General features: G+C 58.2%; 1 protein-coding gene across 1 annotated transcript; it reads left to right on the forward strand.

The window, feature by feature from the left end:
• The first annotated feature begins 5,183 nt into the window (after window positions 1-5,183).
• CNGB1 (cyclic nucleotide gated channel subunit beta 1) lies at window positions 5,184-53,231 on the forward strand. Its single transcript, XM_055145768.1, has 21 exons — window positions 5,184-5,354; window positions 9,150-9,237; window positions 9,722-9,758; window positions 11,872-12,132; window positions 15,796-15,958; window positions 18,728-18,835; window positions 23,245-23,402; window positions 24,700-24,855; window positions 26,001-26,209; window positions 27,623-27,673; window positions 27,830-27,916; window positions 30,373-30,437; window positions 31,564-31,686; window positions 35,626-35,767; window positions 37,206-37,365; window positions 38,828-38,925; window positions 39,291-39,374; window positions 41,840-41,958; window positions 42,196-42,342; window positions 47,186-47,402; window positions 50,217-53,231. Exons 4-21 carry the CDS (start codon window positions 11,910-11,912, stop codon window positions 50,541-50,543), a joined length of 2,637 nt encoding a protein of 878 aa, XP_055001743.1. The 5' UTR covers window positions 5,184-5,354; window positions 9,150-9,237; window positions 9,722-9,758; window positions 11,872-11,909; the 3' UTR covers window positions 50,544-53,231.
• The last annotated feature ends 16,509 nt before the right edge of the window (window positions 53,232-69,740 follow it).

The raw sequence follows: 69,740 nt of genomic DNA on the forward strand, positions 1-69,740 counted from the left end.
GGGCCGGGGCCCCAGGACGGCAGCGGCAGCCTGCGGGGCTCAGAGGGGGCTCTGGCGTCTGAAGAGGAGGTCGAGGACGTGGAAGAGACGCCCAGGTAGGAGCCGGGAAGGCCTTGAGAAGAGGAGGTGCAGGACGCTGCTCCCCAGTGTATCACAGGGCATGGTGGGGACCCAGTCTGCACCACGCTCCCCAGACACCCACCCCTCCCCTGGGGGGCCACGGCTGCTGTCCCACATCTCCCAGGCGTGGGCAGGCATGGATTCCCCCTTCCTTTATTCCCTTATTATTTTTTTTTTTTTTTGCTTTTTGGGTCACACCCGGCAATGCACAGGGGTTACTCCTGGCTCCGCACTCAGGAATTACTCCTGGTGGTGCTCAGGGGATCATATGGGATGCTGGGATTCAAACCCGGGTCGGCCGCGTGCAAGGCAAACGCCCTCCCCGCTGTGCTGTTGCTCCAGCCCCACCTTTATTCCCTTTTGGGCCATACCTGGAGGTTCTCATCCCTGTCTCGGTGCTCAGGGGACCGTGTGGTGCCAGGGATCAAAGCTGGGGCTCCTGTGTGCAAAGCCATCTCCCTAGGCCTCTAAACCGCTTTTATTTTTCACACAGAAGAGAGCATATCACATACACTTGTCTATCTGCACCTTCCTATATAGAAATATTTTTTAAAGTTTTTTATTTTTTAAACACCTTTACATAAGATTTCCAGGGGAAACAACTCATCCTCATTATTTGAAAGTTCCTTTCTTTATTCGGGGGGGTGCAGGAGAACACACCCAGTGGTGCTGAGGGCGGCTGGCTCCGGGCTCTGTGCTCAGGGGACCATGTGGGGTACTGGGACCAAACCTAAGTTAGCCGCATGCAAGGCAAAGGCCCGACCCACTGCACTACCTCCATGGCCCAGGGTGGAGTTCTCTTGATCCACTCTTGGTTGAGGGGTTCAGATCTGGTCACGGGGGTCACAGACACTCTACTGAAAATAGGGCCAGGAGAAGACCTTGGGGTTCACTTCCTGCCTTTGACTTTTTGTTTTGTTTTGTTTTTGGGTCACACCCGGTGATGCACAGGGGTTACTCCTGGCTCTGCACTCAGGAATTACTCCTGGCCGTGCTCAGGGGACCATATGGGATGCTGGGAATCAAACCTGGGTCGGCCGCGTGCAAGGCAAGGCAAGGCAAATGCCCTACCCGCTGTGCTATCGCTCCAGCCCCTACCTTTGACTTTAACTCAGGGAGCTGCCCTGGATTCAAGAGGAGAAAGAAGAGGAGGAGGAAGATGGAGAGGAGGAAGAGGAGGAGGAGGAGGAAGAGGAGGAGCTTGAGTAAGGCGCTTAGTCCTCTGGCTAAGGCTGGTGCTGGGAGGGGTGTGGGGAGGGCGTCTGGGCTCATGGGATAGGGGTGCTTTTCTCCCCAGCGAGCTGTGTGCTGGGCCCCGATCAAAGAAGCAAGGGAAGCTGGGGCCCCTCTGTGCCCATCGAGACCCGGGGCACATAGTACCCAGCTCTCACTGCGCCCCACGTTCAAACAATAGGAACACCTCCCCTGTCCCATCCCTCGGGACTTGGTCAACATGGGTAGCCGGGAGAGGGTGTGCAAGTAAAACAGAGACAGACACAAGAAGAAAGAGACGGACACAGACAGACGCAAAAGAATGGGAGCCAGCTCCAATTTTATTTCTCCTAAGCTGGTCTTTTATAATCGATTATATGAGGAAGTGGGCAGAAGGGGAGAATAGCAAAGAATGCAAATGTTTAACGGAACTGGACGCGGGCCCTGATGGCAGTTACCCTGGGCATTGATGGCAGTTACCCTGGGCATTGTTCTGCAACCTTCAAAGAGTACTTTGATATTTTTCCCAAGAAGCGGTTGTTCCTTAGTTACAGGTCAGGTTGTACTGACATATTGGTTCCCAGGCACTGGCTCCTGGCGGTTCCCGGGCACTGGGTCCCAGCACTCCCCGAGGACACGGGGTTTCCTGCTAGGCAAACAGACGCTCACTTCCATATCCAGAGCCGGGAACCGAGGCACTAAGTGAGAGCTGGTTATGGGCTGGAGAGAGAGAGAGTCAGAGACAGAGACAGAGAGACAAAGCAAGGGAGAGAGACAAAGCGAGCACAGTGAGAACTGATTATGGGCTTGAGAGAGAGCAGTGAGACCTGGTTATGGGCTGGAGAGGGAGAGGTGGGGGGAGGGAGGGGGGAGGAAGGGGCCTGAGTTCAATCCCTGGCACCTCATGCCCCACACCCCCACCCCGGTACCTCTGGGTGTGGCCCTGGTGGCCACAGATAGCTCAGGGCAGGGGCAGCCTGCCCCACTGCTGGGTGCTCGTGTCCAGCTGTTCAGCTGGTCGCCTGCGGATGGCCAGGAGTGAGTCCAGGCCTGCAGTGTTGCCCAGGAGGCTCCTCCCCTCGGACAGGGAGATCAGGAACTGCTGACAGGGAGGTTTGCTCTGTGTGGCTGCAGGGAAAGAAGATGGACAGGGGCTCATGTGAGAAGGACAAGCAGGCAGGCGCGTGACTGTGTCAGTCAGGCTCAGAGAGGGGCGCACGGGGCATCTGGGCTCAGAGGGGGGGGGGCGCCTGGGCTCAGAGAGGGGCAACGGGTCATCTGGGGCCGGGTTCTGGGCTCGGAGATGGAAGCCAGGGGCTCGAGGCTGGAGGAGGTTCCCAGGGGACGTGCAGGTTCAGGGTGGGCCCCAAGGTCAGACAAGACCGCGGAGCCCCGAGGCCAAGCTGGAAGTGTCACAAATGTCAACACAGCAAGAGAACAGCTGGGGAGAGCCAGAGGCAGATGGCCACGTGCTGGAGGTCTCACAGCTGGTTTCCCGGGAGCGAGCACTGAAGGTCAGTGAGCGGTGCCCGGGCGTCACCCTGTGGCCCCTGCATTGGGCGAGGCTGAGGCAGGCAGGCAGAGGAGGCTGTGATCACAGAGCAGGTCCCCACCAATCCCACCTGTCCCCGGGCTCCGTCTGTCTCGTGGGTGCTCAGTTCCGGTCACTCTGCCCTCCGAGGTAGCCCATGCCTCATCACAGCCCTGGCGCTGTCCACCCGGGCCTCGTGAGGCTGTTGGGCTGGGCCCAGGCGTGCAGGGCTGGGAGCCTGCTCCAGCGCACCTGCTCTTAGGCCCTAGCCCGGCACACACGGAATCTTTCCACCCCGGCAGGAGCGTCGGGCGACCTGCTCACCCCCAGGCCTGGCGCTGGGCAGGGCTCAAAGCCGTCCATTTCCCCCCCACCACACACACACACACACACACACCACTCCAGCTCCTCAGAGAAGGGCCCCGCCCACACTGTTGGCTTCCTGTTGGCTTCTCTGGCCCAAGTCTAGGTCTGCCCCTTGCCAGCCGCAAAGCCAGCCGCTGTCCCTCCCAGGAATCGCCCCTCCCGTCAGCCAAGTCCTTAGATGCTGCCTCGCAGCTTGGTGCAGCTTGGTCTGCCCTTCTGCCCACACCCCTGCGTGTGGCGTACTCTGGGGACTGTCCTCCTGAAAACAAATAAATAAATAAAAACAAAAACTACGTGCAGTGGAGAGCCCTGAAAACCCTTTATCTGGCCTGGATCATTTTGCGGGGAGCACCCTTGGCAGTGCTCAGGGCTTAGTCCTGGCGCTGCACTCAGGATCACTCCCGGTGGTGCTCTGGGGACCATGCGGGGTGCCAAGAATCAAACCCGGGCTGGCGGCGAGAAAGGCACGCGCCCTACCTGCTGCACGACCTGTCCGGCCTCCAATATGCCCTGATTTTGAGGTGAACCAGCCCCAGAGCCAGGGACTCTCAACTCACCCACACGCATGTTCTCAGTGCATGCACACATGCCAATGCACACACATGGCAGGCGGGCAGTGCATCACCCCGCATACAGCCTGCAAAGCTGCCATACTGCCTGGCAGCACCTCATCCACACGCGGCCCCCTCAGCCCTGCTGCACAAGCTGCTCCGCTCCCTGCACATGTGTGTCTGCTCACACACACACACACACACACATACACATACATACAAACATGCACACATACATACGGATACACATATACACATACACCAACACATATATGCATACACACATATACACATACATATACACATACACAGATACACACATATACAACATACACATACCTACATACATGTACACATGCACACACATACACATGCATGCATGTACACACATGCACACATATACACATACAACATACATACACACATGCACACATACACCTACACACATACATACACACTATACAGATGTACACATATACACATACAACATACATACACATATGCACACATACACCTACACACATACATACACACTATACAGATGTACACATATACACACATACATGCACACATACACATATATGCAAATACATACACACATACACAATACACACATATACAGATACGTACATATACACATATACACATATACACACATACATACATATGCACACATGCACACATGCGTACACACATATACACATACACGCATATACATATAAACACACAACACACATATACACACATACACATACATGCACACAACACATATATACATAAATACACACATACATGCATACACATACATACACACATACATGCATACACATACACACATATATACATACACACATACACAAATATACACACATACACACATATACCCATATATACACACATATACATAAAAACACAACACATATACACATACATGCACATAACACATATATACATAACATTCACCCATGCATGCATACACACATATACACACATACAGACATACATACACACATACACACATACATACACACATGCACACATATATACACACACACACAGATATTCACTCGCAGTTTCAAACCCGGGACCTTCTGGGGGCTGGGCCTCAGGTAGCAGTGAGGTCAGAGTCGGTGGCGTGAGCCACGGGGGGCCCGGGGACAGGGGTGTCTGGTGTGGGGGCGGGCCGGGCTGTCACTGCAGAAGGCTGCTCTGGGCCGGCCGGCCGGCCAGCAGAGACTCAGGGGTGACTGATGACGTGCGGGCCCTGGTAACGGGCAGCTGGTCGCCTAGCGACCTGGTCTCCGTGCAGCCGCCCGGCTCTCCCTAGCAACGGGCCTCTGTCCCCACCTGGCTGTCCCCAGGGGCGTCTCTGCGGAGCTCCCTGCGCGTCCCCTCATCTGATTAGAAGCAGGAAGGCTGGCGCTGGCTCCGGGCTGCTGGCTGGGGCTTGGCTGGACCCCGGGGCTCCCAAGAACCCCCTTGCCCGTGCTGCGCCGGCCTGGGAGGGGTGTCCCCGTCCCCGACTGGACCCCGACACCATGAGTGCCTGTGTCCGCCAAGGCAACGAGACCCAAGTAGGTGCTGCTTGTCCCTCAGCCCTTCCTGCCTTCGGGACGGGGGAGAAGACTGTCAAAGGGACAGTGGGGGTCTTCACTCAGGTGTGGGGGAGCGGAGGGCTGGTGCCTCCCCCTGCTGCATCTTTAACTTAAAGGACTGGGGGGGGGTGTCCTCGGGTGCCCACCCACCTCGGCCCGTCTGTCCGTGCCTCTGCTCAGAGTTCTCCAGGATCTTGGAACTTCCCAGAAGTCACCTGCTGCCCTGGGTCAGGCATGCTGGTGGCCAAGGTCGTGTGGCTCTGGGGGCAAAGGCCCCTGAAACAGCCCTTGCTGTTCAAGGCAGGGACACCGCAGGCCTTGGGGGCGTGGGAGCCTGAGGTGTTTGTTGGAACGGTTGCACGTGGGCCGCGTCCCGGAGCTCGCCGCCTCCTCAGGGACTGACGGTGGTGACGAGGGAGCAATCCTCCTCATGGCCTTCGGCCTTTAAAATAATGACTTTTCATGCTATGTGGTTGACATACTCAGCACCCTCATTTCCATTTTTTTCTGGAAGTGGGGGCACACGAGTGGTCCTTGGGGCTTACTCCTGACTCTGCACGCAGGGGTCACGCCTGGCAGGCTTGGGGACCCTCTGGGGTGCTGGGAATTGAACGCAGCCAGTGCCCTACCTGTTGTACCGGCTCCCTGGCCCCCAGCCGCTGCCCTTGGGCTGGTACTTGTTCACCGCATGGAGTACTGTGCTCGGGCTCTCCTTGTTTCACGGGGAGACTGAGGCTGAGACGACACTGGCCTGTCAGCACATGCGGGACTGGGGTTTTGTCTGGATCGGGCTGGAAGCCAACTAAGCCCCAAGGTGGAGAGAGCAGCCGGGCTGTTTGCACACGGAAAAGATCTTTATATATATATATGTATATATATATATACATATATATATGTATATATTTAGGTGTTTGGACAGTGCTCAGGGCTTGCTCCTGGTTCAGTGCTCATTTCAGTGCTCAGGGATCACTCCTGGTGGGTTCGGGGGACCACATGGGGTGCCAGTCAGCTGAGTGCAAGGCGAGTGTCCTCCCTGCTGTCCTCTCTCCAGCCCAAATCTTTGATTTTCTATGAGACTCTCCCTGGTGGTCTGTCATTGCTCTGATAAGTCAGGTTGTACAGGCTGGACAAGCCCTGCCCATCTGACAGGTGGGCAAACTGAGGCATCCTGGGGCCCCTCAACCATTTCCTGGCCTGATTCTGGAAACGTCCCGATCAGGACAGCCTCCGGCTGGGACTACGGGATGTTCATGTTCTGAGTCTCGGGCTCTGAGCCCTGGGGCAGCCCTGTGGACCCCCACTCTTCTGTGTCAGGGTCTCACGTCTCCCTTACAGACTCTTCCCTGTAATACTTTCAGGGTCCACAGACCATTTTAATTTCTTTTGAAATCAACGCACCCGTTCAAGTGGAAATGGTTTCAGATATGACATGAACACCTGCATCTTCAATGCCTAGAGCTGAGGTCACAAAGTCCGACTGTTCATGTGTTAACTGGGGGGGAAGGAGGTCCTGGGGCGAGCACCAGGTATGGTGGTGCTCAGGGCTTACTCCTGCCTCTGTGCTCAGGGGTCACTCCTGGTGGGGCTTGGCGTACTCGGGAGGTGTGGTGCTGGGGGTCAAACCCAGGTCAGCTGCATGCAAGGCGAGTGCCTTACCCACTGTTCTATCTTTCTGGTTACGTGTGTGTGTGTGTGTGTGTGTGTGTGTGTGTGTGTATACTTATATATGTATAGCGTTTGTCTTGCACACAGCCGACCCGGGATCGATTCCTCCACCCCTCTCAGAGAGTGCGGCAAGCTACCGAGAGTATCCCGCCCACACGGCAGAGCCTGGCAAGCTCCCCGTGGCGTATTCAATGTGCAAAAAAAACAGTAACAACAAGTCTCACAATGGAGACGTTACTGGTGCCCGCTCGAGCAAATCGATGAGCAACGGGATGACAGTGCTACAGTGGTACATATGTATGTGTATGTATATGCACTGCACCCAGCAGTGATGGGGGCCCATGTGGGGCGGGAATAAAACTGGGAAATTGTGGGGTTTGATTTGGGGCCATGGCCAGGGATTGAGCCCGGGCTGGCTGCGTGCCAGGCAAACGCCTCCCCTCTGTCCTCCAGCTGGGGCCTAGGAATGGCATGCCACTCGCACCCTGACCTGCACCCCCTCCCCACAGCCTTGCTCACGTATCTGAGTGCAGGAAGGGCCTTTCAGGAGGGTTCGGCCTGGCTCTGGGTGGAGACTGCAGCCCTGGCCGCCGAGGGCCCCGTGCAGGAACGCCGAGGAGAGAGCGAAGGAAGTGGCGCGTGGGTCCTCGGGCCCCTCCCAGCCTCTCTCCCCCCGTGGCCTGGACGGTGCAGGCACCCAGGGCCGCAGCGACTGTGGGGTCAGAGACGGCCTGCTGCTCCAGACTCACTGCACGGGCCGCCCGGCCTCTCTGAGCACTGACATCTGAGCAGGGACGGGACCCGGCCCTGTGCTCTCGAGGCTACTGGAGAGAGGGTGGGGCCGCAGCATGGCACCCATTGACAGCGTGCACACTGAGTCTGGGTCTCTCTGTGGCTGCAGCCCCGCCCGGGCCCCCTTGCCCTCGTGGACGTCCTGACGCCAGCCCCCGGGACACAGACAAGCGCCGTCAGGAAGCCCTTGGTGCCGGGTCTGCGGGTCAGGAGGGCCTTGGGGGGCAGGGCCCGGTGCTGTCCCCTCACACGTGGCCCCTGGGGCCAAGTCCTTTTATCTTTTGTTAGTGTGGGCCACCTTCGGCGGTGCCCAGGGCTTATTCTCGACTCTGTGCGCGGGGATCACGCCTGGTGGGGCTCGGGGAGCCACACGAGGTGCCCGGGTTGGCCGCGGGCGAGGCAAGCGCCCTCCCCGTTGTGCCATCTCTCCAGCCCGGTGCGACCTGCATTCGGTTTGGTTTGGCTTGGGAGCCACACTCGGTGGTACTCAGAGGCAAGGTCAGGAGACCGTGCAGGGCCAGGGCTCGGACCCAAGTGCTCTGCCTGCCGTGCTCTCCCCCAGCCCGACCTCCCCCCATGACTCTCAGTATGTGCATCCCATCAGTCCCAGCACCTGCCTCTCGTCAGCCCCCGGAAGGGCGCCCACTCCTCGCACAGTGGGCGACTCCTGTCTGCGTGATCCTCCTCCCCGTGGCACCCCCGGCCCGGCCAGGGCTCCCCGAGACCCTCCTCCGTGTCAGGGGATCTCTGATCTCAGGACACAGGCAGGCCCCGGGGCCAGCTGCCCAGGCGCCGGGAGCCGAGATGGGTGAGAGCCTGCTCCTGGCCGTCTCTGGGCGCCTCTGGGCTCCTGGCCCCGACGGAGCCCCGGTTGGAGCTTGTGCTGCAGGGGACGGGCTGCAGGGAGCCCTGGGTGGGTGCTTCCCCTCTCCCCCTCCCTGCTGGCCCAACTCACAGGGCGGCCTGGAGGCGCTGGGGGAAACCTGGTGTCCGCCTACAGCTCTGTTCTGTGTCCCCTGTTGGACGGACCGAGAGGTGCATGTCCCCATTCCTCACTGCCCACTCATTATCCGGCTCTCAGGCTGCCTCCTCCGAGAAGCCCTCCTCCCCAGCTTGAATTGTGCGCCTGTCCTTCCTCGCCCTTTGTCCTGCCACTGGCTCGGGTGGGACCTGGGGCCAGCGGCCTGGGCACTGGGAGCTTAGGTGGGCGAGAACCCAGGTTTCTCTGTGCTCCTGGCCCAGGGCCGGGCCCTCGGGGGGCTCCACGCAGCCCCACACTCTCACCGCAGACCTTTTCTCCCACCCTCGGCGTCACAGTGTCCTGCTGGATAGTTTCCTGGTGGCGAAGGCCCTCGAGGACCCCGGCGGAGTAGACGGGCCCCAGCCCGGGAGGACCTCACGCCAGGTACGGGCAGCAGGGCGGGGTGGGGGGGGAGGGCAGGATGGAGGGCGGGGCATGTACCCTGCAGAGGGGACAGATGCTGGGATGTCCTGCTCAGAACACTGCCTGGAGGGGTCTCCAAGGCCCTGAAGGCCAGGGTCAGGTAGGGGCCCGAGGACTCGGACCCCAGCCCCAGCGCTGTGTGATCCTGGCTCATCACTGCCCCTCCCCGCCCCGTCACCTTTGCAAACTGGGGTGAAACCTCTCCCCCCACCCTGCTGTCATGCCCAGTTGTTCAGGTACCACACCTGGAGACGTTCCCGCCAATATACCTGGGCAGCAGGGGGTGGACCCAGGCTCCGTGCCCCCGACCCAGCATACCCCAGGGAGGGGCTTGCAGGACAGTGAAGAGACCTGGGGCTTCTGAGCAACCCAGAAGGCTGGGCTGGGGGCTGAGGGTCGGAGAGGGCGGGCGGCCGCAGCTCAGCCCTGAGTGCTTCCCTTGCAGGTGTCGTGGGAGGAGGTCGCGGCCACCAGCACAGGAGGTAAGTGTGTGTGTGTGTGTGTGTGTGTGTGTGTGCATGTGTGTGTGTATGTGTGTGCGTGTGTGTATGTGTGCGTATGTATATGTGTATGTGTGTGTGTCTGCATGTGTGTGTGTCTGTGTGTATGTGTGTGTATGTGTGCGTATGTATATGTGTATGTGTGTGTGTCTGCATGTGTGTGTGTGTGTCTGTGTGTATGTGTGTGTGTGCACGCATGTGTGTGTGTCTGTGTGTGTGTATGTGTGTGCGTGTGTGTATGTGTGCGTATGTATATGTGTATGTGTGTGTCTGCATGTGTGTGTGCATGTGCATGTGTTTGAGGAGGGGTGGGTCCTGCACAGGAATATCCGGGGGCCGTCACCATTCCCACCTTCCCCACAACCTCTCAACGGCCCACCCCCTGGCCAGGCCCCTCCGCTGTGTGTTGGGCCACGTGATGGGGTTCCACAAAGGCTCCCCTTCCCGGATAGAGGCCACGTCTCCTTTATCCGTTCACTCTGGCACTTGTGCTCCTGGAAGCAGTCAGAGGCGGCCAAAGATCGCATCTCTCTGCATAACCGGGTGTTACGCCTTTGGTGGTGCTCAGGGCTTACTGCTGGCTCTGTGCTCAGGGGTCACTCCTGGCAGTGCATGGGGACCATAGGGGGGTGCTGGGGATGGAACCCCGGGGGTCCATCCAGCTCTGAACCCACAAGCTCCCCAGATCCTTAGGACACTGATGTTCCACCCACCCGGGGGGCAGAGGGACAGCCGCACGGATGAGAGCATGAAGGGTTCGTGGTGGGGGGATTTGACTCGAGGGCCCAGGCCTGCGTTTCCCCTCTGGCTCCCCTCAGCTCCTTGCTATGCAGCCCGGAGTCAGGGCTGTGGCTTCCCCCCGAGAAAAAGAGGGTGACCGCAGTAGTTCCCAGGGTGTTGGCCGGAGGCACGGTGAGTATGTCAGACATACTAGACTGGCCCCAAGGCCCGCAGACCCCAAAATGGGGCCCGGGTGGTCCCGGCCAGCCTGCGGCAGAGATGGGGCTGGACCCGGGGGCCCTGCCCTTTGGGGTGGTCCTGGCTTGTTCTCCACCCCGCTCATCCCTACTTGGACGCTTCCTCAGTCTGCAGCCCCGGCGGGGAGACAGGGCCAGGCGGGGGCCTGTGAGCTGGCACTAGGAACAGGTCACTGCGGAAGCCCCTCAAAAATGTGCCCCAGAAAAGGCAGCTGAGACAGAGAAGGGACCACCAAGTAAAGGCTGCTTGGAGGGCTCGCTCAGGACGGGAGATGCGGGCTGAAGGTAGACTATGGACCGGACAGGATGGCCACTTCGTGCCCGTAGTATGAACCATAACACCCAAAAGGAGAGAGGGAGTGAAAGTGAATGTGCCTACCACAAGGGGGTGGTGACGAGGGGGTTGGGGGGTGCAGGAGGGATCCTGGGACCATCGGTGGTGGAGAATGGGCACTGGTGGAGGGATGGGCACTCGAGCATTGTGTGACTGAAACTTAATACGAAAGTTTGTAAATCTGTAACTAGATCTCATGGTGATTCATTAAAAAAAATTTTTTTAAATGCCCCCAGACCCCATAGCTCGGGTGTCCCCTGCAGGCTGTACCACCTGTGCCCTCTGGGGGCAAGCCTGACATCTTGCTGCCAGGCTCCACCCCTCAGACCCCGCCCGGGGTGGGGGGTGCTGGGACCTGTCTCCTGACATTCACCAGGACTGCCAGGTGGCGTGACCCCCCGGGCAGGGGGTGGTGGTGGGGAGCCAGGCCTGGGGGCTGTTACAGGGCTGGGGAGTGACTGTGCCCCCGGTCATTCTCCCTACCCGGGGAAGAATGGATCTCAGCGTCTGGGAGCCCAGGTTCTTAGGTGGCACCTGGTCTGCGTCTGTGCTGGGAGACTCGCTTAGCCGAGAGCAGAAGGCCACAGCTCGGGGCTGTCCCTCCACCAGTCACGTGGCTTGGTGACGCTCTCGATATTGAACTCCGGGGACAAGAGTGATGCCTCAGACCCGGGGTGCCGTGATTCCTGCCAGTGCTGGCTGGTGCCAGCCGGTCTATGCTGGCACTGGGGCAGGGGCTCTCCCGGCTGCCGCCCACCCCCAACTCCGGACTCCTGCTTTGCAGCCCCCGGGCGCTGCCTGTGACCCTCCGGCCCCGTCATCATGGCCAAGCCGGGCCGGGAGGTGGAGCTGAGCCGCCTGGTCCAGGACCGGCTGCCTGGCCCGGTGGCCCAGGGGAACAGGCCCCTCAACCTGGCCGACCACCTCCCCAATGTGCCCAGCTACCGGCCCCCCCTCACCCGCATTCCCGTCCTCGTCTCCCGGAGAACGGCCTTGTCCAGCTCCAGCTTCGCCAAGGAAACCAGGAGCTCCGTCCGTCTCCTAGGTAGCGTGGCCCCGGCCGGCCGGCGGCAGCATGTGCATGCCCGCGGCCCGCGCTTCTGCATGGCTCAGCTGTGTCCCGAAGGCCGCTGGCCGCCCCCCCACCCCACCCCGTGCTTCCATCTTGCTTTGCAGTGCCCCGAGGAGCGTTAGTTCCTCTTTCCCGGTGTTCCCAAACCCCACAATTAATGGGTCATGTCTTTGGGGCTCAACATAGTTTTCTGCAATTGTCTGCAGGGCGGGGGGGTGGGGAGGGCCACACCCAGTGCTCTGGAGTTGCTCTCAGCTCTGTGCTCAGATGACCTTGTGGTCCCCGGGATCAAACCTAAGTCGGGAAGCAGGCAAGCTTGACGCTTGGACTAGCTCTCCCTCTGCCACCACCTTTCCATGCCAGGACTCATTCTCCTCCTCCTTGAAGCTGCTGAATCTCCAGGCAGAGAGACTCGGGAAGGAGCTGGGGGCCGGGGGGGGGGGGCAGCGGGAACAGGTGGGGCGCGGGGAGTTCGTTGCAGACAGAATCTAACGTCCTGGCGTTTGCTGGGAGTGGGGCTTTCTCAGGAACGTTATGATCAGCCCCGCAAATTCCTCCCGGCAGGGCGGGCGGGTCCCGGGGGGCTCCCGGCAGATGAGGCGCTGCGTCCCATGGGGCCCCCCAGCTGGGCCCCCCCGAGGAGAGGTGGCCTGTCTGGGTCTGTCCTTGGGCGCCCGCCGCCTGATGACAAAGTGTTGATGTCACCGAGGCAGACGTGGCCGCTTCCCTGGTTTATTTCTCCAGCCGGGAGGCTGCGGATCAGACCCAACCCCAAACCTTTCTTTTGTTTTTCTTTTTGGGTCACACCTGGCGATGCACAGGGGTTACTCCTGGCTCTGCGCTCAGGAATTACTCCTGGCAGTGCTCAGGGGAGCATATAGGATGCTGGGGATCGAACCTGGGTTGGCCGCGTGCAAGGCAAACGCCCTACCCGCTATGCTATTGCTCCAGCCCCCCCCAAAACCTTTTGTTGTTGTTGCTGTTTTGGCACTCCCCGAAGTCCTGCATGTGAGGTACCCTGGGCCACACCCCCACCCTCACCCCCACTTGTCCTCCTGACTCATGTGGTTTGGGTTGGCCCGGGGTGCAATGGAGCAGGCCCTCCCCTCCTGACCCACTGGCCTACTGGCACCTCTCCTCTTCCTGGCCCGGGGTGCACCCAGAGTTGGGGTGAAGGACCCGCGGACCCCCCGGCCCTCCAGGTTCAGAGCCTGGAGCACACCCTTACTCTGCTCCCTTCCCGTGAGCCGGTGTGCTGGGGTGCCCGGTGTGATCTTCATGGCTGTGACTCTCCTTTGGTCTCTCCACTCGGTGCCTTGTGGGTTTCAGCTGTTGGGTGACGGAAACACCCAGCGGGAAACTCTAGGTTTGTGCCCGGGTGGGACACCAGCCTGGCTGGCCACCAGCAGAAAGCACAGCAAGAGCTCTGACGAGAAAGGGGCGTCCACCTGCAGTTTCTAGGGAAACACAGACCCGGGATGGGGTCCCCTGCCCCCACCCGCCAGGAAGAGGAGTGAGGAGGTCAGGACACCCCCGCGCCCCCCCCACCCGGGAGCCCTGGCTCACCTCCCACTCAGGATCCGGAGAGCACTGACGAAGGACACACGCACTTACTTGTCCGTGATCTATTGTCCCATCTGCCTCATCTCAAAATCACCCTGTCCACATCCCCGGCCTCCGGGAGCACCCCCACTCGAGAACTACCTCCAGCGACACGGAGACAGGGGCGGGCGTTGCAGTGCTGCAGAGGAAGGGGGGGTGCATGAGGGGGGGGGCACGTCATTCCCATTTCACCCCCTGCTGTGGTGCCCCCCATGACGTTCCTTTGGAACCGAGGCTGCGGTACGCGCAGGTCTGACCTGGGGCGGGGGTAAGGGCTGGAGCCAGGGAGGCCTGAGAGCGAGCCTGGCTCTGTGGCCGAGTCTCTGCGCCTGGGTCTGCTCAGCACCGCAGGGCACTCAGCAAAGCAGATGCACCCGGCACGCAGGAAGCGCTGCGCGGGAAATAGCATCTTCCCCCACCAACGGGCTCAGGCAGGCCATAGTATTCTTCCTAGGGGGGTGACGTTGCCCCGAGGCTAGAGACCAGCGTGCTCTCAGCCAGGGTCGCTGCTATTTAGAGTACCCCAACTACACCAAGCTGATGGGAAACGAAGCTCCAGGTTTGGGGCTGTTCCCTTCTCCCCAGGGTCTAGTGACATTGCGAGATCTGGCGCCCCACAAAGCAGAAGGCGGAGTGCATCTCCCGGGCTTCCTGAGAAAGCCACCCCTGGTTTGGTTTTTTGTTTTTTTTTTTTTTTTTTTGCTTTTTGGGTCACACCCAGCGATGCTCAGAGGTCACTCCTGGCTCAGCACTCAGGAATTACCCCTGGCGGTGCTCAGGGGACCATATGGGATGCTGGGACTCGAACCCGGGTCGGCCGCGTGCAAGGCAAATGCCCTACCCACTGTGCTATCGCTCCAGCTCCAGTTTTGTTTTGATTTTGTTTTTGAGCTACCCCCCCACAGTGCTCAGGGGCTCTTCCTGGCTTTGTTTGTGCTCAGGAGAGATTCCTGGCATGAGAGAAGGATTGTGTGTGGTGCAGGGGACCAAGCCGAGGTGGTTGGCCTGCAAGACACCTGCCTTCGCCCTGTGCCAGCTCTCGGGACCAAGGACAGCCAGTAGAGGGGAAGGGAGCACTTCTGCTGCCGGGGGGAGCACATCCCGCTGGGCGGAGGACCTGGACCCTGAACATTTGTGACAGGGTCGGGAGGGGAGGGGAGGGAGGGGATCCTGGTCCTGCGCCTCCCTCCCCCCCCAGCTCACCTCTCGGGTCTGGGGGGAAGTGGGGGAAGGAGCCCTGTGTCTTATACTCTCTCCCGCACCCACGGCCCGGGACATCTCTAGTCAGGCTGACACGACCCTCCCCTGCTTTCCCGCCCCAGTCTGTCTTGGCCGCTACTGGGTGGGGGGTGGGGGCCCCGCCCCAGGCCCTCAGCTTCTGCTGAGCTCTGCTGTGGGCCAGACCCCCGGACCCCCCGCCCGCTGTGCCTGGTGCCCCGCCCCCACGGGCTAGACCCATGCTGATTCTCCAAGTGTGGGAGCCGGCTGAGTTAGGACGACAAGTGTTGGGGGGACCTCGTACAGGCAAAAGATAAGATACTATCAGAACAGGTAACCTCAATGTGTGTGTGGGGGGGGGTTGTAAATGTGTACCCCTCCCCGAAAGGGAGCTGTCTCCTGATTGGAGAAAGGGTCTGAATGTCCCACGTGACCAAGCCTGGTGCCCTCCCGCCCATCCTGCCACAGTCCCAGAAAAGAGGGGTCACCCCCATCCTGAGGCGCGGAGAGAGGAAGCCGACTGTGCTAGCTCAGGCTCTCGGGGCCCCTTCAGCCCAAACCCGGGGGCTGAAGCTTCACCAGACTCAAGGAAGCCAGACTGTGTTCCGGTGCCCCCCTGACTGCGGGGGTCCCAGCAATTCTTCTGTGGGTCCTGGGCAGTGGCCGGAGTGGCCACGCCTTTGGGGGCCTGCCTCTGCATGCTGCCCACCCCCAGCCCTGCACAGAGCTCTCCTGCTCCCCCAGGCCTTGCTTTCGTCACCCCAGACCCCCGCCCTGCCTCTTCGCCCTGACTGTGCACCCCTTCTTCCTCCCAAGTGCCCGCCACAAAGCAGCACCCAGAGGTGCAGGTGGAGGACGCAGACGCTGACCGCCAGCCGCTCATCGTGGAGGAGAAGCCGGCCTCACCGGAGCGGCCGCCACCGTCGCCCGCCAAATCGGACACCCTCGCCGTGCCGGGATCAGCCGCCGGGACCCACAGGTCAACTTGGATGGCCCTCTTGGCCTTTTCTCACTGGTCCTGGGTCACAGAAGGCGCAAGGGGGCCGGGGATCAGGGGCACCCAGGCCACTCAGCAAGGTGGGGTCAGGAGGGGGACTTGGAGCCTCCCCTGGGGCCCGGGGCGTTCTCTGCAGAAGCCCCAACACCCACCGCTGTCCTTTAGCAGGGCGAAACGGTTCATCTTGTTAAATAACGCGTGAGAGAAGTGGGCAGCCAAAATCCCACCCCACTAGGGGCCCTTTCAGCTTTCCTGCCTCCTCTTAGGGACCCAAAGCGCTGGTGTGATTTTCCCTGGAGGCGGGATTCGCACGGGACCTCGTTGAGAGCTCGTCCCGCGTCACTGGGTGTCAGCCCAGCACTCACTTGTGACTCTGGGAGCCTCTGCCTTGCCTCCAAATGGAGAGAACAGACCCCCTCTCCGAGGGACTGTGCACAGGGTTCTGGTAACACTGCCTCTGCCTTTCTGCTCTCTGCCCTTGGGGTCCTTCAAGCCCGGGATTCCTGGCCAAATGGACACAGATTTGCACACCTCTTGAGTTGAAACTGTGCTGCGTGTGGTTGCAGCTGGTTTAGAGCCGGCCGAGAGGCGCCCTGCACTTAGCCGCGTGTACACTGTGATGTGCTGGCTAGTCCCTTGGGAATGATTATGCGGAAGGCAGGTCGCCAGTGCTGTCCTGCGTTGGCCGACTTCAGAGATGGATCCTTTTGTCTTTTTTCCCCCGCTCATGTGTGCTCTTTCTCAAGGGCCCTTGAGTGATTTCTCAGCTGAGGTGAGGAACGGGCTAGAATGGAGGCGGAGAGAGAGGGTAAGCTGAGGGCTCTGAGATTTTCATGTGGAGAAAAGAGTCAATCTTTATTATACTCAGCCTTGAAAGATCGCTCATAGATTTATGAATCTCTGAGTTTAACTCATTGAATTATACAAAGGAGACAGATGGCAGGAGAGATGGTGACGCCACTGCTGTGGGCATCTGGTCTACCTCTCTCTGTCCCTTATATGTGAATGGGGGAAACTGTGAAGGTTGGTTTTGAAGGAATTGGGGGAAGGAAAGGAAAAGGACCACATGGGGCTAGAGTCCGTGCCTCCTGCCTTCTGCTTTTGGCTTGGAGCTGTGGGGCTCCTGCTAAGCCATTTGTTCATTAATTTATTTGCAAGCATCTATTCAACAGTCTTATTCTGGGCTCAGCCCCAGGTGCTGTGGAAAGGTTAAAAGGGCCTGCCCTTGGGGCTGGAGCGATAGCACAGCGGGTAGGGCGTTTGCCTTGCATGCGGCCTGCCAGCTTCGATTCCTAGCATACCATAGGGTCCCCCGAGCACTGTCAGGAGTAATTCCTGAGTGCAGAGCCAGGAGTAACCCCTGAGCATCGCCAGGTGCGACCCAAAATGCATTCTGGTGGGACCAAGATATACAAGGAATAAGTCCTCAGACATAAGGGGCTGAGTTAAATGTGACCGTGAGAATCTGCCAGTGCCTGAGCCTCATTTCCAGAGGGGCTCATTCTGATACCTGGCGCTAGGGTTGTCTGTGGGGCCGTCTGCAGTCAGGGGAAGAAGGAGCACTGAGGGTGACTGGGGGGGGAACCAGAGAGCCGAAGAAGCCACAGGGCTGAGGGGCACCTGCAGGCCAAGCCCTGCTCACGGCTTAAGGCCGAGGGCTGGAGTGAACCCCAGCTTCCCAGTGACCAGCGGGCGAGTCACTGAGCTGCCTCGGTGTCCCTGTGCACTGTGAGGGGAGGAGAAGCACCGCCTGCCGGGGGGCTGGTGGGAATCCTGAGGGCGTCTGTGAGGAGGCACAGGGCTCGGCAAAGGGGCAGGAGCCGGGATACGGCGTCAGCTGCGTTCTCTGGGTCCTCCGGGCAGCTCTCCGGGGGAGAGACACCGGGTGCAGGACTGAGTTTAGGTCCCGGTGGGGGGACCTTTGCCCCCTGTCCTCTCCCCACCGGCTGTCTGATTTCAAAGTGTAAAAGGGGGTGGACCCGTGACTTTTGTCATCCTGCATGAGTCAAAAGAGACAGAGGGTCGTTTCCAGACCTTCCTCGGCAATCGCCGGACTCGCTCCTTCCAAGAGCACTTGGCAGAGCACTCCTGGGCCCCGGGGGTCGAGGGCGGGAGCTTTCCAGGTGGAGTCAAGCCCAAATGCCGTTGACCAGGACCCCCCTGGCTCTAAACGCAGCACCGGGTGCAGATAGGGGCTGCTGATGGGGGACCCCAACGTTGCTCCGTCTCATCCTTACACAGGGAGCCTGGGGCTTCGAGAGTGGGTGGGGTTTTCATGAGCCAATAATGGGCTCCTTGGCCAAGGGAATTCTCTAGAAGTTGGGAAGGTGGCAGAGAGTAGGAGAGGTGGGGGGGGAGGGGGAGGAGGCAGGGAAGGACTTTAGACTTAGGGGTGGGGTGGGGAAGAAAGATGTGGGAGCTGAGACCCAACTGGGTGATGTTTCTTAGTTGAGGAGTCCCATTTTACAGATGGGAAACTGAGGTGGTGCTGAGTAACACTACCCGGCCAAGGCCACTCACTGACCAGTGGCAGGACTGCCTACGTCAGAGCTGCCTGCAACTGTGACCAGTGTGGCCAACAGATAGAGGCGGAGACTGAGGCCCGTGGAGAGCTGTGCTTCCCCCCACCCTTTCACTGGGTCCCTGCAGAGAAATGAGGACCCTCTGGCGACCTGCAGGCTCAGAGTTGGCTCCCCCCCCAGGGAGGCCCTGCCCGCTCTGAGGCCGCCGTCCTCGCTGTGTCCCTTGCAGGAAGCGGCTGCCCTCCCACGATGACGAGGCTGAGGAACTTAGGGCGCTGTCTCCGGCCGAGTCCCCGGTGGTCGCCTGGTCGGACCCCACCACGCCGCAGGGCACTGAGTGAGTGAGGGTCACCTCTCGGGGCGCAGAGCGGGAGAGGGCGGGATGGGGCTGGGCGGGGCAGGGGAGGGGAGTCGGAGAGAAAGAGATGCTTCTAGAACCTTCCGTGGCCAGGCTGACTCTGCCAGTGGTCTCTGGGCAGGAAGACGGGGTCAGCTGTCCAGGCTGCTTCTGGCAGCCCCAGGAGCTGTGGAAAACCCTGCAGCAGGGGCTTGAACGCTGAACTCGGCTGTGTCCAGAACCCAGACCCCACCCCAGGGCCAGACCCCTGGGAAATGTTTTCCTCGGGGATTTGAACCCTAGGCCTCGGCCTGGGCTACCCATCATTCTCCCCAGAAACAGAGGCTGAGTAGCTGCAGGGCACCCAGGGCTTCTCTTACTGCTGTCATTTTTATTTATTTATTTATTTATTTATTTATTTATTTATTTATTTATTTGGGCTGGAGCGATAGCACAGCGGTTGGGCATTCGCCTTTCACGCAGCCGGCCCGTGTTCGATTCCTCCGCCCCTCTCGGAGAGCCCGGCAAGCTACCGAGAGTATCGAGCCCGCGCGGCAGAGCCTGGCAAGCTACCCATGCGTATTGGATATGCCAAAAACAGTAACAATAAGTCTCTCAATGAGAGACGTTACTGGTGCCCGCTCGAACAAATCGATGAGTAATGGGATGACAGTGAGAGTGACAGTGATTTATTTATTTATTTATTTTATTGAATCACCATGAGATACGGTTACAAAGTTTCTATGTTTGGGTTTCCGTCATACAATGCTCAAACACCCAACCCTCCACCAGTGCACATTCTCCACCACCAACGTCCCCAGTACTCCCATCCCCATCCCAACCCTCCCCCTGCCTCCGTGGCAGACAATTTCCCCCACACTCTCTCTCTGCTTCGGGGCATTATGGTTCGCAGTACAGATATACTGAGAGGCTTTCACGTTTGGCCTGTTTCCTTCTTTGTTGTAGTTGTTCTTTTGTTTTTTGCGTTTGGGGGGTGTGGACCTCTGAAGAGGTGCTCAGGGGACCCAGGGCCACTCCTCTCAGTGCTCGGCCAACTGTGCTGGCAGCTCAGTTCGAGGCACAGGGTGACCCGTGCTGCTGAGGGTTCTCTGGGCCGCCCCGGCAGTGCCCAGGCTCCCGCAGGAGGCGCCCAGCGGTGCTCAGGGAACCCTTCGGTGCTGGGAATCAAACCCAGGCTACACGCGTACGGGCACATGTACCGAAGCCCGGTGCTGTCTCCCTGGTCCCTGCGGGGCAAACGTTGAACTGAGTTGCAGGAAGTTCCTAAAGCCTAGAATAGCGGGGCCGGAGCAATAGCACAGCGGGGAGTGCGTTTCCTTGCACGAGGCCGACCCGGGTTCAATCCTCAGCATCCCATAGGGTCCCCTGAGCACGGGCAGGAAAGTGATTCCTGAGTACAGAGCCAGGAGTAACCCCTGAGCATCACTGGGTGTGGCCCCCACTGCACAAACTTAAGGTTAGAGTAGAAGAAAAAAACACCCAAACCTTTTCCTGAGTCCAGTTTTTGTAGGGGACCTGGGGTGCAGCCACACCTCACACAGCAGTGGGGACATGGAGTCAGGGTTTCCTGTGAGAAAGCAAGGCAGGGGCCAGAGCCAGAGCCCTCGGACAGAGGATAAAGCCGTGGATAATGCCTGAGCATCACCCGGTGAGGCCCAAAAACAAAGAAAGATGGAAGGAAGGAAGGAAGGAAGGAAGGAAGGAAGGAAGGAAGGAAGGAAGGAAGGAAGGAAGGAAGGAAGGAAGGGAGGGAGGGAGGGAGGGAGGGAGGGAGGGAGGGAGGGAGGGAGGGAGGGAGGGAGGAAGGGAGGAAGGGAGGGAGGGAGGGAGGGAGGGAGGGAAGGAGGGAGGAGAGAAGGAGGGAGGAAGGGAAAGAGGGAGGGAGGGAGGAAGGAAGGAAATAAATAAAATAAAATAAAACAAGAGGGACCAGAGCGATAGTACAGTGGATAGGGCATTTGCCTTGCATGCGGTCGACCCAGATTCCATCCCTGGCATCCCACATGGTCCTCTAAGCACAGCCGAGACTAATTCCTGAGTGCAGAACCAGGAGGAGCCCCTGAGCATTGCTGGGTGTGACCCAAAAAGCAAAAAAAAAAAAAAAAGAAAGAAAGAAAGAAAGAAAAAAAGAGAGAGAACAAGACAAAAATCAGGCGCAATGATGCCAACTCCTCTTGAGGCACCACAGAGGTGCCCGTGCTCGGAGGCTAAGCCACGGCACACAGGCCCCAAGATTCAGTGACACCTGCGTGGTGTGAGCCAGGGGCACGAGCCAGGTGGCGGAGACTTGCTTCCTGCCACCGCCTAGGGCCCATCTGCAGTGATTCTGCCACCTGTATGTCTCCCGGGACCCTCTGATGCTAACCAGGAAGCACAGCTCGGGCCAGTGAGCCCCCACACCTGGGACCGGGGCCCCTGCCTGGAGGGAGCCCTGTGGGGACCCGTCCCTGCTCGCCACCCTGCGGGCCAGGGTCCCACCATGCCCTGAGCCTGAGGGAACCCCTGGCCGCAGCTCCGGGGCCTCGGAAGCCAGATCTGCAAAGCCCAGTTTGACTCTGAGACACGATTGGAAGGAACCTATTGGGGCCCCGGGGCCCTCACCCCACGCTGCCTGGGGCCGCAGGCAGCTTCGACCCCCTTGACCGCACAGGGGTGATTCCTGAAGATAGAGCGTGGATCCGGCAGGGTGGAGCCGGCAGGGTGGGGCGGGAGCCCCTGAGCTTTCCTCCTGGCTATTTCCTTTAATTTGTTTTCTAATTTAGGCACTGAGATTTACAAAGGCGTTTATTATAATAGAGTTTAGGCAGACACCAGTCCCTGCTACTGGTGTCAGCTTCCCTCCACCGTGTCCCCAGGCCCCCTGCCACACTCGTCTGCCCCCGGGATGGGCCAACTTGGCAGTTGGATAGTTTGGGTGCACGGCGGGGTTGTCATCTCTGTGGTCCAGATATATGGATCTATGGCATCATGCCCCTGTCACCCCCCACCCCTGGATCTCTCTCCTTCGGGGCACTTCTCATGTCCATAAGCCTGAGATATAAGCCCCCAGCTAGCCCACCTCACCCTGGCTTCTCTCCTGAACTCAGCAGCTCATGGGAACCTCCAGTTGGATCAAACAATGCCGAGTTTCCTCCCTAAATTTCAAGGGACATTGAAACCTTTCCAGAACCATTGGCACTGATGTGGCCTGTTTTCTCTTTTTTTTTCTGTCTTTTTGGGTCACACCTGGTGATGCTCAAGGGTTACTCCTGGCTCTGCACTCGGGAATTACTCCTGGTGGTGCTCAGGGGACCCTATGGGATGCTGGGAATCTAACCCGGTTCGGCCGCGTGCAAAGCAAATGCCCTACCTGCTGTGCTATCGCTCCAGAGCCCTGTGGCCTGCTTCCTGAAGGCAGGGTCAGCCCTAACTCTCAACAGCCCCCTGGAGAAGTTAAAGAGAGTCTGAGGGGCTGGAGCGATAGTATAAGCTGGGAGGGTGTTTGCCCTGCACTCAGCCAACCCGGGTTCGACCCCTGGCATCCCACATGGTCCCCTGAGCACCGCCGGGATTAATTCCTGAGTGCAGAGCCAGGAGTAACCTCTGAGCATTGCCAGGTGTGACCTAAAAGTAGCAAAAATAAATAAAGTAACAGGACTGCCTTAATAAAATAAAAAAAGAAATAAAGAGGGTCTGGAGCTGGAGCGATAGCACAGCGGGTAGGGCGTTTGCCTTGCACGCGGCCGACCGGGGTTTGATTCCCAGCATCCCATATGGTCCCCCGAGCACTGCCAGGAGTGATTCCTGAGTGCAGAGCCAGGAGTCAGCCCTGAGCATCGCCAGGTGTGACCAAAAAAGCCAAAAAAAAAAAAAAAGAAAGAGAGAGAGAGAAAGAAAGAAAGAAAGAAAGAGAGAGAAAGAAAGAAAGAAAGAAAGAAAGAAAGAGAGAGAGAGAGAAAGAAAGAAAGAAAGAAAGAAAGAAAGAAAGAAAGAAAGAAAGAAAGAAAGAAAGAAAGAAGGAAGGAAGGAAGGAAAGAGAGAAAGAAAGAAAGAAAGAAAGAAAGAAAGAAAGAAAGAAAGAAAGAAAGAAAGAAAGAAAGAGAGAGAGAGAGAAAGAAAGAAAGAAAGAAAGAAAGAGAGAGAGAGAGAGAAAGAAAGAAAGAAAGAAAGAAAGAAAGAAAGAAAGAAAGAAAGAAAGAAAGAAAGAAAGAAAGAAAGAAAGAAAGAAAGAAAGAAAGAAGGAAGGAAGGAAGGAAAGAAAGAAAGAAAGAAGGTCTGAGGCTTCTGATGTCAGAAGGGAGGTCGGCTGGGCCTCCTCCCTCGGGCCTGGTGGAGAGGCCCACTCGCTTCCCCGGGCACCCAGGGGCCCCTCGCACCCGACTTGCTCAACAGGCGTGTTGTCCCCGCAGTGGCCAGGACCGCGCGGCCTCCACGGCCAGCCAGAACAGCGCCGTCATCAACGACCGGCTACAGGAGCTGGTGAAGCTCTTCAAGGAGCGGACGGAGAAGGTCAAGGAGAAGCTCATCGACCCGGATGTCACCTCCGACGAGGAGACCCCCAAGCCCTGTGAGTCCAGAGCCGGGCCGGCCCGGCCAGCCGCTGTCACTTCTTGTGACCCTGGTCCCAAGGAACTGGTTGGGGTGCACAAGAGAAGCCCAGACCCACACCCTGTGGGTGCGGGGTCCTGTGGGTGCGGGCTTTGCTATGCACCCGGGGGAAGGTCAGGGGTCTGGCCGACGGCAGCTGTGCTCTGCAGCCCCTTCCCGGGGCCAGAGCCTCGTGGGCCCTCCAGCTCTTTCCCTCCAGCAGGCACGGGGTGCGCCCTGGGGACGTGTCCCTGGGCCGACACTCAGGTCCTGTTCTTAAGTCACCCTGGGACCAGAATCTTATTTTTTCCTGGAGGACTCAGTTACGATACTCGTACCGAACGCTCTCTGCTTCCCTCCCGTCGGGAGGAAGTGGAAAGGCCCCTCTGTGATTGAGAAGGTGTCCAGAGGGCCACTGTGTCTCCTGGTGCCGAGGAAAGACCTAGCAGAGCCCAGGGGCACGGCCCTGAAGCTGGACGGGGAGCCCGCGGGAACTGCCGAGCACCCAGGAAGGCTGGACTCGGCGGCCCCTCTTCTGAGCGGAGGTCGTGAGGTTTCTGCTCCAAGAACCCTAGAGCTCCCGCGACCCCTCAGCTGGGCGGCAGGAATCCTGGGTGAAAATGGCTCCAGCCCAGAGCAGGATGGTACAGTGGGGAGGGCGCTTGCCCTGCATGTGGCCAACCAGGATTCGATTCCCAACATCCTGTATGGTCCCCCGAGCACTGCTAGGAGTGCTTCCTGAGTGCAGAGCCAGGAGTCACCCCTGAGCATTGCCAGGTGTGGCCTGAAAACAAACAAACAAACAACAAAAAAAAAGGAAAGGGAAAAGAAAATGTTCCAGGGGCTGGAGCAATAGCACATCAGACAGGGCGTTTGCCTTGCACTCGGCCAACCCGGGTTCAAATCCCAGCATCCCATATGGTTCCCTGAGCACCGCCAAGGGTATATCCTGAGTGCAAAGCCAGGAGTAACCCCTGTGCATCGCCAGGTGGACCCAAAAAGAAAAAAAAAAAAAGAAAATGTTCCGGCCCCCTAGAGGGAGCCAAGGAGACCACGCACGCCGACCCCGTGCCAGACGCCAGGGAGTCCAGAAACACCTCCTTTAGGGGAGCCCCTGACCTTGGAAGCCGGGAGAGTTTCCGGGTGCTCAGGGTTGTGGGGTCGGGTCCGGGGCTGGGCGGCTGGCATCGGAGCCCACGGGCGTGAGCGTCTCTGCATCCTCCACCTGCTGCCCAAGCCTCAGGGCGGGGCTGGAGGCTGTCCCGTGTTCCCCGCAGCCCCGGCCAAGAAGCCCTCGGAGCCGGCCCCGGAGGAGAAGCCGGCAGAGGCGGAGCAGCCGGAGGAGGAGCACTACTGCAACATGCTGTGCTGCAAGTTCAAGCGCCGGCCCTGGAAGAAGTACCAGTTTCCCCAGAGCATCGACCCCCTGACCAGTAAGTCCGAGGGCATTGCGCTTGGCAATGAGAGGCCGGGAGAGTGGGCGTGGGGGGGCCGGGGATGGAGGGAAAGAACGCAAGAGGCGAGGGAGGCCAAGGACGTCCCAGGGGAGTTTCACAGAAGTAAATTCAGGAGCTGGAGAGAAAGAGAGACAGAGAGAGACAGAGACAGAGACAGACAGAGACACAGAGACACAGACAGAGAGACAGACAGAGACACAGAGACACAGAGAGACAGAGAGAGCTCAAGGCAGAGACAAGTAGGCAGCCTGGATTTAATCCCTGACACTCATGGTCCCTGAGCACTGCCAGAAGCCCTAAGCCCTAAGCCAAGAGCAGTCTCTGAGCAAGGCCAGGTGTGACTCCAAAGCCAAAGCTAAACAAAACATATTTTAATATCCCTGGAATGGGGAACATAATTCACCCATCCATCCTTCAATTCATCCTTCTACCCTTCCATCCATCCTTCCATCTACCCATCCATCCTTCCATCCATCCTTCCATCCACCCAACCATCCTTCCATTCACTCATTCACACATCCATCCATCCTTCCATCCACCCATCCTTTTATCCATCCTTCCATCCACCCATCCTTCTGTCCATCCTTCCATCCACCCATCCTTCTATCCATCCTTCCATCCACCCATCCTTCTATCCATCCTTCCATCCACCCATCCTTCTATCCATCCTTCCATCCACCCATCCTTCTGTCCATCCTTCCATCCACCCATATTTCCATCCATTCATCCATTGATTCCTCCCTTCCATTCATCTCTCTGTGCACCCATTAACCAGTCCATCTATCCAATCAGCTTTCTATCACCTCCCACCCTTCTACCTCTCCATCTTCTACACACTGTTGACTTGGGTGAGAAAGACATTTTCAAAAACTCCGCAAGAACGAAAGCCAAAGCACGTCTGGTTCCTTGTCTGCGGTTTCCCTTCCCCTCCTCCGAGAACCCTGGTTCATCAGGGTAGAAACACATCGGTGTGTTTCTGAGTCAAAGCAGGGAGGACCCCTGCCCCCATGACAGCTGTGGGGAGGGGGGGGGAGGAGCGAGCCCGCCCCCAGCCCCCATCCCCTGGTGGGGAGTCCCTCCCCGTGGGGGGTGCTCTGGCCAGCGTCCGTGTCCCCCCGCAGACCTGATGTACATCCTGTGGCTGTTCTTCGTGGTGCTGGCCTGGAACTGGAACCTCTGGCTGATCCCCGTGCGCTGGGCCTTCCCCTTCCAGAGGCCGGACAACATCCACCTGTGGATGATGATGGATTACCTGTGCGACCTCATCTACCTCCTGGACATCACCGTCTTCCAGCTGCGCCTGCAGTTTGTCAGGGGGGGGGACATCATTGTGAGTCCTGGCGGGCGTGGGGCGGGGCCTGGGCCAGGGCAGCTGGGGCCAGGCCTGCAGCCCGAGTCTCCAGGGGCGCGTCCCCCGGGCTGCAGTGGACGAGAGAAGAGAAGTGGGAGTCGCAGGCACGCCGGCCGTGTCTGACTGACCGCTGCCTCCTCTCCTGGGGGCGGAGGGCTCCCGGCCCCCCACTCCAGACCACTCCCCGGCTCAGGTCCTGGTGGCCAGAGAGAGGGGACAGTGGCCAGGAGCTTCCTTGCAGGCCTGCGTGAGATCCTCTGGGGCAGACCTGAGAGCAGGCCAGTGAGCCTGAGGACCCCCTCTGAGTTGGGGGGCTCAGAACCCAAAGCCAAACAACTCCCCTCCAGGATTTCTGTCCCACTGTGTAGCGGGGTCAGGGCAAGGGAACTTAATCACAAAGGGAAACCAGGCTGGCGAGTGGCTCCGTGGCAGAGCACTGACCCTGCGAGCGCGAAGCCGAACTCCGGCACCACAAAAAATGTCTGTGTCACTCACGGAGTGAAACGGGTCCCGGGCCCTGATGGAATTAGAGGTGGGGAAGGACCTTCAATGGTGCCAGTGGACCTGGTTCAGATCTCAGCAGCTCTGCATCCCGCTTTTCCGCCCCTTTGAGCCTCAGTTTCCTCATCTGTGAAATGGGGCGAGTGATTGTTCCCGTGGTGGCACCTTGCTGAGCGGGTAGATCACTCTGCCCAGGACTTGGCCCGGGAGCTGCCGACAGCTGAGCATTCCTGGGGGTCTGCAGGGAACGAGCCGCTTGGCCCAGCTCCAGAGCCTGTGCTCTGGTGTGGATCCCCTTATTTTGGGGGTGGACGGGTGGGGCCACACCCAGCAGTGCTCAGGGCTTACTCCTGGCTCTGCACCCAGGAGTCCCCCCTGGCAGTGCTCTGCGGACCACATGGGATGGGGGTGCTGGGGACCCAACCAGGTCTCCCACCGGCAGGGCAAGCGCCCTCCCCGCTATGCTATCGCTGGAGCCCCGGGTGTGGATCTCTGGGGGCGAGGGGGGTAAAGGGGGCAGGAGCGGGGAGCCCATCTGGCTGGGTGAGTCACACCCCAAACCCCAGTCCCCACTCCCTTCGTGCAGAGAATCCGGGTGCCCCCTCCAAGACGGCGCTGAGGAAAACGAGCCTCTCGGGCAGCCTCTTTCCCGGCTGTGCGGGGGCTGCAGGGGCCGAGAGGGGCAGAGGGCCCTGGCGAGAGTGTCCACCCCTGCAGGGGGGCGCCGTGGGCATCTAGCTGGGCCCGGCCCGCTCCCCACACAGGGGTCCCACCTCCCCACCTGCAGTCTTCAGGCTCTCTGGGGGCCGTGGGGGGTGGGGCAGTGGCCTCTCTGTGTAGCGCTGGTGCTCCATATCAAGTGCTCATCCGGCCACTCGGCTTCTCTTCCAGACGGACAAGAAGGAAATGCGGAACAACTACCTGAAGTCGCGGCGCTTTAAGGTGGGGGCTGGGGGCTCTGTGGGAGGGCGGGGTGGGGGGCCTGATGTGGCTCCTGCTCTCACTGGGGGCATCCCAAGGTCCCATGCATTAAGGTGGAGACCCCCAGCCCCCGTGGGCTGTCTGCGTTACCTGCCCCCGGGGGTCTCTGGCTTTCAGATGGACGTGCTCTGCCTTCTGCCTTTGGACTTTTTCTACCTGAAGGTGGGGGTGAACCCCCTCCTCCGCCTGCCCCGCTGCCTGAAGGTGAGTTTCCAGGGTCCCGGCCCTTCTGCGGGCCCTAAAAGCTGCTTATTCCTCAGTCCCGGGAGGTGAGAGGTGTGGCCCCATTTTACAGAGGGGCAGGCAGAGGCACAGAGAGGCTCAGGGACTTGCCCGAGGTCACCCTGGAAGGAAAGTCGCGCCTGGGTTTAAAACCTGTGATGTGAACGCTTCAGAGAGGCACCTGACTCCTGCTGTGTGACAGGGGCCTTGTCAAGGATGGGGACACTGAGGCTGGGAAGGCGTGTGGCTGCCCTGAGGTCCCAGGGGTCAGGGAGTGTCATTGCTGGGCCAGCTGGTGTCTGGTGAGGGACCCCAGTGACAAAGGCCCCTGACAGTAGTAGCCTCTGGTGTGGTCCCATCACTAGGGGCCCCCCAGATGGCCCGGGGGCCAGCCCAGCACGCAGCTCTCTCTCCCTGAGGGCGTTGGCGCCCCTTCCCCAGGAAGACAAAGAGGGGAGCTTAGGAGGGCGGCCAGGCGCAGACTCAGTAAGCAGGAAAGGGGCAAGAAGTCGGGGAGAGCGAGGAGGCCCCAGGAGGAGGACCCGGGCACGGAGGGGCCTCTGAGCGTCCCTGAGCCTTCCAGGAAGGCGGAGAGGGGACGGGGGTCTGGAGGCCCAGGCGCAGGCCTGGGGGGCGGGGGTTGCTCTGGAGCCCCTGCAGGGGTCTGGGCTCCCCAGGCCTATCTGACCTGGCGGGGGCCAGAGGCACCAGCCCTGTCTTGGCTGACACGGGGACGTGAGCTTGTGGGTGCTGTGGCTTAGCACGGCTGGGGCGCTGGGGGAGGGGTGTGGGCCGGGTTCACAGTCGCTCTGCTTCCCTGCGGGTGAAATCAACCAATTAGAAGAAGCGCGAGGCCAGAGCGATGGTCCAGCGGGGAGGGAGCTTGCCCCTCACTCGGCCAGTCCAGGTTCCATCCCTGGCACCCCAGATGGTCCCCCCAGCCCTCTAGCCGTGATCCCTGAGCACAGAGTCGGGAGTCAGCCCTAGTACCACCAGCTGTGGCCCAAGGACAAAAATAAACAAAAGAAATGCAAGGAGAGGCTGGAGCGATAGCACAGTGGGTAGGGCGTTTGCTTTGCACACGGCCGACCCGGGTTTGATTCCCAGCATCCCATATGGTCCCCTGAGCACCGCCAGGAGTAATTCCTGAGTGTAGAGCCAGGAGTAACCCCTGAGCATCGCCAGGTGTGACCCCCCCCCAAAAAAAAAAGAAATAAGAGGAGTTGGAACAATAGCACAGCAGGTAGGGTGTTTGTTTGCCTTGCACGTGGCCAACCCAGGTTCGATTCCCACAATCCCATATGGTCCCCTGAGCACTGCCAGGGGTCATTCCTGAGTGCAAAGCCAGGAGCAAGCCCTGTGCGTTGCTGGGTGTGACCCAAGAAGAAAAAAAAGAGAGAGAGGAATGAGAACACGTGTCTGCATGGCTGCTTGCGTGTCCCTTCGGGAGCGTCCATGATGGCTCCCACATCAGGTACCACGCTCAGGGCGTAGCAGCTGCGTGGGTAAGGGACGGGCTCACAGGTGGAGCCCACGCTGGGCTGAATCCCAGCCATGTCACTGACCCCCTGCAGGCAGGTGACTCCCCTGAGTGCCAGTTCCGCTCTGTCGAAGGGGACAGCTGCCTCCCTCTTGCAGAGCCAAATAGGCCGCGTGGATGGTGCATCGCCAGAGGCGTCCGTGAGGGACGTGGTCATGACATGCGTTTATCTAGTAAAGAAGCCCCCGGAGGCTAGGAGCGCATGGGAGGAAGGATGTTGCTTCTTGTTTTGCTTTGGGTTTGTTTATTTTTGGAGCCACACCTGGAAGTGCTCAGGGCTCTGTGCTCAGGGATCCCTCCGGACAGGCCTGGGGGACCATCTGGGGTGGTGGGGATCAAACCTGGGCCAGCCACACGCAAGGCCTACACCCTCCTCACTGTGCCCTTGCTCTGCCCTCGGGATGACGTTTCTCTGTGAAGTTAATTTCTCTAGAAGTCAGCTGTAGGGACTGGAGCAATGGTGCAGCGAGTAATACAACTTTCCTGTGTGCAGCCAGCCTAGGTCTGATCCCTGTACCCCACAGGGTCCCCCAAGACCCCCTAGGAGTGATCCCTAAGCACAGAGCCAGGAGCAAGCCCGGAGCACTGCTGAGTGTGCTCCTGCCCCAACAAAGCTGGAAATGATCGAGACCAGAATGCATCTCCCCCACCCGTTCCCTGCTGGCTTCCAAGGCCGCTGTGAGAGCACGGTGCTGTGGGCACCTTCCCTAGCTCGGTGGGCCTGGGTCTCGCCAGGTGTCCGGGAGTTTCTGGCCCCTTCCTCCAAGGACTCGGGCCCTCGGTCTGTGGTCACTCTCCAGCCCGCTCCCACCACGGGCGGGAAATGGGTTCAGTTCTCAAGCAGTGCAGGCGGGTGTCACTGAGGAGGCACTTTTCCTGACCTTGCTCTTCCTCCCAGTACTTGGCCTTCTTCGAGTTTAACAACCGCCTGGAAGCCATCCTCAGCAAAGCCTACGTCTACAGGTGAGGCCCTGTGCATGCCCACATGCACGCACACACATGCACACATGGACACACACGATGACACACATGCACGCACATGTATACACACATGCACGTACACATGTGTACATACACATGTGCACACCATGCACACATGTGCACACATGTACGTATATGCACACATGCATGCACGCACACATGTACATACACACATGCATACCCATGCATGCACACACATGCACACATGGTGCACATGCACAGACGTACACACATGTACATATTTGCACACATACGCACTCACCCAGGCATGCTTGCAAGGTGTATGCGGCTGCATGCACACATGCAGACTCACACAGGCACATGTGTATATACATGCAATTGCATGGTCATATAGGTACACCCGTGCATATATGCAGCATACCCATGTGGCCACACATGAACACATACACATGCGTATATGCACAATGAACACAAACCATCACACACCTATGCGAAGACATGCATATTCACAGGGTCCATGTATGTACACATGCAGCACACACCCACATGTGTGCAAACACATGCACACCCACGCACACCCACGCCTGCTCCTGAGGACACGCACACCCACATGTGCAGGAATGGGGAAGGGGGTTGTTCTCTGTCCCACTTGACTTCCCCTCCCCGCCCCGGCCTGCAGGCCTTGAGCACGGGAAGCGTCTCCCCCGCCTCTTCCTGGCGTCCCTCCAGGGGATGTTGTGTTTCTGGAGAGCCGGGAGCGGCCGCCTTCCCCCCCATCCTGAGCAGGTCCCCAGAGCTGGACGCTTCCTGCTCACTGCACTGCAGGAAACTGGCCTCCTTTTGTCTCTGTGCAGGAAACTGACCCCAGTGCCTGGCCCAAAACTGGGGGGGAGTCTGGGGACAGGCCGCAGCTGTCTCCAGAACACCCGAGGGGGGGCCCGAGAAGGCCGGGCCACACCTGGGGGCCTGTTCCTCTGCCCCTTGCCCCGGGCCCACGGCCCCTGCTGCCTCCCTGGGAGCCCACACACGTATCTCGGGCCACGCGGCCACTCCTGGCCACGTCCCCCAGAGCGCCCGGGGGCCCGGGGTCCAGCCGAGCGGGGCGGCGGGGAGGTGGGCCCGGTGACCGTGCTGTCCTCCCCCACAGGGTCATCAGGACCACGACCTACCTGCTCTTCAGTCTCCACGTCAACTCCTGCCTCTACTACTGGGCCTCCGACTACCAGGGCATTGGCTCCACCACCTGGGTTTACGACGGTGTGGGGAACAGGTGAGCCGGGCCTCGCGCCGCCAGGCTGCGGGCACCACGGCATGCCCAGTCCAGGGGCTTCCTGAGTGCCTGCCACGTGCCCAGAGGAGGGGACGCTGATGGGAGCACGCCTGCGGGAAGGACCCCCTGACAGCCCCGAGACAGTCACTGCAGCCTCCCGCACTGCCCCTCCTTGCGTGACTGCGGCCGAGTGGCCGGCACGAGGCCTGAGCTGGGGTCGCACGGCCCCTCGTGCCCGCACTGTGCGTTCTCTTGGGGCTTCTGGGCTCAGATGTGCCCGTGTTGGTTGCTGGAACCTCGGATGCACACAGAGAGAGACAGACCCGCTCACAGCCGTGCACCCACGGCCAGCTAAGCCCTGCCCCGGGCAGGCTCAGGGGCCCTGAACCCAGCTCCTGGGCACCACGAGGCTCAGCCCAGCGGGGCCAGCAGGCCCGCCCAGAGGGCAGCCACACCCTCTCAGACACACGGACAGCCGGACCCTCTCAGACACATGGACAGTCGTGGGTTTTTGTTTGGGGGCCACACCTGGCAGTGCTCAGGGCTTACTCCTGGCTTTACACTCAGGGATCCCTCCTGGCTGGCATGAGACCTGGGTTGGATCCCTGGCATCACACACACACACACACACACACACACACACACACACACACACACACACTGCTTAATAGACTACTGGGGGGAGGGCGGCAGTCAGGAAAGAGCACTGTTGGCGAGCAGCCGGCAGCTGGGAGAGGGGCTCGCTTCATCACAGCAACGACCCCGTCTACAGGGTCACAAGGGAGGTTTTATGGGGCGCAGGCAGGGAAGGGGGGTGTGGTGGGCACCAGAGCAAACAGTAAACTCTCTGCCTGGTCCCCGGGGCCCAGACACCTCATCCTAGACACAGGAAGGGCTGAGCCCTGGGGGCAGGGGAAGCTGGAAGGACCCTCCTTGCCCCTCGGCTCTGGGGCGCAGAGAGGCGCCCTGCGTGCAGGCCTGTTTCTGGACACTCAGTTCTAGGCTCTCGGTAAACTTAGTCCCAAAGAGGGGGGCATCCCTCCCCCCACCCACCCGCCCAGTTTTAGGGTTCGGGAGGCTGTGGGAAGCTGTCGCTCAGGTTCAGGGGCACAGGAAGCGAGTCCCCCAGGTGGGAGGGCACAGGAAAGAGCAGTGCCAGGGAGGGGACCGTCTGACTGGTAGAAAGCAAAGGACAAGGGACAGGATGGGGCTGGAAGGCTGAGTGGGCGCCCCCTGCTGGCAGCAGGCGGACCCGCGCTTCTCCTTCCTGGCCTTGGTTGCCTGATCTGTAGAACACGCACCCTGGGGCGGGCAACGGAGAGGGTCCGCTGGCCCGTGTCCCCGGCCCGCCCAGTCTTCCACGGGCTCTCTGGCCAGTCCCCCCAGGTCCTGGCAAGGCTCCCCGTCCATCCACCAACACTTTCATGTCCCTCAAGCACTTGCTTGCCGTTGGCACCAGGGTTGTGCCAACCCCCCCCACCCCCACCCTGAGGGGGCTCTTGCCTTGCATGCAGCTGACCCGGGTGTGATCCCGGGCACCCCGTAGGATGCCCTGAGCCCACCAGGAGTGACCCCTGAGTGCAGAGCCCTGAGCGCCGCTGGGTGTGGCCCCCCAACAAAACAACAAATCAAACACCTGCTGCGTTCTCAGGAAGGACTCCCGCCTGGGGGTGCCCCTGGGACGGCCGGGCCGGTGTGCCCTCCCAGGAGTGCCTGGTTAAAGGCATCCTGGCGGGAGGGGCTCCAGACAGGCTCTGAAAGGTGGAGGGTTTAGGGCATGGGGTCAGGCCCAGCACCCTTACACGGCTGGTGATTCCAGTCCTGAGCCCTTTCATTCATTCATCTGCTCGTTCATGCGCCACCGGGCACAGAGACCCTCTATGCAGGGGCAGAGCACAAGCTCGTCTTTTGCGCTTGCTCCCGGGAAAGGACTCAGTGTTCTGGACTTCACGTTCCCTAGAAAACTGGCCCGGACCGCGCTCTGGCTTCCTGTGTGGAACAGGAAACTCCAGTGTGGGCTACGTCTGGCCCCCCAGTCAGGGCCCCCGGGTCCCGCCGCCCCCCAGCGTCCTCGGCCATGGTGGTGGCGAGTCCAGTGGGCCAGGAAAGGGACTCCCAACCCGGAGTCCAGAGACCAGAGGGGGTCACTCCAGCCCCCCAGACCTGAGTGGGATTGTGAGGCCAGGCTGCCTTTCCCGAGAGGGCTGGGTTGGAACAGAGGGGACAGGGGAAGCAGAAAGACTGACCCTCCCCCAGAGAAGCTCCTGAGCCCCGGACACACCTGGTGAGTGGGCTGGGGGGAGTCCAAGATGCCCGTTGCAGAGCCCGGGTCCCCAAATCGCTCCCTTTTGTGGAGGGCCTGGGTGTGGCCTGGGAGTGGCCTGGGAGTTCTTCCGTAGCTGGAGCCTTCATTCTGGCGGGGGGGTCGTGTGGGTGACGCCCCAAGACGGGCCCGCCACAGGGCCCTGGCTCTGGTCGTTCCATGGGTGGCTTTGCTGCGACCCCTCCCAGCTCCGGACAGCGCCCAGCCCCGAGCTGCGGCAGGCGGCGGCGCGCGCCCTCTGGTGGTGGTGGCTGATATAGCAGGGCCTCCCGCCCGCAGGTAGGGGTGGGGTGCGGGGTGGGGGAAGAGGGCTGGCAGGAGGGCGCATCAGCCCTGCCCAGGCAGACCCGCTACTCCAGCTCCCCCCGCTCCCGGCGCCCGCTAGAGTGACGTGCCTGTACCCACCGGCCGATGGGTGACCCACGCCAGGACGTGAGGGTTCTGGCCGCTGATGTTTCCTGAGAGGCCACCGCACGTCAGGGGCACGGCCAGCCCCTCACTTGGTGCTCACAGCCACTCCTTAAGGGGTCACCACTGCCAGGCGCGGAGACGGGAGGGGACAGAAGGCGGAGCTTGCCACTTAGTGTCCTGAGAGGGGCAGAGCTGGGGGCCTCCAGCACAACTGCAGAGAGAGCTGGGGTGGCACCCCACCCCTTTGGAGGCCTCAGTTTCACCATCTGGGTCTGGGGAGGGTCCTAGTCAGCGGCCTTCCGTGTGATCTTCACATGTGGGGGGCCGGGGAGACAGGACAGCAGCTGAGGTGCTTGCCTTGCACACGGGTTCAGTGCCCGGCATCCCAGCTGGTCCCCGGAGCTGGCCAGGAGTGATACCTGAGCACAGAGCCAGGAGTCAGCCCTGAGCATCACCTGGTGTGGCCCCAGAACCAAAACCAAAGCAAAAAGCAGGAAAAAAAAAGACAACTCAAATCTACGGGTGCTTTTGCCCTGACTATTCAAGAATCCGGACATCAGGACAGAGAAGGGGAGATGGACAGGGTTGGACATGAGAGGGAGTGGACAGGGGTGGACATGGAGGGAGTGGACAGAGGTGGACATGGAGGGAGTGGACAGGGGTGGACATGGGAGAGAATAGACAGGGGTGGACATGGGAGGGAGTGGACAGTGGTGGACATGGGAGGGAATGGACAGGGGTGGACATGGGAGGGAGTGGACAGGGGTGGACGTGGTAGGGAGTGGACAGGGGTGGATGTGGGAGGGAATGGACAGGGGTGTATGTGGGAGGGAGTGGACAGGGGTGGACATGGAGGGAGTGAACAGGGGTGGACGGGGGAGGGAGTGGACAAGGGTGGACATGGGAGGGAGTGGACAAGGGTGGACATGGGAGGGAGTGGACAGGGGTGCTTCAGCATCTGTGGGGCCCTTGGCTGCAGCAAGCGATCTCCCTATGTGCCCACCCTGGAAATGGGGCTGACAGCGGCGGGGACAGGGCCACCCCTGACCCAGATCCAGCCTGCACCTCCCCGGTAACCCTCTGCGTGGTGGGGTGGGGGGGTCTCGCCTCCCAGCAGGAGAGGGGGAGCTTCCTGCCCCGTGCCCGCCTCTCAGAGCCAGCCCGGGACAGGGGCTTCCCTGACCGTCCCTTCCCTCCGCTCCCAGCTATGTCCGCTGCTTCTACTGGGCCGTGAAGACCCTCATCACCATCGGCGGCCTGCCTGACCCGCAGACGCTCTTCGAGATCGTCTTCCAGCTCCTGAACTACTTCACGGGCGTCTTCGCTTTCTCCGTGATGATTGGACAGGTAGCCGCCCGCCCGGGCTGCCTCCCCACCCGCTCCCACCTGCAGGGACCCCCCCATGCCCGGTCCCGTGGGGCTGAGCCCAGGAGAGAGCACTGGGCTGAGAGTCAGGCGCCTGGGGTCTTGGGCCCCCCTGAAGGTGAAGGTAAAGGCGGCGGCCCTGGAGGCGGCTCCCAGAAGCGTCAGTCGGTCCCTTCGGCGTAGCGCGGGGGGCTGGGCTGAACGGCTTTCTGCCCTGTTTGGGTTTGTTTCTTGGGGGGCCACACCCGGCAGTGCTCAGGGCCAGCTCCCTCCTGGCTCTGCATTCAGGAGTCACTCCTGGCGGTGCTCACGGGGTGCCGGGTGGAACCAGAGTTGGCAGCGTGCAAGGCAAGTGCCGGACCAGCTCCAGCCCCTGAGTGGTTTCCGGAAAGGTTGAGCACTGAGTTCACATGAGAAAGCCTGGGGGGATACACCCCACATTCCAGCCACTCCCCGGGCTCACCCAGGATGGCTCGGGGTACGTCCACCACGGCCTCTGGTCCAAGGTGGGGCCCAAGGTCTCAGCGTCACCCTCAGGACTTGCCCTCCTGGGTGGCCCCAGTGTCACCTTCCTGTCCCCGCACTGGGGTGGAACATGGCTGTCAGCCTTGTGCGTTGGGAGGCGCCTCAAGGGCTCAGGGCTCACGCCCAGCTCACTCGAGACCCTGAACTCCCTCCCAGCACCACGGGCCACCACCCAGGGCTCCCCGAGTACAGGTGTGGGGAGTCGACTTTACAAAAAAAGAAAAAGGAAAAAGACTCAGGCCAGAATGATAGCACAGCGGGTAGGGCGTTTGCCTTGCACGCGGCAGACCGGGGTTCGATCCCTGGCATCCCATATGGTCCCCTGAGCACCGCCAGGAGTAATTCCTGAGTGCAGAGCCAGGAGGAACCCCTGAGCATCGCTGGGTGTGACCCAAAAAGCAAAAAAAAAAAAAAAAAAAAAAAAACCAAAACCGGGCTGGAGTGATAGAACAGCAGGGAGGACACTTGCCTTGCACACCGCTGACCCGGGTTCGATCCCTGGCATCCCATAGGGTCCTCCGAGCACCGCCAGGAGTTAATTCCTGAGTGCAGAACCAGGAGGAACCCCTGAGTGTCGCCGGGTGTGGTCCCCTTCCACCACCACTCCCCGGAAAGTTCCTCTGTGTGTGTACGTGTCCCCACCACACCCCCCACTCAACAGCGCCCCCCGCCCAGTCTGTGCAAAGGTGCATTTATGGACATGGCTCTGGCTCAGGGGAGGGGTGAAGGGGCATGAACCAGCGTGCGTGTCCAGCGCCGCTGGTCAGCACTGAGCTGTCGGGGCTGAGTCTCCCTGGAGAGGCGGGGGATGCATCCTCTGAGCACTGCTAGGAAACCCCCACCCCCCTCCTCCAGCGAAGACCCTGAGCTGATCCAACCACTCCCTTGCCCCCAGATGAGGGACGTGGTGGGGGCGGCCACCGCCGGCCAGACCTATTACCGCAGCTGCATGGACAGCACCGTCAAGTACATGAACTTCTACAAGATCCCCCGGACCGTGCAGAACCGGGTCAAGACCTGGTACGAGTACACCTGGCACTCACAAGGCATGCTGGGTAAGACGGCGCGGGGCAGCCGCGGCTCCCCACCGGGGCTCCCAGGGGCCAGACAGTCAAGCCAGGGGCCGCGGGACCCGCCCTGCGCTCACCTCCACCGCACTGGACACGGGTGGGAGCGTTGACAGACCCCAACTCAGCGCCGCCCCGGAATAGGGGGCGGCCCGCAGCGCGGAGTCTGGCCGCTGGGGGCGCTGCTGAGCGCGCTCACTGCCCGTCGCGGGCGCCCAGGTCCTGTCCAGGCGCGACCGTCCTGGCAGCAGCAGCCCCAGCCTCACAGAGGCCAGGGCCACCCCGGAGGCCGCGGGAAGGGGGCGCCCTGTCAGGGCAGCGGGCCTGGGGCCAGGAGTGCTTCTCCGGCCTGCTGTTGCCCACCAGCATCGTGCCAGGCCCGCTGCTGGGCACTGCGGGCCTGATGGGGAACAGGACACGGGAACAGGCAGGGGCACCCCTAGGGGCCGGGACTCACCCCGCCGGGGCGCATGAGCACAGGTCGGGCCAGACCCCCACCCAGGCTGGTGCGTAAAGCAGGGATTGTAGTGATGGACGCCTTTGGGGTTCTAAAATAGGCGTGAAACAGTGCTCCAAGAGCTCTAGCTCTTGCTGGTGTTCTTGGGGGGGGGGGGGGGAAGAGGTTCACCAAGAACCACTGCAGCCAAGGGGTGATTCTGTAGGAAGGCGCTGGAACTGCTCACCTAGAGTTGGGTCTGGGGACTTTCAAGGCTGGCTTCCTGGAGGAGGTGGCATGGGTGTTGGGTTCTGATGAATGAGTAGGAGTTAGAGGAGGAAGAACTCAGAGTGTTCCTGGCAGAGGGAAGGGCGTTTTGACACAGGGGAACAGACTCTCCCATCTGCAGGGACAAAGGGGAGGAGTCCCGAGGCCCCCCAGCACAGTGCAGACTTACCCGTGTGTGTGTGTGTGTGTGTGTGTGTCTTTGTATGCATATGCATGTGAGTGTAGGTGTGGTTCTATGTGTGTTAGCTCACGTCGTGAGTGTGTTTGTATGTAGCTGTGTGAAAGTATTTGAGTATCTGTATATGTGTGTGATTATGTGTGTTTGTGTGTGAGTATGCATGTTTGCCTGTATTTATATGTGTGAATCTGTGTGCTTGTATGTAGAAGTCTGTATGTTTGTATGTGAGGATATATGTTTTCACGTATATGGATGGGTGAATCTGTGTGCTTGTATGTGGGAGTCTGTATGTTTGTGTGTGAGGATATATGTATATCTTTGAGCATGTGTGTTTGTGTGTATGAGTGTTCCAGTGTGAACATGCATGCTAGAATATGTTTGTGCATGTTTGTATGCGTGCATGTGTTTGTATGTTGTATGTGTTTGCATGTGCATCTGTTTGTATGTGTGCAGGTATTTGTATGTGCGTGTGTGTTCATATGTGTGTGTTTGGATCTGTGTGTGGGGTGCTGGCTGCCCTCTGACCCTCTCCAGGGCCTCATTTGCAGACGAGTCGGAGCTGATGGTGCAGCTTCCCGACAAGATGCGGCTGGACCTCGCCATCGACGTGAACTACGACATCGTCAGCAAAGTGGCGCTCTTCCAGGTACTGCTGCCGCCCGGGTCCCGGGACCCTGAGACCTGCGCCCGACGCCCTCCTCCCCTCCCCTCCCCCCAACCCCCAGACCTGCGCCCTGATGCCCCGCCCCCCCCACCTGCGCCCTGACGCCCTCCTCCCCTCCCCCGCCCCCCCAGACCTGTGCCCTGATGCTCCGCCCCCCCAGACCGGCGCCAGACGCCCTCCTCCTCTCCCCTCCCTCGACCCCCAGACCTGCACCCCAACGCCCTCCTCCCCGGCCCCCCAGACCTGCGCCCCGACGCCCTCCTCCCCTCCCCCGCCCCCCAGACCTGCGCCCCAACGCCCTCCTCCCTGGCCCCCCAGACCTGTGCCCTGACGCCCTCCTCCCGCAGGGCTGTGACCGGCAGATGATCTTCGACATGCTGAAGCGGCTGCGCTCCGTCGTCTACCTGCCCAACGACTACGTGTGCAAGAAGGCGAGTGGGGGGTCTGCGGCCCGGGGGGCACCACCACGCGTGGGGTGGCACAGGGAGCCCGGAGCCTCGCCCCAGGGACATGGGCCCCAGGCAGTGACCGTGGGTGTGCCACATGCTTTCCAGAACATTCCTCGGGCTCCCTCTATACCACCCTCGTGTCTGGGATGTGGAGCTCCACTGAGAAGGAGCGTGAGAGCAGGAGAGCTACTGGAGCGGGGACGGCCTCACTTACATGGGCCTGGTGTCACTGATGGCCCCCGAGCACCCTGACCCAGAGCCCGGAGTGAGCCCTGAGCACAGAGCCAGGAGTGAGCCCTGAGCACAGAGCCAGGAGTGAGCCCTGAGCACTGAGCCAGGAGTGAGCCCTGAGCACTGAGCCAGGAGTGAGCCCTGAGCACAGAGCCAGGAGTGAGCCCTGAGCACTGAGCCAGGAGTGAGCCCTGAGCACAGAGCCCGGAGTGAGCCCTGAGCACTGAGCCAGGAGTGAGCCCTGAGCACTGAGCCAGGAGTGAGCTGAGTGAGCTCAGATTCAGGAGTGAGCCCTGAGCCAGGAGGTGCCTGCGGTGTCTAGAAGCTGGAGGGTGTCCAGGCCCTTCCCTCTCTGCTTTTGGCATTCCAGGTGACTCCAGGGTCACTCACGGCCGGGAGAGGTGCCAGATTCGAGTCACCAGCTTCCCCAGTGGGGACACTGGGTGGTTGGTGTGTGCTGGGGGGAGAGTCACCCACAGCCCTGAGAGTCCTGGGAACGTCCCGCCCAAGGAGACCCTTGTCTCCAGCCTTGGGCGCTCTATTGCAGGGAAGGTTCTGGAAGGAGAGAGCTGGAGAAGAGGGGCTGCAGATGGCGGGGAATTTAAAGCTGTAGCCCAAGCGGGGATGGTGGTTAGCGTGCAGTCAGCCCGGGTTTAATCCCAGCACCCCACATGCTACTCCGAGCCTCACCAGGAGGGACCCTGAGTCAGGGGCAGAAGTAGGCCCTGACTGCAGACAGGTATCGCCCCCAAACAACAACAGCCCAAAAGGCATTGGGAGCAGGAAAGGGACGTGGTTGACATTGGATCTGCCTTTTCTGTGCAGCCTTGAGCAAGTGTCTTGCCTTCTCTGACTCCGCCCGCTGGGTCAAGGAGGGTATCGTCAACATCTGAGTGTGGGGGCTGCCAGAGCTTAAAGAGAACTTCAAAACTATTTGGAGCCGGACACTGCGCCCACACAGCGGGCAGCAGGCTCTCCTAAGAGGAGGGAGGAAGGGCTGGAGCAAGAGCACAGCAGGGAGGGCATTTGCCTTGCACGTGGCCGACCCAGGTTCGATTCCCAGCATCCCATATGGTCCCCTGAGCACTGCCAGGAGTAATTCCTGAGTGCATGAGCCAGGAGTAACCTGTGCATTGCTGGGTGTGACCCAAAAAGCAAAAAAAAAGAGAGGAGGGAGGAAGCTGAGAACAGTGCCTCAGCCCAGGGGCTGCCCTGGTGGGTCACTGGGGTGAAGGTGACCCCACAGGTGACCCCCACAGGAGGCCACAGACGTGGGGGGTCAGTGCCCCTGCCTGTTGGCAGAGGGGTTGCGCGTGGCCTCGCCACCCCGGAAGCATCTCTTTGGCGGCCCTGGAGGTGATCAACGTCCCCACGCCCGCCCTCCATCACCGGGGGACGTGGGGGAATGGCCCAGGGAGGCGGAACAGGGGAAGAACCCGCCGGGCTCTTGTGTCACGGGTCTATGGTGGCAACGCAGCACCCACCAGCCTCAGCTTCAGAACCAGTTCCGCCGAGGTGCTACTTCGGGCTGAGAGGGGACGGCGTCCCCGAGCTCCTCACCCTGCCCGGCAGGAGCCGTCTTCTCCGGGCTCCCCTCCGCGCCCCGCGAGTCTCGGCTAGAGGGTGGGCGTGCGGGGGCCGAGGGGCCCCACCAGTGCGCCCTGGCCTCATCTCAAGGCGACCCATGAATCCGCCGGGGTCTGTTTGTTGCCGAGTGCAGCGGCCTCCCACGTGCCGAGCCGGTGGGACCCTCACCGACGCGTGTGCAGGGACCCAGTTCAACCCAGAACGCCCAGGGCCACAGAACCAGGCCGCCTGAGCTGGCATCCGGCCCCCTGCCCTCAGCAGAGAGCCCCCGGAAGGATAGAGTAGCTGCCATCCCCGAGAGCCGTTATAAAGGAGAGGCCCGTTTGGGCGGCTGGGAAGGTTCCGTGCTCAGCGGGGCACCACGCCCCGGGCCTCCCATGCAGGCCACCAAGGGGTGCCGGCAGCGGCTCCTCACCCCCCCACACCTCCCGTCCTCCCCATCACACCTCTTGCTCCCATCACTTCGCGGGAGGTGGCCGAGCGAAGTCCCTCCCAGTCCACACGGAGGGGAGCGCTGGGCTCCCCGAGGGCCAGGGCCCAGGCTGGACATCAGCCCGGGTTCCTGCTTCCCAACCCCCGAGCCACGCTCTGCCGCGGCAGTGGTGGAGGGACTCGCCCTTCCGTTGCAGGGGGAGATCGGCCGCGAGATGTACATCATCCAGGCCGGCCAGGTGCAGGTCCTGGGCGGCCCCGACGGGAAGTCCATACTGGTCACGCTGAAGGCCGGATCTGTGTTTGGAGAGATAAGGTCAGGGGGGCGCTGGGAAGGGGCTGGCGTGGGCGGGGGACGGGCTTGGTTCTCCGGGGGCCCCCATGGGCAAGGAGCCCTCGAAGGCAGCAGCGAGCACCCCGCGGACCCCCGCCGGGCACCCCGGCTTCCTGTGGAGTGTGGTCCTGCCCCCCCCTCGTGGGCACCATGATGAGGGAGGAGGTAGAGGTGAGGCCGAGTGTCCTGAGGGCCTCGCCTCCTGCTTCTCTGCCCCAGCTTGCTGGCCGTGGGGGGCGGGAACCGGCGCACGGCCAACGTGGTGGCCCACGGCTTCACCAACCTCTTCATCCTGGACAAGAGGGACCTGAATGAAATCCTGGTGCACTACCCCGAGTCCCAGAAGCTGCTCCGGAAGAAGGCCAGGTATGTTGTGTGCTTTCATTTAAGGAACAGAACAAGGCAGGCCCGGGGAAAGAGTCCCGAGGGCTGGCCCGCAGCTTTGCAGAGGTCCGGGTTTGACCCCCAGCACGGCGGGGAGTGCCTCCAGCTCGTGAAGCCGGGAGTCGCCCTTGGTCACGGGTACGGCCCAACCCCGGCCCTGGAGAAGTCCGTCTCTCCCTCAGCCTGCGTTTCCGGTACCCCGGCAAACGCTTACACCTCGTCCAGGTCAGGAGGCTGGGCTGGGGAGAGTGCAGAGGTTAAAGCACGTGGCTTGCGTGTGGCTGTGGCCGTGTTCAGGGTCTGAATCCTGGTACCACATGGGGTCTCCCAGGTGTGGCCACTGAGTCATGGGTCACACACAACATTTAAAAATCTGAGTAATGGGGCTAGAGTGATAGCACAGCGGGGAGGGTGTTTGCCTTGCACACGGCCGACCCGGGTTCAATTCCCAGCATGCCATAGGGTCCTCTGAGCACCGCCAGGAGTAATTGCTGAGTGCAGAGCCAGGAGTAACCCCTGAGCATCGCTGGTGTGACCCAAAAAGAAAAAAAATCAGAGTAAATTATGGATGGATTAAATGTTTTAATGAACATGTATACGGAGATGGGGCCGGAGCAATAGTACAGCGGGGAGGATGCGTGCCTCGCACGGGGCAGACCCAGGTCCAACCCTGGGCCACCTCATATGGTCCTCTGAGCCCCGCCAGGAGTGGTCCCAGCTGGGTGTGACCCCAAAACCGAAAATTAAAACACAGGGTCAGAGCCATAGTCCATAGCAGGGAGGGCGTTTGCCTTGCATGCGGCCAACCTAGGTTCAATCCCCGGCATCCCGTATGGTCCCCCAAGTACCGCCAGGAGTAACTCCTGAGTGCAGCGCCAAGAGGAAGCCCTGGACATTGCTGGGTGTGACCCCAAGGGCACAATAAACAAATACATAAATAGATAGATAGATAGATAGATAGATAGATAGATAGATAGATAGATAGATAGATAAACAACAAGCACGTAACCGTGCGACCATGTGCTGACCTCACCCCTCCTCCTATCACACGCCGCCCCCTGTCCCCCAGCCGTGTCCCTGTCCCTCCCAGGGCCCAGTTAGGCTCATGCCCGCTGCATGGAGCCACCTCGTGCCCTGTTGTCTCCCTTGTTCTGGGCACACACTGGCCCAGGCGCGTGCCCCTGGCGGCTGGCTCTTGGATGTGGCCGAGTTAACACACGTGGCAGCTTGTCGCCGTGTTCGCGCCCCTGACTCTGAGCAGGGCGGGCTGCCCCTCGGAGCAGGCCCGGTGCCTCTCAGGATCCTCTGGACTTTCCCGACCACGCCTGCCCGCCGGCCGCCCGCCGCCACCTGTTAGGGCTTCGCCGTTGCGATTCGCTCACTCCCTAGAATCGACCTGTTGCCCCTGCACACACTGGGTTGATACTCGCTGTGACACAAGCAGAGGCTAGAAACTGTCCCCAGAGGCTCGCCAGGCCGAGGTTGGACGCAGTGATGCCGCTTGCGTCTCGGCTCACACCCGGAACCAGCACCTTCTCGGGCTCCCAGGCACCCTGGCTCTCAATTTCACTGAGAGAAAGGGCCCCCCTGGACCCCGTGTTTCCGGGGCAGCATCTGGGAGGAGCCTCCATGCAGACAGGAGTGAAAGCAGCTGATGGTTTTGGGGGGACACACCCAGCTGTGCTCAGGGTCACGCCCAGCAGTGCAGGGACCCTTTGGTAAGGGGGCATCCACCCCGGGCTCCTGAGTGTGGGATAGGCACTGCAGCCCACTGAGCTCCCCCGGGGCGGGCCCCTGGCATTCAGTGTCCATGAGTCAGCGTGGGGCATTGGAGCAGGTGGGTGCAGGGGCTGGGGACTTAGCTCACAGTCCTGGGGCACGTGGTGTGTATAGAGCAGCCCAGGGTTCGAGCCCAGCCCCACAAGGTCCCCAGAGCATGTTAGAAATGCCTCTTAGCCCCACCAGCACCGCTGAGTGTGGAAAAGAAACGTCCCTAAACATGCACACATGCACACATGCACACACACGGTGGGTACCAAGCTGTTGGTAAAAATAGGAGCGAAGGCTTCCAGAAACAAAGTCCCTGCTTTCTCCAGGAGCTCTGTTTACACCAGTGTGGGGTTCTCCAGCATGTGAGTGTATGTGTGTGTGTGTGTGTGTGTGTGTGTGTGTGTGTGTGTGTGTGTGTGTGAGCGATGCTCAGGGGTTGCTCCTGGCTCTGCACTCAGGAATTACTCTGGCAGTGCTCAGGGGGCCATATGGGACGCCAGGGATCGAACCCGGATTGGCCACGTGCAAAGCAAACACCCTCCCTGCTGGACGATTGCTCCGGCTTATCAGACACTTTTGAATCTCGAGGAAGAGCCGCTGGGGGCAGGAGCCGGGGAAGCCACGCTCGAGCTGTCATCCATCCATTGCTCTGGCTCTGTTCGGTGAGGGTTTGGCAAAGCCAGCAAGAGGCCTGGCAGTGTGCCGTGCCCAGGACGAGGCCGGCATGCCTGGCCACACAGAGGCCTGGCAGGGGCAGCCCGGTACGGCGTGGACAGAAGCTCGAAGAGAGAAGCAAGTCTCGTGCCAGCTTCGTGCGCAGAGACCAGAGACAGAGGGGACAGCAGGAGGGGGCGCCCAGCCGCTGAGACCGCCCGTGAGGTTCTGTCCCAGGTCCCCGCTACCCGGCGGGCACCCTCAGGCCCACCCGCTCCCCCACGCCAAGGGCTCGGCTCTCGGGCTTAGCTTCTGCCAGAAGGGGGCTCAGCTTCCTGCTGCTTTCCCTCGGTCACTGCTGCGTCCAGGTCCTGGGAAAACACATTCTGGGGGGCACACGTGTGGGAGGCGGAGAAATCCCCGAATCTAGAGTGGCCCCAAGACCAGCTCAGTGTCTCAGAAGAGAGGCAATCGCCGGCCATCAGCACGGCGGCCGCATAGAGGGTCCCAGGGGCCACCAAGGACTGTCTGCAGGGCACTGAGAGCAAATCACACTTTCCCCGAGTTTTTTCCTGTCACTTGGATCCACCCTGGGTGTCTCCACAGTCACGCGGTGAGCTACGAGCCCGTGACAGATGCATGTGGTGTGGAGGCGGCTGACGGAGGGCCGTGTTGACAATGCCAGTCTGGGGCGATGAATAGCGACAGGCAGCATTTCGGCCCGTTGCTCTGATTAGATAAGCAGCCAGGAATGCCCCATTCTTCCACAAACAAGCGTTGCTGGAAGCCCGATGAATGGGGTTGCCGATTAGCGGCCTGGCCTTGCTCGGTGCTAGACTCATCACATATTTGCAGCGTGAAAAACGCCCCGTAGAAAGCCGGGGCTTTGTGTGAGGGGAAATGCTGCCCGTGCTGGGCGAAGCTGGGCACGCCTGGCACTCAGGTCTGAGTTGGAATTCCACCTCTGCCATTTGCAAGGCACCCTGGACCCGTTACTGCTCTCTCCCGGCCTCAGTTTCCCTAGCTCTCCTAGGGAAAGTCATCCCGGCCACGCCCATGGCAGGAGGATTGTCAGTATCCAAGAAGAAAGTAACGTGGATGTGGCTTTGGATTCGCTTCGCTCTCAGACACTGGGGTTTAAAGAGTGGGTTTGAATTCCAGCTCTGCTGTGTGACCACAGGGAAGTGAACTGCCACTTCTGGGCTTTCCTCTCCTCATTTGAAGTGAAGGGGGATTCCCGGCCTTCTGTGTGAGCACTGGTGCAGTGACACGTGGTCCTGCAGGGGGCACATAGGACCACAGACGTAATAGCTTGAAGCCACCCCTAGTGTTGTCTCAGAGCCCCGGGGGCCGGAAGACTGGGGTAGCCCCTCGGATCTGCTCGAAGGCTGGGGTCATGGCATGCCACAGCGGGGCTCACCCCCACCTCCAAGACCACAGGACATTGGTTCCTGGCAGGTGGAGGACTGTGGTTCTGACTGTCCCCAGGTTCCTGCCCTCTGGTCCCCCCATGAGGCCCCCTGGTTCGCCAGAATAGGAAGGGACAGAGTCGGTGCAGTACAGAGATGACAGCCCACCGGAACATAGGCGCCAAAGTGACCACCCCACGCTCTGCTGTGTTCCATAGAGTGAAAGCAGGTCACGTGTCCTGCCCACCCACAAGGGGAAGAAACTGCACAGAGGGTCCCAGGGGCCACCAAGGATTGTCTGCAGGGGACTGAGAGCAAATCACACTTTCCCTGGGTATTTCCTGTGTGATCTTGGAAAACTCACTCAACCCCTCTGAGCCTCATCAACCGGGGACCCATGGCTGTAGCTGTTGCACTCTCTGATGAGCTCTCTGCGGGACTCCTAGAAGGTTCTCCCCCTTTAAAGCAGCTCCCCTTTAAAGGGTTCTGCACACACATGCATGTGCATGACATACGGACACACTTGTGTACACACGAGAATCTCCTCAGGTTCTGCACACACATGCACACAGGCACACGTGTGTATACATGATCCTCCCCTCGGGTTCGTACACATACACACATACATGCACACAGGGACATGTGTATACACACAAATCTCTTTTCAGGTTCTTCACACATGCGTGTATGCAGGCACATGTGCACACATGAGCCTCTCCTTGGGTTCTGCACACACATGCACCCAGGCACACGTGTGTACATATGAGTCTCTCCTCGAGTTCTGCACATGCATGTACATGCATGCACACAGGCACATGTGCATACACACAAGTCTCTATTCAGGTTCTTCACACACATACATGCATGCATGCAGGCATACATGTGCACACACGAGCCTCTCCTCGGGTCCTGCACACACACATGCACGCGTGTGTATGCACGAGCCTGTCCTCCCCGTGTGCGTGCGATGCGAGTGGCGCTCCTCTCTGCAGGCGCATGCTGAGACAGAACAAGTCCAAGGAGGAGAAGAAGAGCGTGCTCATCCTCCCCCCGCGCGCGGGCACCCCCAAGCTCTTCAATGCCGCCCTGGCAGCAGCAGGGAAGATGGGTGGCAAAGGCGGCGGCAAGCTGGCACACCTGCGGGCGCGACTCAAAGAGCTGGCAGCACAGGAGGCAGCGGCCAGGCAGCAGCAGCTGCAGGAGCAACAGGTAAAGTGGCGGCACCCGGGCACCCGCACCCCGTCACCCGGGCACCCGGGCACCCAGGTACCTCGTCACAGCGCTGTGGGCCCAGGAAGCGGTTCCCCCATCCCATCCCCCCTGCTTTATATCTGCCAGGACTAGCAGGTAGCAAGTGACAGAGCCGGCTCCAACTATCCAGAGAAAACAGGGAATGTTCTGGCTCAAGTCCCGGCAACGTCAAGGCAGGGGTCTGTAGAGAGGGTCCCGGGGCAAGCGAAACTGGCTGTACTCACACTCTACTCTCCCAGTGACGCCCCCACTCCCATACCACCCTCAGTATCTGCAGGGTCTCTCTCCTGGCTTCCTAACTCCATCAGAAAAGGCCCTTTCGGACTGAGCTTCTGCTTACAATGGGGTTCCATCCTGAGAAACCCGCTGTGAGTCGAAAACACTCTGATTCAGAAGTGCATTTAGGGCGCTGGAGCGATAGCACAGCAGGTGGGGCATTGCCTTGCATGTGCCCAACCCGGGTTCGATTCCCAGCATCCCTCCCCTGAGCACTGCCAGGAGTAATTCCTGATTGCAGAGCCAGGCGTAACCCCTGAGCATCGCTGGGTATGACCCCTCCAAAAAAAAAAGCCAAAAAAAAAAGTGCATTTAATCTGTCTAACCTGCTGGACCTCAGAGTGTCTCCGTCTTGCTTTTGCACCACCGTGCAGGACCCCATGGCAAGACAGGGACCATGGGGACCTTTCTCCCTGAGGTTGCAGCAAAAGTCCCAGGGCTCACAGTCATTGGACAGAATTGGGTTCCATGACAAGTCCTGAGCCAATCAGTGTGACCCTGGTGCTAGTGGATGGGGGGAGAACGGTCCCCGAAGGGAAGTCCTGCTTCTGACGCCAAGGCAGGCGCAGTGGCTGCGGGCAGAGAATGGCTCTCCCCAGCTGTCAGCCACGCGCTCATATTTAATATTGTGTCTGTGACAATTTACAAGATTTGAAAGGGAAAATCCTGCCAACAGACACAGTGCTGACTGCCCCCGCCCCCATAAATCTGAGGGGAATTTTAAAATTAGTTCCAGGGCTTTTTGTCTCTGACGAATGCCAAGAATGCCAATTAGAATGATTGCACTAATTATGGTGTTTCGTGACAGTCCTCTGGGGAGGCTGCGGGAAGGGGGAGATGGGATGAGGAGCCGGGCGGCAGGCCCTCGTGAGCAGGGGAGCCGTCTAGAGGACTGAAGCCAGAGCAAAGCGGCTCAGCCAACCCGTCTCCAGCCCGGCTGGCGGCTGAGCCCGGACCCGCCCGGAGCTTTCATGGCGGGAGGCTGGTGGTTAACGTCCAGACCACTTGGGGTTCCTCTTGACATTCTCCAGAGGCTCCTGTGGGGGCCCCAGGTTGCAGACAGACATGGTCTCTGACTTACAGACTGTGGGGGCCAGGCTCAGCCATCAAGAGGGGTCTTGAGTGGGGCCGACAGACACGGGCCCCGAGAGTGTCCGTGCCAGGAGTCTGACCACCCCGAGCAGGCCGGAGATGTGATCAAAAGTGCCCGGCATGCCAACAACAAAAGGCACTTCCCTTCCCCTGCCATTTAGATCCTCCAGGGCTGGCAGCAAGAAGCTCTTACACAGTGGCCCAAAGACCCAGGTTTGAATCCTGGCTCCCTCGTGGCCACTGCTTCCGGGCCAGCTCCCAAGTGTCGCAGAGCCCCGGACTCAGACTGCTCGTGGGTGCCCCATGGGGTTGTGGGGTGACAGGGTACCCCGAGACTGCTCACACTCCCATGAATGAATTTTGAGCTCGCCTCCCTTCCTGAGGTGTCTCCGCCAGGGGTGCTCGGGACTCCCCCATCCTGGGCACTGTCTGGGCATCCTGCCCCGATACATGTTGGCAGAGTCTAGGGTGGATGGGGGGAGGGCAGAGAGGCGCCCCCAGGACCCAGAGAAACACCACGACGGAGGGAGGGCTGGGTCCCCAGAGCTGCCCGGGCTCCCCCAGCCCTTCCCTTCCTTCGCCGCCCTCAGACTTGGGTCAGCTTCGAGAAGGTTCTGTCTCTCACCTTGAGCTCAGGCACCCCGAGTGGGCTGCTAAATGTGGGGCGCACTCAGGCCTCCTCCTGTGGGGTCTGCTCCTACACCCCCATTCCCTCCCATCAGAGATGGGGTCAGACAGAGCAGCGGGGGGCATGGGGAACCCACCATGGCCGAGGTTCTCACCACACCTGGACTGTGGCTGGGTCTCCTGGGCCCGCAGGCCGGTGGCTGGAGACACTCATTGGTCTTAGTCGGACCCCACAGCGTCCCCAGACCCCCAAGGCCCGCAGGGTTCCATCGTGCTGGCTCCCAGCTGTAAGAGCACCCACCCTTTCTGCTCTGTCTGGGGCCCCGTGCCCATGACCCCACTGCAGGGTGCACTGAACAGGCTGCACCCACAGCCCCACCCCGCCCCATCTCTCTCCACACCCCAGTGACAAACAGCGGGGGTGGGGGGGCACACAGCCCGTTGGTCCCCTGAAAGTGGCCAGGCCATGGGGCTCCTGGCCTTCCGGGGTTTGCCTAGAGTGTTCCTCGCGGGCCCTGGTCAGGGCCGGTCTGTGTGCTGGACCTCAGCCACGCCCCCCACGCCCCTCACGGGAGTTTGGATCCTTCCGCCTCCCCAGAGTATATTCTGTTTCTACCGCGTACCAGCCCCAGGCCCCATCCCACCTTTCGTCCCTTCCGAGTTCTCTGCCTTCTCGGAGGGTGGGAGCAGACCCGGACGGGGAGGGGTCCAAGTCCCCGAGCCCCAAACACTTTTGTGTCAACTCCGCCTCACCAGTCACCCCTTTCCCAATTCCAGGCCAAGGGCGCAGAAGGAGAAGCAGGAGGGGCCGCAGCGGACCAGCCCACAGCCCCAGCGGGGGCCGCCCCGGACCAGGCCGCCCCACCAGCACCTGCCCCACCGGCACCTGCCCCACCGGCACCTGCCCCAGGGGCATCTGCGCCGGCGCCCCCAGAGGCTCCGGCCGCTCCGGCCGCTCCGGCCGCTCCGCCCGCAGAGGCAGGCGGGGAAGGCGCGGCCGGGCCCTCGGAGCCCGCGGTGCGGATCCGCATGAGCCCGGGCCCGGACTCCGGGGAGCAGACGCTGTCGGTGGAGGTCCCCGAGAAGAAGAAGGACGGGGAGTGAGGCGCGGGTCCGGCAGGTGCTCTGAGGTTCCCGACCGCTAAGCTCCCCAGCCCCTGAGCGCGCCCCGGCTCCTGAGCGCCCCAACCCCAGCGTGCGCCCGTCTCTGAGCGCCCCAGTCCTTGAGCGCGCCCCAACCCCAGCGTGCGCCCGTCTCTGAGCACCCCAGTCCTTGTGCGCGCCCCAGACCCCGTGCGCCCCAACCCCAGCGTGCGCCCGTCTCTGAGCGCCCCAGCCCTCGCGCGCGCCCCAGGCCCTGTGCGCCCTCCCGTCGCCTCTGCGCACCCCGTGCCCCGCCGCCGTGCACCCAAACGGAGACACCCCACTATCAAAGGGGCAGCGACTCTGGTTCCCTGCCATTGCTTCCTGCAGGCAGATCCCCAAGTTCAATTTCCTAACACTCATCCCGAAGCACCCCCCGCCCCCCCCCCCCGCTGCTCCTCTTTTTAAGGAACAAAATCGGTGTTTTCGGTTCCAAGTTGCCTGGTGGTGTGTGTGTGGGAGTGGGGGGGGAGGGGGGGCGGGGAGGGACGGTGGGTGGAGAGCGACTCCCCCACCAGGAGAAGCAAAGGGTTTTGCACGTTTGGGGTCTCCGCTCCCAAATGGCTCTCTCGTGTAAAGGCTAGAAAGCGTTTCTGCAGGAAGGAGGGAGACTGTGGGGATGAGGGGCCAGGATTGACCCCAAGTTTCTTTGCTCGGTGCCACGTGGTGTGGGGAGCGCTCTCTCTCCCCCACACCCCCCCCCCCGCCCCTTCCCGGTTTCAGTTGGAGCGAAGAGAGCAGGCGTGGTTTCTGTTCCGTGCCCCTTGCCCTCTTCTCCTCAGCCAGGACTAATCTGTCACTTGCATTGACACCCTTGCTGTAGATGACGGGAGCAATTCATTAATTTTTTAATTGACGCCAGAAGACGAAATCTCTCAGCTGACAGCACTTAGCTTGCTGGATTTCTCCAGATCCTATCTTTTTTACGTTTCCCAAAAAAAAGGAAAAAAGAGAAAAGAAAAGGGGAAAAAAGCCAGTTATTTAGCCAGTGACTATTTGAGGTAGTTTTAGCTGCATATCGATTGGTCCTTGGGGGGGATTAAAACCAAAACCTAGACTTGGAGGGAGAAGGGCTTTGTTTTCTAGAGCATCCTGAGCGGGAAGGCGAGGGATTCCAGCAGGCTCTGCCCCTGGGAACCACAGTCGCTGGGACACCAGGAGCTGCAGGGCTGGGGGCTCTGGGGGCTGCTCTGTGCATCTGATGCAAGCAGGGGAGCTCCTCGGGGCTGGCCTAGGCCTACCCAAATTCCAGATAACGCCAGAATTTCCAGCCCACGGCCCACCCTGTGACCCAAACCCTCACACTGGAAACGAATGATGAGGGTCCGCGTGGTTATTTTGCCCTTTTATTAATTTGTCGGGAGGGGCACACCCGTTAGTGTTCAGGGGTAACTCCTGGTTCCGCACTCAGGAACTACTCCTGGTGGTATTCGGGGACCATGTAGGATGCCGGGGATTGAACCTGGGTCGGCCATGTGCAAGGCATATGCCCTCCCCGCTGTGCTATTGCTTTGGCCCTTATTTTACCCTTTTAAAAAGCTGTTATTAATTTGTTTTCATAGGACCAACACATCTAGATGGGTGCAAAGGGATGCCTATTAAAGTCCTCCCCGAGGCCTGGCCTCCCACGTCCCCCCTTTCTCTGAGACGGACATGATTTCCCTGGCAAACACTGCTTTAGAATAGGGAAGCCTGGAGGGTCTGGTACGGTTTTCCTCCCCCACCCCTTTGATCGCCTGTATCAGCGCATCCTACACATTCTCAGATCCGTGCACGAGGCTGCATCCATCTTTAGCAAGTATTTCGATGTATCAATCAAGTAAACGTACTGGCCTTTGGTAGTTGGCAGGACACTCCCAGGGCACCTTCACTGTGAGATCCTATTTTATAAGGAAACCTTTTTTTTTTTAATATATGAATGTACTTATACTTGTAGAAACCAACTCTTGAATATATGCTGCTTATTACACAAAGAGAAATTTGATGTTCCCCAAAAAATTGTCTTCTAAGGAAAGCTGATTTTGTCTTATTATTTTGGTTTTGGGGTCACACCCAGCGATGTTCAGGGGTTACTCCTGACTCTGCACTCGGGAATCCCTCCTTATGAGACTCAAGGCATTGTGTGAGATTACGGGGGATGAAACTCAGGTTTGCCACATACAAGGCAAATGCCCTCCCCGCTGTCCTGTCGCTCCCGCCCCAGAATGCTGGTTTTGAAAGGAGAGTTGAAGTGAATTAACTCCAGGGAGTTATCTTGCTGAACTTGACACTTTCACTGAACGTAGACATTAGAACGATTGCACTTGAACTGGCCGAGTAGAACGGGACCGATGGTGGGGTGGACACGGGATGGAGTGTGTGGGTAAGAACTGCGATTCTGTGTTTCTGCTGGAAGTAGAATCTTCGTATGATAAGCTGAGCAGGACCTTTATACATGTCGAATCTCTATTACTTTAAAATGTCCCCACCTTTCCTGCATTTGTGTATACAAAGAATAATAGCAGCTTGTTTTTTAAGAACACTTCCATGTTTTAAATACAATTAAAACCAAGGAGCTATTTAAAATTTCAGTATGGAAATGTCTTCAGCTACCTGGACGATTTCCATCCCTGTCTTGACAAACACAGATACTGCATTTACAGCCTGGCTCTCATCATCTTCGAACGCGTTTTAATTAAAGCATTTAGACAAGTGCTGCTGCCTCATGGGTTTATTTTAGAAACTGACGGTGACCGGCTCACTTGTGAGAACCGTTTCTCGTCTGCCTCTGAAAAGCTGATCTCGTTGCCTTCGCCCTGAATTCCTGTGGCTGCAGGCACTGTGGCTGGCAGGGGCCCTTATCAGACCCCCAAATCCCCCCGGGATTTTTCAGCCCTTCAAAAATAGCCCTTTCATGTCTGATCTCACCTGGTCTCGCCAAGCCAGTTTCCCAACCTCCTGGAGCTTGCTCAACGACGCTGACCTGTGGGGACTCTGGATCCTGGCCGTCCAGCTACCAGTTCCCGCGTGACCACACGCCCTGGGAGCCGGGAGTTCATGGGACAGATGGACACAGCACTTCACACCACACGGGGTCGCTGTGATGACCCAGAACTCTGCCCTTGCCCCTGACTCACCTTTCCCGTCACAGGGGGAGTCTCCGAATGTTCTCTTCTCTGCTTCTGCCTGGGCTCTCACACACAGAAGGGGTCTGGGCGCCTCTTAAACTAACGGACTCAGGGCTTCTTAAACGTTTCCCCCTCAAGATTGCTTTTCACCCGAGAAATGCTCCCTGGGTGAGGACTAACCGGAGCCCCTCAGATTCACGATGCCGTTGATTGTGAATTAACTTTTGGAGGTTGTGCATTCAGAAACCTTTCACGGTTGCCAGATTTTTCATGAGACCCCACTTCTGACCGCCCCCAAACATTCAGTTTTACAACCCCACACGGGGGGTTTCGGACCCACAGTTGAAGAAGCTGGGCTCTAACCGTCTGTACAAAGACCTGGTCATATGATACTGACAATAATATAGATCTCAGCGTTTTCCACCATCCGGGATACGCTGAATCTAGATCTCACAGAGGCAGATGGAAAACACGCAGTCTTCCTCCCCCGGGCCTGTGGCTCTGTTCTGCACCCGGCTGCTACAGGGGATGCCCTCTGTGGTCACCCACGGGAAGGGGTGTGAGTTAATGTTCTGCCATCAGCATCCTAAAATTCCATTGGGTGGGGTTGGTTGTACGGGGGACATCTCGGTGTTTTGGGGGTTCTTGGGGCCACACCCCAAAACACTAGGTTTAGAAGACCCATGTGATGCCAGGAGTCAAACCCGGGTCCTTACACGTGCAGGACATTCTACTTGAGCCACATCTCTGGCCCACCATTGTGAAATAGTTCTCTTCCTCCTCCTCTTCCTCCTCCTCCTCCTCCTCCTCTTCCTCCTCCTCCTCCTCCTCCTCCTCTTCCTCCTCCTCTTCCTCCTCCTCCTCCTCCTCCTCTTCCTCCTCCTCTTCCTCCTCCTCTTCCTCCTCCTCCTCCTCCTCCTCTTCCTCCTCCTCCTCCTCCTCTTCCTCCTCCTCCTCCTCTTCCTCCTCCTCTTCCTCCTCCTCCTCCTCCTCTTCCTCCTCCTCCTCCTCTTCCTCCTCCTCCTCTTCCTCCTCCTCCTCCTCCTCTTCCTCCTCCTCCTCTTCCTCTTCCTCCTCTTCCTCCTCCTCCTCCTCCTCCTCCTCCTCCTCCTCTTCCTCCTCTTCCTCCTCCTCCTCCTCTTCCTCCTCTTCCTCCTCCTCCTCCTCTTCCTCCTCTTCCTCCTCCTCCTCTTCCTCCTCCTCCTCCTCCTCCTCCTCTTCCTCCTCCTCCTCCTCCTCTTCCTCCTCCTCCTCCTCTTCCTCCTCCTTCTCCTCCTCCTCCTCTTCCTCCTCCTCCTCCTCTTCATCCTCCTCCTCTTCATCCTCCTCCTCCTCCTCTTCCTCCTCCTTCTCCTCCTCCTCCTCTTCCTCCTCCTCCTCTTACTCCTCCTCCTCCTCCTCCTCTTCCTCCTCTTCCTCCTCTTCCTCCTCCTCTTCCTCTTCCTCCTCCTCTTCCTCCTCCTCTTCCTCCTCCTCCTCTTCCTCCTCCTCCTCCTCCTCCTCTTCCTCCTCCTCCTCCTCTTCCTCCTCCTCTTCCTCCTCCTCTTCCTCCTCCTCCTCCTCCTCCTCTTCCTCCTCCTCTTTCTCCTCCTCTTCCTTTCTTTCAGTTTTTTTTATTGTGCCATCCCTGTCATCTCAGGGGCTACTCCTGGCTTGGTGCTCAGGGCACTCTGCATTGCTGGGATGGAGCCCAAGCTTCCTGCTTGCAGAGCATGTGTCCCCACCCTCTGAGCCACAACCCCTTTTTAAGATTCTCTTTCTCATTAACTGAAAGGTTTGTTTAGTGCCAGAGAGAAGATACAGGGAGTAAAAACACTTGCCTTACACATGGTCCACTTGGGTTAGATCCCGGGCACCCCATATGGTCCCACTAACAGTGATCCCTGAGCACAGAGCCAGGAGCAAACCCTGAACACCACTGGGTGTGGCCCCCAAACAAACAAAACATATTTTCCCCTTTTCCTTTGTGCGGTGGCCTCCCACGCGGAGTTGAGGTGCTCCTAAGTTGGCCGCAGTGCTCGTGCTGGGCTCGCACTGGGCTGGGGTGCTCTGGAGACTGAACACCTTGCGGGGCCACTGGGGACGCCAGATGCCAGCGCTGCTGGGATGCCCACAGCCTGCGTGGTGACATGGGACCCATGTCACCACGCAGGCTGTGGGCATCCCAGCTCACTGCCTCCCCGTCTCTCTGTGACTAACTCCGTGTCGGGGCTGGGGCGATAGCACAGCAGGTAAGGCGTTTGCCTTGCACGCAGCCAACCCAGGTTCAATCCCCGGCGCCCCATATGGGCCCCCAAGCACGGCCAGGAGTAAATTCCTGAGTGCAGAGCCAGGAGGAACCCCTGAACATCGCCAGGTGTGACCCAAAAAAGCAAAAAAAAAAAAACCAAAAAAACTAACTAACTCCTTATCCAGCTCTCTGCCACCACACCGATCCCTGGGCCCGCCTTGAAATGCAAAATAATGTGTTTCTTTTCTTTGTTTTGTTTGGGGGCCCTACTGGGCGGTGCTCAGGGGAGATTCTAGCTCTGTGTTCAGGGGTCACTTCTGAAGACTTGGTGCAAGGGTGGACCTTGGACACTGCGTGCAAAGCACGTGCTCAGCCCTTGGAGTCCACTTTCCATCTCCAGTATAAATTTTGAACAAGGAGTTCCGCACTTGATTCAAAGTGGGCCCCACAGGTTATACCTTGTCCAGGCCACATGGGGAGGGCGGGGGTGGGGAAGTGTCCTTTGGACTCTCAGCCTCCACTTCTGTTCTCCCGGCATCAGGCCCCCGCACCCCTGTGGATGTGTCCTGAGGGATGTTTCCCCATTTGAGGGGTGGGTGGGTTGGCCACACCTGGTGGTACTCAGGGCTCAACAACTGGTTCTGTGCACAGGGGTCACTCTGTCGAGAGTTGGGGGGACCATATGGGGCACCAGACAAGCATCGTCCCCACTGCACCTTCTCTGTCCCTACCTTAGCCGCTGGCCTTTACCAGCAGGTCGGAGGACACCGGGTGTGTGGAGGCTGGTCTCACAGAGCTCATCGGCTCTGTTGGTCCTGTCCGTTATGCTGCTGTGATCTGATCAGATGCAAATTAGAGAAGAGGAGACCCAAGCCTGGGCTGGCAGGGTGTGTGTGTGTGGGGGGGGAGGGTTATCACCAGGAAATCAGTATCCTGGAGAGAGACAGAACAGCCAAGGAAAGTTGCCCTGAGGCCTCCCTGCCCCCACAGACCACTGACACCTACCACCACCACTGACCACCCACAGACCTGCAGGGACCCCTGTGGGGTAACTTTCATTCACTCCATTTGTTTGTATTGAAAAGTTCTTCCTTTGCCCAGAGAGGTACTACCAGGAGAACACAGTTACCCTGAGGGAGCCCAGGTGTGATCCCTGGCACCCCACATGGCCCCTTAAGCACCACCAGGAGTGATTCCTGAGCACAGACCCCCAAGCAAGCCCTGAGCACCGCCCAGTAGAGCCCCCAGACAAGCAACGAAATGCTTCCTTTCCCTTCCTGTGGGCCACTCTGGTCTAACCCCCAGCGCACCACAGAGAGTGCGGAGCTTGGCGGGGGGGGTGGGGGGGGGCGGGTAAGCCCTGATCATCAGTGGGTGTGGCCCCCAAACTAAAATTCTAGCATGATGAAGACTTTTCCTGGGTGCCCGATGGGTAGAAAACACCATCTGGCTCAGGCAGAGAGACAGAGTCAAGTATAAGGGAAGGAATAGAAGATTATCAAGGGGGCTGGAGTCATAGCACAGCGGGTAGGGCATTTGCCTTGCACGCAGCCAACCCGGATTTGATTCCCAGCATCCCATATGGTCCCCTGAGCACCGCCAGGAGTAATTCCTGAGTGCAGAGCCAGGAGAAACCCCTGTGCATCGCCAGGTGTGACCCAAAAAGAAAAAAAAAAAAGAAGTTCACTGCGGTGTGCGTTCCTGGGCGGGCCCTCCACGGCCCCCTGGAGAGGCTGGCTAGAATTGAACCCTGGGAAAGACAGGGTGGGCCTGAAAAGACCCGTGGGACCAGCACCTTAGGTCTGGCCTCCTGTTCTCAGTAGGGGGTCGATGTGAGGCAGTGAGGAATGCAGCCCAGTAGCTTCCTGGAGCCAGGTGGGCCCTGAGTCCCATCCTCCTGGCAGCTGGGGGCAGGGTGACCTTTGATCCATCAGCCAGCTGCCAGTTAGTCTCACGCAAACCTTACATGCCAGTGGTTTGTGTTATATAAAAGGGGACGACAAGATCTCTCTAGCACCTTCTGGTGGGAATGGGGTTGTGGTTTTTAGGGGGATGATTAACTTTGGGGGGAGGGGTCAGTGGGTAACCAGGAGTATGGGTAGAGGAGCAGTCAATTGAAGGTGGTCCTACCCGCACCTGGATGAATTTCAGGTGGCAGGGTGCTAACATGAAAAAACAGACAGATTGCAAGTGAAAAGCACCCTTAAAATTAGCAGCCCTACCACAAGCCGGAGAATGCTCCGGACCCCAGACCGGGCCAACAACACCGGGGTGCCAGACGGAGAAAGTGCAGCCACCCCGCCTTCTCCGGATGGAGTCCTGGCGACACTGAGCTTCTACTAACACAGCTTCAGTATGTAGGACTGGGACATTTTTTCCAAACTGCGTGGCCGCGTGAACTTTCCTGATATACAAAAAGCCACTTGGGAACGCCTCCCCCACCCATGAGCACCCATTATCCCAGAGGCACAGAAACCAACTTCGGAACACAGTGGCTGATGGCAGATAAACTCCTTGACTGTGAACTAAGCTACGGCCCCGTGCAGCCCTGGGAGCGAAGGGATTTTCTCGGCCTTTTCCCCTTGTGGCAACATGGCGACCGCCACCTTTCAGAGCCAATTGGACAGAGAGGTAGGAACTTGCAGTGATGGGATGCACAGGGAATCTCGAGATTGGGTGGGGGGCAGAACCCTGCCCAAATGAGACCCCAAGCGGTCACCCATGAACATCTCCTCCGCACCTGAACGGCCATGATCCCAGAGGCACACAAACGAATCAAGGAACACAGTAGCTGCTGGCAGAAATACCTCTGGACTTAATTACTAAAATACCAAAATCCCAAAACTGGGTGGCCGCTTTCTCGAACATGCAACATCATATACTCTTTATTATCAGCAATAGAAAACATGATCCAATGATGCCATTTCGACAAGTCTGATTGTTGGGGGGAGAACTCCAAGTAATGATAGTGAGTTTTCTGTCAAAAATTGAAATGTTATTGGGGCTGGAGAGATAGCACAGCAGGTAGGGTGTTTGCCTTGCACGTAGCCGACCCGGGTTTGATTCCCAGCATCCCATATGGTCCCCTGAGCACCGCCAGGAGTAATTCCTGAGTGCAAAGCCAGGAGTAACCCCTGAGCATCGCCGGGTGTGACCCAAAAAGAAAAACAAAAACAACAACAAAAATTGAATGTTATCAAAGCAATGAGAGAGTTAATTGAAAATCATCTGCCACACAGGCCGAGGGGGAGAGGGATGGAGGGTCTCTGGGGTTCTTGGTGGTGGAACATGTGCACTGGTGAAGGGATGGGTGTTTGATCATTGTATGACTGAGACTTGATCCTGAAAGCCCTGTAACTGTTCTCACTGTGATTCATTTAAAAATAAATAAATTAGGCTCTCCGCCGAGATGTGATCCCGGGGGCCACACGTGTGCAGCCTCTCCGCAGCTGCACGAGCATGATTCCAGAGGCCAGCTAAACTACTTTTGGTACCAGCAACTCCTTGCAGAATGTCTCCAGACTGAGAACTAAGCCTCGGCCCCAGGCCTGCCCAGGAGGGGAAAGGTTTCTCTCTCTCTCTCTCTCTCTCTTTCTCTCTCTCTCTCTCTCTCTCTTTCTCTCTCTCTCTTTCTCTCTCTCTCTCTCTGTCTCCCCTTTTCCTTGCCGGGGGGGTGGGGGAGGGAAGGGCGTGGTGACCGCCATATTATGAGGACCACAGATGAGAGTTACAAGCTTGCAATGATCCAATACCTGGAAGAAATTTCCCTGGACTTAGTTGCTAAAATACAGAAATCCAAATTTTTTTTTTTTGGTGGTGGAATATGGGCACTGGTGAAGGGATGGTTGTTTCAGCATTTTATAACTGAGATTTAAGCCTAAAAGCATTGTAATTTTCCACATGGTGATTCAATAAAATAAAATTTAAAAAAAATAAATAAAAAGTAAAAATAAAAATAAATAAATTAGAAAAAAATTAGCGACCCTGATGATGGGGTGCAAACCAGACTGTTAGGGTTCTTAAACCCTGTTAAAATCAAGCCCATTCGAACACATTTGTTAAATCACTCTGTAGACCAGAATCTGATTTCTACAGAGGGAAAGTTACAAAAACATAATTTTCTCTGCACCTTCACTTTAAATCTGTCAGATGTCTTTAAAAAAAACAAACCTGACAGGGTTGGAGCAATAGAACAGTGGGTAGAGCGCTTGCCTTGCACCCTAAGTTCTGTCCCTGCACCCTAAATTCCAGAAATCTCAAGCTTGAGTTGACCCAGGTTCGATTCCCAGCATCCCATATGGTCCCCCAAGCACCGCCGGGAGTAATTCCTGAGTGTATGAGTCAGGAGTAACACCTGTGCACCAAGTGTGACCAAAAAAGCAAATAAATAAATAAATTAATTAAAAACCCAAACCTGACATATTCTTTTGCATTAACATAGAACAATTGGAGAACTCTCCATTTGGGATACCCCGCTATCTCCCGAGAGGTCCTAGGAGTTGTTGGCTGACGACAGAGCAGGAAATGTACCACTAACGTCATTAATATCTACCTGTCACCTGAGGGTTACCTAGGCTTAGCCATTGTGAAGATATGAAGACCAGGTCCCACCTGCACGGCGAGATCAAGTGGCCTTGGGCCTCTTGCCTTTCGTAGGAGCGTCCCGGCAGAAAGGAGTCCATCCCGTCCCTTCTTCAGGCCTGGAGAGACCCAGGGTTCCAGGTTTTTCCCGATGCTGAGAGCAGGTCCAGGCTGTGGTCAGTCATTGAAGACCTGCAGGTTCCCCACTGTCCTTCCGCTTCCAGCCTGCCTCTAGGGTGCCCCTGGGTTTGTCGGGTACGTGTAGCAGCACCTGGATTACTAGTGGGCCTGCTCCTATTATTTAACCAATCCCTTTGACCCTCTCCCTGAAGAGGGCTTTGGGGATCCCTTAGTTGGCTTTTGGAATTCACTGTATGGGGGTGAGCCCTGACAGAGAGCAAAGACTTCCTCTCTGGATTTATGCAAAGCAGCAGAGTGCCATGACGCATCAAAAACATGCTACTGAAGTCTCAAGGAGGGAGAAGCAAATGTTTCACTTTACTCACAATGAGATGCAACATACCAGATCACTGGGGGTCCTAGTCAAGGAAAGCGTTAGATCTGCAGAGACAGAGCATACAATGTAACTTCCTGTCTAAAAACTGTAGCTCTATCTCCACACATCCCAGGGCTTTTCTCTTCCCTGCAGGGCGCTGATCTCAGCGCACACACAGTAAGCTCCCTGGGGGCAGGGTGATCTTTGATCCACCTGCCAGCTGCCACTTGGTCCCCATCACACCTTACATCCCAGTGGTTTGGGTTATGTGAAAGGAGAGCCGAGACACCAGCAGGGAGAGCGGGCAGTGGGGGGGAGCAGGAGGCAGGGGAGGAGGGGGAGGGCAGTAGGAGAATCACCGGTAAAGGAGAGCTTGGAGAAGAGATGGGCTCGAGGAGAGGGGAAGGAGAGAGAAAGACGGGGGAGAGAGAAGGGGGGCTGGATGTTAGGACGTTTCTCCCCACTGCACTGGTAATGATTTCGGAGGACCATTAAGGTCAAATATTTCAAGGTCCCCATTTTCAGGCCACTTAAGACCATCATCCAGGGAATATTAAAGCCAAACAACATCAGGGAAACGCATCAGATGGGGTGGATCAAGTGCTTTCAGCGAACTCGAAAGGCTTCCCAGAGGAGTGTCAGGCTTAGGGTTCAATTTTAAGCTTCCCCTCTGACTCTATCGGCGGCCAAGTCACAGGAAGGTACAGTAAAGAAAGGGGGACGTTCGAGCGAGTACTTGGTGTCTCAAGCCCCTCTCGATACTCCTGGCAAACGGCTGGCAGTGATTAGAGAGGAGAGAACGTCTCCTATCCCATCTCCCCCGGAGGAAAACCGAAGGGAGGGTAGAGAGGGCTGAGCCGCCGTCCCCCGTCTCTCCAGTCTCCTGGATGGAGGCTAATCAGACTCAAGCTCGAGATTTCCAGAATTTAGGGTGCAGGGACAGAACTTAGGGTGCAGAGAAGCCGGGTGAAAAGGTCCTGGGACAAAAATAAACAGAGGGGCTGTATTTAGACTTACTGAGGCCAGTCCAGAATCCAGGACGTGGTGGTAATCGCACGTGGACATTTGTTTGCTTTGTTTTGGGGACCACACGTGGCTGTGCGCAGGGCTTACTCCTGGCTCTGCACTCAGGGCTTGCTCCTGGCGGGGCCCTGGGAACCATTGGTTTCTTTGTCTAGGTTCCAGCTGGGAGTACGGTCTTACAAGAACAAGACTTTAGGGGTGAGAGAAGAAAAGAATGTCTGCAACTAGAGTAAGGGCTGGGTTAGGGCACCATCATGATAGGTCGGAGACCTCACTCGGCATAGACAGGGACAAAAATTGAAAAAAATAGAAGTTTATTGGACTTCCAGGCGGGGCCCTATGAACCTCTGACAAGGCTGGGGCAGAGCTGCGGCAGGGAAAGACTAAACAGAATTTCAAGTTGTCTTGGCGGGAAAAGGGAACGGAGACCAGGGGGACCGGTGCGTTTGGGGTGGACGTATGGAAGCGTGGAACGCAGCCTGGGGGCTTCCTGGCGCCAGGGGCCGTAAGTCCTGCAGCTGACGTTTGATTAAGTTTCTCCTGCAAACCTTGCAGTGCCAAGCACTGATCTGGCTGCTCTCTGCGCAGTCTAGCCTGGGAGAGATCGTGGAATCCAGTTGGCTTTGTTTGCTGGGTCACTGGGATAAAGAACAAAGGGGTGGGGAGGATCCCTGAGCTACAGAGCAGCCTAAGGTCCTGGAGGCTGCAGGGTCCAGATCAGAGGTGCCCTTTCTGGCCAGATGTTCTTCCTGGCACACAGCTGCTACCTCCTGTGGCCCTTCTCTGCTCTCCATCGCAATTTTCCAGAAGTCATCCAAGATACATGCTCCCTGGAATCCAGGGCAACCTGACTTTAAAACCGTTTACTAACTATACCTGGAAGCTTTCAAAAGTATCTGGATTAGGGGCCAGAGCGACAGCACAGCAGGTAGGGCGTTTGCCTTGCACATGCCGACCCGGGTTCAATCCCCCGCATCCCATATGGTCCTCCAAGCACTTCCAGGAGTAATTCCTGAGTGCAAAGCCAGGAGTAACCCCTGAGCATCGCTGGGTGTGACCCAAAAAGAAAAAAAAAGTCTAGATTATTCTCTCTCTCTCTCTCTCTCTCTCTCTCTCTCTCTCTCTCTCTCTCTCTCTCTCTCTCTCCTCTCCTCTCCTCTCCCTCTCTTTCTTTCTCTCTGTCTGTCTCTCTGTCTCTCTCTGCCTCTCTGTCTCTCTGTCTCTGTCTGTCTGTCTGTCTCTCTCTCTCTCTCTCTCTCTCTCATTTGTTTTGTTTGGGGGACCACATTTAGTTGTGCTCAGGGCTTACTCCTGGCTCTGCACTCAAGGATTGCTCCTTGCGGGCTCTGGGAACCATTGATTTCTTTGTCTAGGTTCCAGTTGGAAGTACGGTCTTGCAAGAACAGAGCCTCCCGTGTGGGGATGGGGGAGGGAAGAGGAGGGGGGAATTAAGATCTTAGAGGAAAACATTGGTTTTTAGTAAGTCAGAGAGAAAATCAAGTCAAGGTAAAGCTTTCGGGGTTAGAGAGATTGTACAGTGTGTAAGGCACTTGCCTTGCGTGCTGCTGATTCTGGTTCTACCCCTGCATCGGACATGGTCCTCTGAGCTCCTTGGAGGAGTCAGCCCGGAGTACTGCTGGGAGTGGCAAAAAGAAAGGTTGTATCCTTCCAGGGTCAGATTCCAGGTGGCTGCCCTCCCCCCAAAGAGATGTCGTCCCATGTCAACGAAAGAAGCAGAATGCTGGACCTGCCAAGTTTCCAGACAGACAACAGTCTTGAGAATTTAGTGCAGGGTTGAATGAATTTCAGGAGGATTATAAAGATTTACTACCCCACATTCAGCAGAGAAGAATCCGGGCGTTCCAGTAAGCAACGCGGCCAGAGACTGCTCCGGACCCCCAGACCGGGCCAGCAAAACCGGGGAGCCAGATGGAGGAGGTACAGCCGGTACACCTTCTCCAGATGGAGCCCCGGAGACAATGAGGAGCAACTAACATGGCTCCGGGATGCGGGAATGGGACAGCTCTGAACCGTGCGGCTGCTAACGCGGCCGCGCGACCTTTTCTGAAAAATGAAAACATACAATCTATTGATGCCATCCAACATGTCTGACTGTTGGAAGAAAACCTTCAAATACTGATAGTGAGATCCCTGTTGAAAATTGAATGTAATCAAAGTAAGGAAAGAGTAAAGTGAAAAATGTCTGCCACGCAGGCAGAGGGGGAGTGGGAGGGGATGGTGGTGGATCAAATATGAAAACTTTGTAACTGTATCTCACAGTGATACAATAAAAAATAAAATTGGGAAAAAAAAAAGATTTACTACCCCAAAGTTATAAAAACAAAATACGAGCTAAAAAAAAAAGAGTGCCTCCCACAATATAGAGGTTCCAAATGCCATTCTGTGTGTGACCCAAGTTAAAAAAAGAAAATTTGGGGCTGGAGCGATAGCACAGCGGGTAGGGCGTTTGCCTTGCACGTGGCCGACCCGGGTTTGATTCCCAGCATCCCATATGGTCCCCTGAGCACTGCCAGGAGTAATTTCTGAGTGCATGAGCCAGGAGTAACCCCTGAGCATTGCCAGGTGTGATCCAAAAAAAGAAAAGAAAAGAAAAGAAAAGAAAAGAAAATTTAAGCAAACAACACCCCCCCCCAAAAAAAACTACCTCTAGGGGGGTGAGATGGGCCACACCAACTGTGCTCAGGCCTTACTCCTGGCTCTGTGCTCGGGGGTCACTCCTGGCAGGGCTCAGAGGCTCATATGTGGTGCGGGGGGTTGACCTGGGGTCGCCAGTAGCCTTATCTGCTGTGCTCTCTGGGCCAGGAAGAACTTCTTCCCTACGCCTGGAGTGAGTGGCAGTGACCCTGCAGGGGGCGCTCTGCAGGTCTGCGGCAAAGGCAGGCAGGGGGCCTCTGGGTCCTCTCCTCCTGAATATTGAAGGTGAGGTTTGCTTGGGACTGCATGGCGGCCAGCGGATGCAATGGTGACAGTCCCAGAATCAAAGACCTGTGCGGGAGTCAGGACTTGGGGCCCTCCTGGTGACAGGAGCCAGCAGGTACATTCCAGGCTTCCTCACACCAGCCGCCTACAGATAACAGGCCAGACAGCGCGCACGGCTTCCGCTGGCCTTTGTTCCCTTCTCCCCCTTCCCTCCCAAGGCAGCTTCACAGCCCCCTGTCTCGCCCAGGGCGCGGCTCTGCCCCAGCCTCACCCGAGGCTCACCGAGTTCCGCCTCCCAATGAACTTCTCTTTCCTCCGCTTTCACTCGTCTCTGTCTCTCTGTGTCGGCGGACCCTGGCCCCAGCCCCCGGAGTACCCCTCTGGCCTAGCAAACCCAGTTCTACCATGCTGGCCTCGCTTCCATGGCCACAAACGCCCAAACTGCATAGGACAGTGAGAAGGGAGAGAAAGCCCCGCGCACGGCTGGCTAGACAAGCCCGGGGCGGGGTCTGTGGGGGGACGCGCGGGGCCACCTTCCCTCCCAGGACTGGCAGTGGTGGCATGAGCCGGGCCGAGCAGAGGCCGCGCTGCTAAGGGGAGGTAGGGACAGCCCAGGAGCACCAAAGTTGGCAGCATCGCGACTGAAAGCCAACATCCCAATAAAGAACCCATGACCGCACGGGGGTCACCGCAGGTCTCCTTCACGGATGTGGAGGACCGTGGTCCTGGGAGAAGTGTAAGGATAAGACCATCTGTCTCGGGGCCAGAGCGATAGTACAGCGGAGAGGGCGTTTGCCTTACAGGCGGCTGACCCAGGTTTAATCCCCGGCATCCCATATGGCCCCCCGAGCACCGCCAGGAGTAATTTCTTTCTTTTTTTTTTTTTTTTGCACTCACAGAGTGAACTTTTATTTACAATACACAGTTTATAACCTATTATATTTGATTAGTTCAAGTGAAGAACATTATACTTTTTGCTTTAATAACAGTGGGACACAAAACAATTTCTCAGGTAGTCAATATGTGAAATGTGTCCCAGTATTTATATTTTCTATTAAAGGCAGTACTGTATGCCAATTGACAATACATTCTTTTAACTAGATCAAAGGGAAAAAAGCAGCAAATGAAAAATGTTTCAAATGTTCACACATATTTTTGGCATCGCCAGGAGTAATTTCTGAGTGCAGAGGCAGGAGTAACCCCTGAGCATCACTGAGTAAGACCCAAAAAGCCAAAATAGAGGAAGAAAAGGAGGAGAAGGAGGAGGAGGAGGAGGAGGAAGAAGGAGGAAAGAGGAGAAGGAGGAGAAGGAGAAGGAGGAGAAGGAGGAGGAGGAGGAGGAGGAAGAGGAGGAAGGAGGAAGGAGGGAGAAGGAGAGGAGAAAAAGGAGGAGGAGGAAAAGGAGGAAGGAGGGGAAGGAGGAAGGAGGAGAAGGAGGAGGAGAAAGAGGAGAAGGTGGAGGAGGAGGAGGAGGAGGAGGAGGAGAAGGAGAAGGAGGAGGAGGAGGAATATAGGATCTTGGGGGTTGCTCTTTCATGCCTGGTGATGTGCAGGGCTTACTCCTGGCTCTGCACTTAGGAATTATTCCTGGCAATGCTCTGAGAACCATATGGGGTGCTGGGGATTGAACCCAGGTAGGCCGTGTGCAAGGCAAGCCCCCTACCCGCTGTCCTATCTCCCCAGACCCAGAATGTAAGATTTAAAGCGAGGTTTCAGCAGAAGCCAACCAGGAGGAGACAGACCATTAAGGAAGGCCCCCGACCGCCAGAGGGGCCATGTCTTATTTCGCCCCTGGTGAGTCAATGTCGCCTCTGCTAGATTCACCGCCGACTTAAGCAAAACTGCCGAGTAGAACAGCCCCAGATTCCCACGCGGGACAGCCTGCAGGGCGTTGTGACATCCAGGGGGTGAATCCTCTGGATCCTTTGATGACAAACGAAGAGAAATAGAGAAATTCGGGTGTGTGTTAGCCAAGTATGACAGATACTGGCCGGGCCCTCCCGTCCAAGGCGGGCCGTGCCCAGGGATTTCCTTTAAGTCAGTCTGAGAAGTTCTGTGATTCAACAGACCTTGCTCTTTGTTTCGGTTTATTGTCTCCGGGGCATTACTCACGGGTGGGGGAATCACCCTGCCTGCCCTGGGTCACCCAAATCTGAATCACGCAGCCTGACCTTCCTTTCGGGATTGCAATAACTTCCTCTCCAGACTCATTGGGCAAGGTTGCTCAGGAAAAGGGCCTGTTGACACGCTCGGTACCGCCCGAGTCTGGTAAACACCGTGCTCTACCGTTTAAAAGTGCCAGGAGAGGTGAATTTAAACGTTCAGGGTGGGAGCGAGAAGGGTGCTGGCTGGCACGTGGCTGTTCGATCCCCGGCACTGCATGTGGTCCAAAAGCCAAAATTTAATAAATGAAAAATAAATAAGTGTCTTCATATCAAGTTAGTAGGCGAGCCAATACCCGTGTTACTAAACCAGATGTGGGGGGCAGGGGGAGGGTGCACTATAGCGATAGGACAGAGGGTAGGGTCTTTGCCTTACACATGGCCAACCCAGGTTTGATCCCCGGCATCCCATATGGTCCCCCCAAGCACCACCAGCAGTAATTCCTGAGCACAGAGCCAGGAGTAACTCCTGAGCTTCGCCGGGTGTGACCCAAAAAGCAAAATAAATAAATAATAAATAAATAAACTAGGTGGGAATTTTTTTTATCACACATAAGTATATAAATTACAATAGACACTTAAAATACCTATTTTAAATTGCCAGTTGTGTACTTCTACAAAGCAGGACAAATATTGGATTTTTGTTTTTTGTTTTTTGTTTTTGGGTCACACCCGGTGATGCACAGGGGTTACTCCTGGCTCTGCACTCAGGAACCACTCCTGGCGGTGCTCAGGGGACCATATGGGATGCTGGGATTTGAACCTGGGTTGGCTGCGTGCAAGGCAAACGCCCTACCCGCTATGCTATCACTCCAGCCCCACAAATATTGGATTCTGATCACTGTAAACGGCCTTTCAGGTTCAGACTTGGAATTCACGGCGTGGCTCCTACTCCTCCCTCGAGCTTTCTTCTCTGGCTCTTCCTGCGGCCTCCCCTCAGTGCACTCAGCCAAAGGCAGGCCCTTCCGGGTTCTCTGATTTTTTTCTTTTTGTCTTTTCTTTAGATTTATAGAATCTAAAAATCTAGCAAGCTCCCCATGGTGTACTCATACCCAAAATACAGTAATAGATATATACATACCCCTCAGAGAGCCCGGCAAGCTACCGAGAGTATCCTGCCCATACGGCAGAGCCTGGCAAGCTACCTGTGGCGTATTCGATATGCCAAAAACAGTAACGATAGGTCTCATTCCCCTGACCCTGTAAGAGCCTCCAATCGTTGGGAAAGGTGAGTAAGGAGAGGCTGCTAAAATCTCAGGGCTGGGGCTAGAGTGATAGCACAGCAGGTAGGGCGTTTGCCTTGCAAATTGACCCGGGTTCGATTCTCAGCATCCCATAGGGTCCCCCGAGCACCGCCAGGAGTAATTCCTGAGTGCAGAGCCAGGAGTAACCCCTGTGCAATGCCAAATGTGACCCAAAAAGAAAAAAAACAAAACAAAAAAACTCAGGGCTGAGTGTAATAGAGATGTTACTGGTGCCCGCTTGAGTAAATCTACTAACAAAGGCATAACAATGATACAGTGATACAGTCTTTTCTTTGGGTGGAGGTGGGGGTTGGCCCACACTCAGCAGTGCTCAATAACTACTCCTAGATCTGTGCTCTGGGATTGCTCCTGGCATTGCTCCGGGGAACCATGTGGTCCAGAAGCAAATCCAGGTCCAAGGAATTAATTTTTCCCCACCTCCCATACCGCTCTGTTTTTGCAAGGCTTTTCCTCCAGGTGGAATCCAGACAAAGAAATCAATGTATCGATTCCAGGGGCCGTGTATCAGTTCAGCTGACAGGAGTGAGAAGAGGAAGGAAAATAAGAGCTTCCAATGTTACCGAGTCCAGAATTTGAATAAAAGGTATTATTTCTGTTTCACTGAATAATTCAATTAGCTACTTGAATGGGACTTTCCTGATTATGAACGAAATCCCTCGTGAACTGCTCGGTACCGTTGAGGCAGACTTGCAAAAGCTGGAAAACCAGAAGGGCTTGGACAACCAAGATAAGAAGTGACATTTTTCCACAGAGCCTGTGTTGGGTAATATCAGCTCAGTGAGTTGACAGGTCCATTAATCAAAAGTCCGCTCCATATAACCCGGCAAGCTGAAAGGAAGGCTAGCATTGCTGAGGATTCATTACGGGGTAAATACCTCCTAAAAAATCTCTCTGCAGAACACACTCACCCACAAAACCAGGCAATGACCCTGGCCTCAACAAAGACCCAGAATTTCGGAATGGAATGGGGCAGTGTGCAGAAAAAAGATCACATTTACATTTCAATGGGAGCCCAGTGAGAAGGTAATTTTTCACAAGGACCTAATATATTTTAAATCACCAGAAAATTCACAGTAGGTGTTTTCATGTCTGGGTTTGTTGTGTTTTTGTTTTTGTTTTTGTTTTGCCTTCAGAAGCTGGTGGCTTTGCCCAGGGTTCCAGACCTCCTCTTAGGTGAGCTCATTATTTTATTTTCATGGATCTTATTTATTTTAACTTTTTTATTGATTGGGGTTCTGTGATTGAGAATACTGTTAATGAGGCACCAGGGAGATAGTACAGCAGAGAAGGTGCTTGCTTTGCATGCAGCCAACCCAGGTTCATCCCTATAATCCCCTGAGCATCACCAGGAGTG

This window comes from Sorex araneus, chromosome 8 (assembly GCF_027595985.1).
Source record: "Sorex araneus isolate mSorAra2 chromosome 8, mSorAra2.pri, whole genome shotgun sequence".
NCBI classification, from domain to species: domain Eukaryota; kingdom Metazoa; phylum Chordata; class Mammalia; order Eulipotyphla; family Soricidae; genus Sorex; species Sorex araneus.

Bases quoted from the DNA above. Each gene is read 5' to 3' on its own strand.
- CNGB1 (XM_055145768.1), top strand. From the start codon at position 11,910: ATGGCCAAGCCGGGCCGGGAGGTGGAGCTGAGCCGCCTGGTCCAGGAC. The intron at 15,959-18,727 runs GTCAACTTGGAT...TGTCCCTTGCAG, and splicing joins TCAGCCGCCGGGACCCACAG to GAAGCGGCTGCCCTCCCACG. The intron at 18,836-23,244 runs GTGAGTGAGGGT...TTGTCCCCGCAG, and splicing joins ACCACGCCGCAGGGCACTGA to TGGCCAGGACCGCGCGGCCT.